This window comes from Hyperolius riggenbachi, chromosome 3 (assembly GCF_040937935.1).
Source record: "Hyperolius riggenbachi isolate aHypRig1 chromosome 3, aHypRig1.pri, whole genome shotgun sequence".
Classification (NCBI taxonomy): Eukaryota; Metazoa; Chordata; class Amphibia; order Anura; family Hyperoliidae; genus Hyperolius; species Hyperolius riggenbachi.
In genome coordinates this window covers 17,284,584-17,356,672 of record NC_090648.1, presented here as the reverse complement: position 1 = coordinate 17,356,672, position 72,089 = coordinate 17,284,584, and the positions used below count along the sequence as shown (strand labels likewise).

The 72,089-nt window shown below is 47.4% G+C and overlaps 2 protein-coding genes across 2 annotated transcripts in view; both read right to left on the bottom strand.

Moving 5' to 3' along the window:
- Positions 1 to 32,077: 32,077 nt before the first annotated feature.
- On the bottom strand, positions 32,078 to 51,181 carry LOC137560875 (E3 ubiquitin/ISG15 ligase TRIM25-like). Its single transcript, XM_068272032.1, has 2 exons — positions 51,134 to 51,181; positions 32,078 to 33,981 (listed from the first exon to the last, which is right to left on the bottom strand). Exon 2 carries the CDS (start codon positions 33,876 to 33,878, stop codon positions 32,316 to 32,318), a length of 1,563 nt encoding a protein of 520 aa, XP_068128133.1. The 5' UTR covers positions 33,879 to 33,981; positions 51,134 to 51,181; the 3' UTR covers positions 32,078 to 32,315.
- Positions 51,182 to 68,351: 17,170 nt separating this feature from the next.
- Positions 68,352 to 72,089, bottom strand: part of LOC137560874 (E3 ubiquitin/ISG15 ligase TRIM25-like) — a 17,711-nt gene continuing 13,973 nt past the window's right edge. Inside the window, exon 2 of the mRNA XM_068272030.1 lies at positions 68,352 to 70,575. Coding sequence (XP_068128131.1) covers positions 68,900 to 70,471 — 1,572 coding nt within the window. The 5' untranslated portion in view covers positions 70,472 to 70,575 and the 3' untranslated portion in view covers positions 68,352 to 68,899. The remainder of the gene's footprint in view (positions 70,576 to 72,089) is intronic.

Here is a 72,089-nt window from a genome sequence, read left to right as displayed (position 1 = left end):
TTACATCCATAATTCCCAATATGATTACATGTTACTATACAGAGGGGAAAGCAGGTTAGTGGATTACTATTCCTCATAGAAGTATATTACATCCATAATTCCCAATATGATTACATGTTACTATACAGAGGGGAAAGCAGGTTAGTGGATTACTATTCCCCATAGAAGTATATATTACATCCATAATTCCCAATATGATTACATGTTACTATACAGAGGGAAAGCAGGTCAGTGGATTACTATTCCCCATAGAAGTATATTACATCCATAATTCCCAATATGATTACATGTTACTATACAGAGAGGAAAGCAGGTTAGTGGATTACTATTCCTCATAGAAGTACATTACATCCATAATTCCCAATATGATTACATGTTACTATACAGAGGGGAGAGCAGGTTAGTGGATTACTATTCCTCATAGAAGTACATTACATCCATAATTCCCAATATGATTACATGTTACTATACAGAGGGGAAAGCAGGTTAGTGGATTACTATTCCTCATAGAAGTATATTACATCCATAATTCCCAATATGATTACATGTTACTATACAGGGGGGAAAGCAGGTTACTGGATTACTATTCCCCATAGAAGTATATTACATCCATAATTCCCAATATGATTACATGTTACTATACAGAGGGGAAAGCAGGTTAGTGGATTACTATTCCTCATAGAAGTACATTACATCAATAATTCCCAATGTGAATAAAGGTAATGTCCGAGGTGATAAAAAAAAAAAATGCTTCCCGCCGGTGGCCCGGGGTCCCCTCCGATGTTAGATGCCGACCTCACCAGGTCAGCATCTACTACGCCTGCGCGGGAGACACTCGGAGTGGCACGGACATCATTTGGAGTATACTGCGCAGGTAGTCCTGCGGCTCGCGCAGGCACAGCAGATGCCGACCTGGTGAGGACGGCATCTTGCACTGGAGGGGACCCCGTCCACCAGCGGGAAGCTGAGCTGGTGCAAGGGGCTGGAGGAAACACCAGGCAAGTAGATTTTTTTAAATCACCTCACATTACCTTTAAATGTTGTGCAAGGAAATGGCTAATTTTGGCGCGCACGATCGACAAAAGTTTGTGCGCCGCTATATAAATAGCAGCTGGGGGGGGGGAATTTGGGCACTTGATAAATAGTGGCTCTTGTGCATGCTACTTGTAGCCCTACTTTGCATTCTGGGTGGCCACAGCGCCCAATATTTTGCAGGTGCCAAAATTCCCCCCATAGTCACCATTACAGCTGAACCAAACCCCTATTCACACACTGAACCCTCCCTCTACCAATGTCTAACCTTAACCACTTCTCCACGCCTAAAGAAGTACCTGACATGAAAACTCAGTACTATACTTACCTGGGGCTTCAATAAGCCCCCTTGAGGCTGCATGGTCCTGCGCCGTCTCCTTGTACCCCTCTGGATGGCCCAGTAGCCTGGACGAGTTGTGTTTCGAGTTGTGTTTCGTCATGCATGTGTGGCCCAAGCGCACGTGTGCCCTCGCAGTGCTTTCGTTTCCTGGAGTTGCTCCCAGCAACGGGAACGCGACAAATCTGTGTGCCAAGCAAGGCCGCAAATGTGCGACAGGGAGTGACTCAGCACAGCTACCAGACCGTCTAGACCGGAACAGGAGCCACCCTGGGAGACAGCGAGGGCCGAGATGCCTTAAGGGGGCTTAAGGAATCCTCAGATAAATAGGGAACCTGAGACTTCTCTTGTCCCAGATTGACCCAACCTTAATCGATAGTGCCATGGCATAACCATAACCGTCCCCAGAGTGGGGGGGGTTAAGGTAAGGTGAGGGGTGGGTGGATGGTGTTTAACCTCTTGAGGACCGTATTGCTAAACCCCCCTAGTGACAAGGCCATTTTTAGTAAAATAGGCCACTGCCGCTTTAAGGCCAAGCTGCAGGGCCACACAAAACAGCACACAAGTGATTCCCCCCTTCCCCCCTTTTCTCTCCACCAACAGAGCTCTCTGTTGGTGGGGTCTGATCACTCCCCCATGTTTATATAAATATTTTTATTATTGTTTTTTTTAATAAAAATCCCTGTTACTTTGAATATTTCCCCTCCCTCCCCACAGCCGGCCAATCATTGCGATCGGCTGTCATAGGCTTCTGCCTATGAGAGCCGATCGCTCTCCAGTGTCCCAGGGGGACAGCCGTGTCACATGGCTGTCCCCAGTACAACGCTGCTGCCGATCGCAGCCCTGTACAATGTAATTAGACGGCGATTCCGTCATCTAACAGTCTCCTGATTGGCGATTGCCGCTCTGAGACTGAAGGAGGGGCGAAGTTCCGCCCCCCGAATAGGAGATGCGAGCGCAGCCTGCGCCCGATCTCCTGCACTGCGAGCCCCAAGGACTTTACGCCAATCGGCATTAGGCGGTCCTGGGGCTGCCGCCGCGGCCACGCCCGTCGGCGTGACGCAGTCAGCAAGCAGTTAAGATTAGGCTTCAGGGAGGTTGGTTAAAGGAAGAGATTGTGGGGAAGGTTAGGGTTAGACATGGGTTTTTTACAATTAGGCATCCGGGGGAGTGGTTAAGGTTAGGCATTGGTAGAGGGAGGGTTCAATGTGAGAATAGTCAGCTGTATTAAATTATCAGTATCTATTTTCGTATTTTCATTAGCACTGCAAGAGTAGAATATCCAGGGCCGGATTTACCATAAGGCACTGTAGGCACATGCCTACAGGCACCTGATGATGGAAAGGCGTCTCACTCCCCTCCCCAAGCACCTCCCTCCCTCCTTCCCTATCCAGAGTCCTGATGAGATAGTAAATAATAATGATTACTCAACCTGCTCTCGGCATTCAACTGACGAGACCTCCCTTCAGTCTGGGGCACCTCTAGCTACCTAATACTTGGGGGCAACTCTACCTACTTAATGTTGAGGGTACGCCTAGCTAGCTAATACTAAGAGACATCTGTAGCTACCTATGATGGGCAAGGGAAGTAAGGGAGAAGAGACAGCTGGGCCAGCCAGCACACTTGCAGTGTGGTTCAGTGGGGGTTTGTCGATTCCTAGAGGGCAAAGTCTAAGGTGCCAGGACATCTGTGCCCATAGGTTCCTCTGAGGTAATTCCAGGCCTGAGAATAATGGTAAATTTACCCATATTCTACTATTCAGGGGCGTAGCAATAGGGGGTGCAGAGGTAGCGACCGCATCGGGGCCCTTGGGCCAGAGGGGCCCTGAAAGGCCCTTCCTCAACTACAGTATTAGATCTCTATTGGTCCTGTGCTCATAATAATAACTTCTATAGATACTTTGAATACTAGTAATCATTAACAAGCTATTTCCCATCCCCTTCTTGCACCTTTGACACTGTAGTTGCCATTGGCAGATTTTGGTGTGACGCATCAATTGTTACGTATAGTGTGCTTGGGGGGCCCATGTAAAACTTGCATCGGGGCCCACAGCTCCTTAGCTACGCCACTGCTACTATTGCCTATTTTTGGACACCCATTTTTCATGTACACCCGGAGCAAATGTATGGTGCCTCTCAGTTTTTCCATTCACTAATTCTATACTTAATCCATAACATATTTAACCACTTGCCGACCGCACGCTTATACCGTGCGTCGGCAAAGTGGCAGCTGCAGGACCAGCGACGCAGTACTGCATCGCCAGCTGCAGGTTGATTAATCAGGAAGCAGCCGCTCACGCGAGCGGCTGCTTCCTGTCAATTCACGGCGGGGGGCTGCGTGAATAGCCTGCGGGCCGCCGATGGCGGCTCGCAGGCTAAATGTAAACACAAGCGGAAATAATCCGCTTTGTTTACATTGTACGGCGCTGCTGCGCAGCAGCGCCGTAAGGCAGATCGGCGATCCCCGGCCAATCAGCGGCCGGGGATCGCCGGCATGTGACAGGGGACGTCCTGTCACTGGCTGCACAGGACGGATAGCGTCCTGTGCAGCCCGGATCACCGGGGGGAGAGGTAGGAGAGGGAGGGGGGTGAATGTCGCCACGGAGGGGGGCTCTGAGGTGCCCCCCCCCCCCCCCGCAACTAGCCTGCACGCAGGAGCGATCAGACCCCCCCTGCACATCACTCCCATAGGGGGGAAAAAAGGGGGGCGATCTGATCGCTCTGCGTGCACCCTGATCTGTGCTGGGGGCTGCAGAGCCCACCCAGCACAGATCACAGAATACTGCGCTGGTCCTTAAGGGGGGGTAAAGGCTGGGTCCTCAAGTGGTTAAAGGACATATTGGAGGAAGATACCTCTACTAAAATAATGTTTAATATTTTATACTAAGTGACCTGCTAGTATATTCTGGGAATTTCCAGCCACACACTTCCACAGGAAAGGTATTGTTTCTGGAACAGTCTCAGGCCTTGTTCACATTGCGTTCCGTTCGCATGACCGTTAGCGTTGGGCGGTTTTTGACGAATCTTTTTTTTCTGATTCCCAGCGCTTGGGTAAGCGATTCATTTTTGTGCTAAGCGGTTTTCTAAGTGTTTTTCCCGAGCGGTTTTCTAATTAACTTCCTGACGCAAGTCAGGAAGTGAACTCTTTGATCCGGAAAAGAATGAATACAATGTATTTATTTGTGAAAACACGAAGGCAATCACTGCACAAAGCGATTTTGTGAGCATTTTGTGTTTTTTCTATACCTTCCATTGAGGCAAATTGCCTTAAAAATGGCCCAAGTACCGCTTTTCTGCCCTGACAGTGAATGGAACGCCCTAATGTGAACTACACCATAGCAAAGCATTGTGTAACCGTTTTTAGTCCGGTTTTAAAAAAACTGACGCGGCGAAAAAAGGGCAAAAACGCCCTTAGTGTGAACGAGCCCTCAAAGTGTACCTGAGATGACAGGATATTAAAGTTTATACATACCTGAGGCTTCCTCCAGCCCCTCCAGGCCAATGGCTCCCTCGCTGTCCTCCTCCAGCCCCCTCTAGGCCGATGGCTCCCACGTTGTCCTCCTCCAGCCCCCTTCAGCCCGATGGCTCCCACGTTGTCCTCCTCCAGGCCGATGGCTCCCACGTTGTCCTCCTCCATCCCCCTCTAGCCCGATGGCTCCCAATTGTCCTCCTCCAGGCCGATGGCTCCCACGTTGTCCTCCACCAGCCCCCTCCAGCCCGATGGCTCCCACGTTGTCCTCCTCCAGCCCGATGGCTCCCACGTTGTCCTCCTCCAGGCCGATGGCTCTCACGTTGTCCTCTTCCAGGCCGATGGCTCCCACGTTGTCCTCCTCCAGCCCCCTCCAGGCCGATGGCTCCCATGTTGTCCTCCTCCAGCCCCCTCCAGGCCGATGGCTCCCACGTTGTCCTCCTCCAGGCCAATGGCTCCCACGTTGTCCTCCTTCAGCCCCCTCCAGGCCGATGGCTCCCACGTTGTCCTCTAGCCCCCTCCAGGCCGATGGCTCCCAGGTTGTCCTCCAGCCCCCTCCAGGCCGATGGCTCCCACACTGGCCTCCAGCCCCCTCCAGGCCTATGGCTCCCACACTGGCCTCCTCCAGCCCGATGACTCCTTAGCCAGCCTCGTCCAGGCCGATGGCTCCCACGTTGGCCTCCTCCAGGCCGATGACTCCCTCACTGGCCTCCTCCAGCCACCTTTAAACCGATGGCTCCCACGATGGCCTTCTCCAGCCCCCTCCAGGCCGATGGCTCCCACGCTGTCCTCCTCCAGCCCGATGGCTCACACGCCGTCCTCCTCCAGCTCGATGGCTCTCACGTTGTCCTCCTCCAGGCCGATGACTCCCTCGCTTTCCTCCTCTAGGCCGATGTTTCCCTCACTGGCCTCCTCCAGGCCGATGGCTCCCATGCTGTTCGCCTCCTGGATCCTCCATTAGAAACTCCGCTATCTTCGCCAGTCTGGGTGTAATGCTCATGCGCGGCCCAACCGCGAGAACACAACGAAGGAGCTCACGCAGGCGGACAAGGATATTTTTCTGCCAACATCTCTAAGTATTTGTTTTCATTATTGTTCTTCCCTTTTATTTTACCTGGGGCTACTGTCTATAATTGTTACTTTTAATAATTTTCTGTATAATTATAATTAGTATTATAATTATTTATACTGCATTTACAATAAAGGAATTGAACTTCATCCCAATCAGTAGCTGATACCCCCTTTCCCATGAGAAATCTTTTCCTTTTCTCTATTAGATCATCAGGGGGCGCTGTATGACTGATATTGTGGTGAAACCCCTCCCACAGTGTGATGTCAGGACCATGGTGCTGACATCACAGTGTTGGAGCCTTGTTGCAGTGTGGGAAATACCAGCTGTTTCCATCTGCCAAAAAAGCAAGTAGCACCTCCTTCCACTGACATCACCTGCCAGCAGTAAAAATGTCACCATGTGATAAAAGTCAGAATGTAAATCAGGGAGAGGAAAGATTTTACAACGGGCAAACACTGACTAAATCATTTATACATAATTATTGTAAAAGTGAAGCACTTTTTTATTACATTATTTTCACTAGAGTTCCTCTTTAAGGTCATTTTTGTCAGCTACATACCTGCTTTAAGCATCACAGAGCGAATCCTAGCCTTTCCGAAGATTCGCTACTGGAAGTGTTGTATTGTTCAGCAGATTAGAGTGTGTTAACGATTTCTCCTGCATGTTTAGAATAGACAGAAAGGATTCTCTCAGCCGGCAAATGAGGGTGGCGACAGCCCTGTACCTGAAACATTGTGTATTACGGTGTTTGTGTCGCGCACAGCCCCTCCTGCCTGTTTGCCCAATTCCAGCACTGTCAGTGCATCAATTGCATCCACTAGATTGGATAATCTGTGGGTTGAAACCAATTGGAAGACATTGAGTGGTCCAGCCATTAGGGGGCCTGTGGCACCAGTTGCCTGGCAGCCCTGTTGATCTATTTGACTGCAGTAATGTCTGAATCACCCCAGAAACAAGCATGCAGCTAGTCTTGTCAGATCTGATAATGTCAGAAACACCTGATCTGCAGCATGCTTGTTCAGGGGCTATGGCTAAAAATATTAGAGGTAGAGGAAAACCAGGACAGCCAGGCAACTGGTATTGCTTAAAGGACCACTATCGCAAAAAAGTAGGCATTTAAAATCTGACAAAACTGACTGGTTTTGGGCCAGTCCATATCCTCATGGGGGTTTCTCAGAGTTTTCTTGGTTTTCAACAGCATTTCCTGAAAAGCAGTTTAACCTCCCTGGCGGTGCATTTTTGTCTGGAATTATGAGTCATGAGTATGAGTTTTTCTAGAATTTTAGGCCTCCAATTCTTAAGCCATAACTCACCAAAATATGCCAGAATAAAAGCCTTGTAGACATTCTGCATATAAATAGACTAGAACACAAATTTGTTGAATTGATAAAATTTATGAATAAACTTAAAAAATTGTGAAACTGTAAAAATAAGGCAGGCAGAGTAGTCAAAGTCCAGGCAGAGGTTGGAGCAGGCGGCAGGCAGAGAGTAGTCAAAATCCAGGCAGAGGTCAGTGCAGGCGGCAGGCAGAAAGTAGTCAAAATCCAGGCAGAGGTCAGTGCAGGCGGCAGGCAGAGAGTAGTCAAAATCCAGGCAGAGGTCAGTGCAGGCGGCAGGCAGAGAGTAGTCACAATCCAGGCAAAGGTCAGTGCAGGCGGCAGGCAGAGAGTAGTCAAAATCCAGGCAGAGGTCGGTACAGGTGGCAGGCAGAGAGTAGTCAAAATCCAGACAGAGGTCAGTGCAGGCGGCAGGCAGAGAGTAGTCAAAATCCAGGCAGAGGTTGGTGCAGGCGGCAGGCAGAGAGTAGTCAAAATCCAGACAGAGGTCAGTGCAGGCGGCAGGCAGAAGGTAGTCAAAATCCAGGCAGAGGTCGGTGCAGGCGGTAGGCAGAGAGTAGTCGAAATCCAGGCAGAGGTCAGTGCAGGCGGCAGGCAGAAAATAGTCAAAATTCAAGCAGAGGTCAGTGCAGGCAGCAGGCAGAGAGTAGTCAAAATCCAGGCAGAGGTCGGTGCAGGCGGCAGGCAGAGAGTAGTCAAAATCCAGGCAGAGGTCGTTGCAGGCGGCAGACAGAGAGTAGTCAAAATCCAGGCAGAGGTCGGTGCAGGCGGCAGACAGAGAGTACTCAAAATCCAGGCAGAGGTCGGTACAGGTGGCAGGCAGAGAGTAGTCAAAATCCAGGCAGAGGTCAGTGCAGGCGGCAGGCAGAGAGTAGTCAAAATCCAGGCAGAGGTCGGTGCAGGCAGCAGACAGAGAGTAGTCAAAATCCAGGCAGAGGTCGGTGCAGGCGCAGACAGAGAGTAGTCAAAATCCAGGCAGAGGTCGGTGCAGGCGGCAGACAGAGAGTACTCAAAATCCAGGCAGAGGTCGGTACAGGTGGCAGGCAGAGAGTAGTCAAAATCCAGGCAGAGGTCAGTGCAGGCGGCAGGCAGAGAGTAGTCAAAATCCAGGCAGAGGTCGGTGCAGGCGGCAGGCAGAGAGTACTCAAAATCCAGGCAGAGGTCGGTACAGGAAGCAGGCAGAGAGTAGTCAAAATCCAGGCAGAGGTCAGTGCAGGCGGCAGGCAGAGAGTAGTCAAAATCCAGGCAGAGGTCGGTGTAGGCGGCAGGCAGAGAGTAGTCAAAATCTAGGCAGAGGTCGGTGTAGGCGGCAGGCAGAGAGTAGTCAAAATCTAGGCAGACGTCAGTGCAAGCAGCAGGCAGAGAGTAGTCAAAATCCAGGCAGAGGTCGGTGCAGGCAGCAGAATAGAACATACATATATACATATATATATATCTGTATATACACAGTGGGATGCAAAAGTTTGGGCAACCTTGTTAATCGTCATGATTTTCCTGTATAAATAGTTAGTTGTTACGATAAAAAATGTCAGTTAAATATATCATATAGGAGACAAACACAGTGATGTTTGAGAAGTGAAATTAGGTTTATTGGATTTACAGAAAGTGCGCAATAATCCTACTAACATAATAAATGGGAAAGTTCGGATGTTTGGATGTTTGTTACTCGATCATGCAAAAATGGCTGAACGGATTTGAATGAAATTTGGCACACACATAGTACATTACCTGGAATAAAGTATAGGATACTTTTTATTCCCCTAACCAAAAAGGGGGCGGAGACAAATACAAATTTCACTGGAAAATGTAAACTACAGCCATTCTTATACTGTTAATGGTAGGGTTCTCAAACTTTGCACAGTTGGTCGCTGGGTGACTGGGATTAATATTCAGAAAGGTGGGTGGAGTCTATAAAAGCCAATCAAAATTAACCTATTGATTTTCAAGGGGAATATTTACATTGCTGCCATTCTTGCACTGTTAATGGCACAAGCCTCAAACCTGGTACAGTTGATCATTGGGTGACTGGGGTTCAATTTCAGAAAGGGGGTGGAGCCACAGCCAATTAGATGTGTTTCATTCCAATGCAAATTATTGATGCCAAACACTGCAAAGCTCACAAACTTGGTAATTGAGTAATTGATTAATTGTGTGTTAGGGTTAGAAAAGTGGGCACAACCAACACCAGCCAAATACATAAGCGGGCAATGCCGGGTCATAAGTGGGCGGAGACAAATACAAATTTTACTGGGAAAATGTAAACAGCAGCCATTCTTACACTGTTAATGGTAGGGTTCTCAAACTTTGCACAGTTGGTTACTGGGTGAATGGGATTAATATTCAGAAACGTGGGTGGAGCCTATAAAAGCCAATCAAAATCCACCTATTGATTTTTAAGGGGAATATTTAATTGCTTACTGCCATTCTTGCACTGTTAATCACCTGTACCTGGTACAGTTGGCCATTGGGTGATTTGGGTTCAAATTCAGAAAAGGGGTGGAGCCACAGCCAGATTAATTGTATTGCATTGCAAATTATTGATGCCAAAGACCGCAAAGCTCACATACTTGGTCATTAATAATTGTGTGTTAGGGTTAGGAAAAGTGGGCAGAGCCAACACCAGCCAAATACATACCCGGGCAACGCCGGGCGTCCAGCTAGTTGTTTAAGGGTGCGTTTCCACTAGTACGGTGGGGAATCGCAGCGGATTTTCCGCGGACGAATTCGCATGCAGGAGCAAAATCGCATGTGGTTGTATGGGAATTTTACCGCAAATTCGCATACGATTTCGCATGGATGATGCTGTGTGCGAATTTAACCATGGCAGTGCCTGTGTGCTTTTTCATTGATTCCATGCGAAATCGTATGCGAATTCGCATGGAAATTCGCATAAACCCCCCCCCCCCCTGCGAATTCCATATTAAATACATTGTATGCGAATCACATGCGGTGTGTGCGGTGTCCGAATTCGGATGCCTCTGCTGTGCAGATTTTTCCTGCACAAGAAAACGCTCAGTTTTCCTGACAAGTGGACACAGGCTCATTAACTTTTATTGGTTATGCGAATTTGCATGCTGGGAACTCATGCAAATTCGCGTTAGTGGAAACGTACCCTGAATAAATTTAGGCAGATGCATACATTTGGGCACCACAAAAAATAAATGAAATTAATATTTAGTAGATCCTCCTTTTACAGAAACTACAAAGTTCAAGTCCGCTTTAAGTTTAGTCCCGCCCCCCCACCGATGTCACGCCGCACTAATTGGCCGCTGGGTCCCCGGAAGAATAGCGGGGACAGAGGGGATCCCGGCGGCCTGGGAAGAGGTATGCTGCGGGGGGAGAGAAGCCTGGGTTTCGCTGTACAGTGCTGATCATGCCCGGGAGCTGTTTTTACCAGCCCGACAGCTCTCAGCTCACAAAGCAGAGCCGTGCTCAGGTCGGGATTACCGCCAGGGGGGTTAACTGCCAAAATAGTAAGATACAAGCCAGCCTCCCTACTCACGTGCGCACTTTTTTGTCAGTTAGACTTTGCAACTGCTGTTCTGGAAATGCTGTTGAAAACAAAGAAAACCCTAAGAATCCCCCATGAGGAGATGGACCGGCCCAAAACCTGTCCGTTCTGTCAGATTTTTACTGCCTACTATTCTTGCGATAGTGGTCCTTTAAAAGTAATAAATGTGGCAGCCTGTCTCGTTACAATCTCCACCCCAGCAGAGAGAGGAACACAAATTCACTTGGCCGATGCATCCCATTTTGAATCCATTTGCTGGTCCAATTGGACCTGGACTTTTATCTTTGGACTATTAAAGGGACCCTTATCTATGACTAAAAATGAAAAACTTCTAAAACTGAACCGCACATGCACAGGACTCTTATGCCGGCCAGCATGATGAAGTACGGCGGTGAAGAAGGGAGCACAGGCGACTTCAGCCGAAGGCACCATCTTACCGAAGCTGAGACCAGGACCACGGAGGAGACCAGGATGGGGGGAGGGGGGCATGCTGGCTAGAGGAAATCCCAGATAAGTCCAAATTTCATTTTTATTCACAGCTCAGGGTCTCTTTAAAGAGACTCTGAAGCGAGTCTAAATCCATTTTTTTTTTACTTTTATTAACGTTAAAGGACTTACGAGGCCAAAAATCAAAAATTTGATCATTACCTGTTTAATATTTGAATCTATAGGGGAGTTCCTCTGCGCCCTCCACTCTATTCTGTCGCAAAAGTATTCTTTTTATTGCCCCCAGGCTGCGACCCAACCCCACAGCACGGGTCGTCTCCTATGCCACACTCAGTATGCATGGCGGAGAGTGCGGCTGCGCAGCTCTCCGCCCTCGCTCAGCCGTGTACTCGCTGTCAGCATCCTCCTAGTGTGACAGCTGGGCGAGGGCGGAGAGCTGCGCAGCCGCACTCTCCGCCATGCGTACTGCGCAGCCGCGGATCTTTGCGGCGGCCATCTTGAGTGTGGCATAGGAGACGACCCGTGCTGTGGGGTCGGGTCGCAGCCTGGGGGCAATAAAAAGAATACTTTTGCGGCGGAATAGAGCGGAGGGCGCGGAGGAACTCCCCTATGGGTTTAAATATTAAACAGGTAATGATCAAATTTTCGATTTTTGGCCTCGTAAGTCCTTTAAGCACTATAAGCCCTGCTAAACCGCCGCATTTCCGAGGCAAAACGAGGGGTTTATACCCCCCAAATCCCCCGTGCAAAATCTACGACTTTCTTAGTCGTAGATTTTGCTGCCCATGGAGGCAGAGCTTTCAGCTGCAGCTCTGCCTCCAAGCACGTCAATCTGCCCGCGGATCTCCGCCTCTCCCCCACTCCTCTCAGTGAAGGATGATTGAGGGGCGGGGAGAGGCGGCAATCAGCAGGGATTGACACGCTGAGAGGCAGAGCTACAGCCCTAAGCTCTGCCTCATCAGGAAGCGCTCCCCGGACACAGCAGAGGGGATTTGGGGGGTATAAACCCCTCGTTTTGCCGTGGAGATGCGGCGGTTTAGCAGGGCTTATAGTGCTTAAAATTAATAAAAGTTAAAAAAGTGGATTTAGACTCGCTTCAGAGTCTTTTTAACAAAGAATTTTCTATCATCTGGTTGAGCTCAATGGACATATGTCTTTTTTCAACCCAAATAACTATGTAACTATCTTTCCAAAAAGACAGCTCAGACTTTATCCAGTTATCTCCATTTCTTATTCCCTTTAATTTTCTATGTCAATCTGTTCATTGTTAGATAATTTTATGTCATGTATACATTTCTGTACATTTTATTATAAAATAAAGGATTAAAAACTGTTTGTCTTTTGCACTTGCTCTCAATATATTCTACAAAGAATCCTGCCCACCTACTGAATAGATGCAAGCTTCATGAACAGGGAGAGCTGAAATTCAAAGCCAAATCTCCTATGTCAGAAGCAGAGCCCTTAAAGGATACCCGGACTGACATGTGACATGATGAGATAGACATGGGTATGTACAGTGCCTAGCACACAAATAGCTATGCTGTGTTCCTTTTTTTTCTTTCTCTGCCTGAAACAGTTAAATATCAGGTATGCAAGTGGCTGACTCAGTCATGACTCAGACAGGAAGTGACTACAGTATGACTCTCACTGATAAGAAATTCCCCTTTTTACCTCTTTATTGCTCTCAGAAGCCATTTTCTGCTAGGAAAGTGTTTTATAGTTGGAATTTCTTATCAGTAAGGGTCACACTGTAGTCACTTCCTGTCTGAGTCAGGACTGAGTCAGCCACTTATATGCCTGATATTTAACTCTTCCAGGCAGAGAAAGAAAAAAAGGAACACAGCATAGTTATTTGTGTGCTAGGCACTGTACATACACGTCTATCTCATTATGTCACATGTCAGTTTGGGTATCCTTTAAAGAGAACCCAAGGTGGGTTCTAAGAATGCTAACAGCACACAGAGGCTGGGTCTGCATATACTGATTGGAGGGAAGCAACGCGGGCGGGGACAGGAGCTATGGAGGAGGCGGGGGAGCGGCGAGCCTGACACTTACAGAAGTAAACAGCCGGCTGCGACACGCTGTGTGTCGACAGCACGGCTGGGTGATTTATGGGGGCATAGGAAAACACAGGGGGGGCTTAGGGGGGGATCGGGATAGCAGCAGAGGCTGGGCAGTATATGCAGACCCAGCCTCTGTGTGCTGTTAGCATTCTTAGAACCCACCTCGGGTTCTCTTTAACCTCCCTGGCGGTCTATTAAGATCGCCAGGGCGGCTGCGGGAGGGTTTTTTTAATTAAAAAAAAACTGTTTCATGCAGCCAACTGAAAGTTGGCTGCATGAAAGCCCACTAGAGGGCGCTCCGGAAGCGTCATTCTGATCGCCTCCGGCGACCAGAATAAACAAGGAAGGCCGCAATGAGCAGCCTTCCTTGTTTTGCTTACATCGTCGCCATAGCGACGAGCGGAGTGACGTCATGGACGTCAGCCGACGTCCTGACGTCAGCCGCCTCCGATCCAGCCCTTAGCGCTGGCCAGAACTTTTGTTCCGGCTGCGCAGGGCTCGGGCGGCTGGGGGGACCCTCTTTCGCCGCTTCTCGCGGCGGATCGCCGCAGAGCGGCGGCGATCAGGCAGCACACGCGGCTGGCAAAGTGCCGGCTGCGTGTGCTGCTTTTTATTTCGCTCAAATCGGCCCAGCAGGGCCTGAGCGGCGACCTCCGGCGGTGATGGATGTGTATAGTCGTCCATACCGCTGAGGAGGTTAAAAGGAACCTAAACTGAGAAGAATATGGATTTTTCGTTTTAAAATAATACCAGTTGCCCGACTTTCCTGCTGATCCTGTGTGTCTAGTTAATTTTTAGCTACAGCCCCTTAACAAGCATGCAGATCAGGTGCTCTGACTGAAGTCAGACTGAATTAACTGCATGCTTGTTTCAGGTGTGTGATTCAGCCACTACTGCAGCTAAAGAGATCAGCAGGACTGCCAGGCAACTGGTATTGTTTAAAAGGAAACATCCATATCCCTCTCAGTTTAGGTTCCCTTTAAAGGAATCATCAGCCATTATAGGGTAGATCAGATCTACTGTTGTTCGCCTGCACCGAACACTTCAGCCCACGTAGGCACAGTAGAGGGTGACCTTGCGAGGTCGGCCTCTGCACCGGCGGGGACCCCGGGCCAGCGGCTGGGAGTGGACCTGCAGCTGAGACATATCGGCTGGTGAAAGCCCTGGGTAAGTAGATCTGATCTAGCTTATAATGCCTGATGATTCCTTTAAAGGATACCCGAAGTGACATGATGAGATGAACATGGCTATGTACAGTGTCTAGCACACAAATAACTAGGCTGTGTTCCTTTTTTTTTTCTCTGCCTGAAAGAGTGTAATATCAGGTATGTAAGTGGCTGACTCAGTCCTGACTCAGACAGGAAGTGACTACTGTGTGACCCTCACTGATAAGAAATTCCCCTTTTTATCTCTTTCTTGCTCTCAGAAATCATTTTCTGCTAGGAAAGTGTTTTATAGTTGGAATGTCAGCCACTTACATACCTGATATTTAACTCTTTCAGGCAGAGAAAGAAAAAAAGGAACACAGCATAGTTATTTGTGTGGTAGACACTGTACATACACGTCTATCTCATCATGTCACATGTCAGTTCGGGTATCCTTTAACCAGTACACTCTCCAGTCACCGCATAGGACACTGTGCTGGGTGTGTAGCGCTATAAAAGAGCCACCCACATCAGCTGGAATTTATTTCTTCTTGGAACCATTGCTGAACCCCATATTTGAGAACCAGTATGCAGATCCGGTGAGCTGACCCCACTGGCTGCATGCTTGTTCCAGTCATGTGACTCAGAGACCGCCCACACATACAGACAGCCAATGACAGGCCAATAATTCTAGCTTGTATGCAAACCATGCAAATAATTCACAGCTCAGAACTGGGCTAATCAGATGTGCTCCCTTCTGGCTCGGATTGGCCCAGATCAGACAATTTACATACAAGCTGGGATTTTTAGCATCCCAATGATCATATCTACCCAGATATAAGAAGATCAGCATTACAGCCAGAAAATAAAGAACTTAATATCAGGGCTGTGGAGTCGGAATCGGATCAATTTTGGGTGTCTGGAGTCGAAGTCGGGAAAAAATGCACCGACTCCGACTCCTAATGAATTTAAACTGTAATTAAAATAGAAAATATGATAAAATGTTCTATTTCTCAGATAATAGTCATTAAAATAATGTATATATACAGTATATATACAGTAATAGCTGTGCTTAGTCCACAAAAATGAAATAAACCAATCAAAATTAGTTACTTGTGCTGCTTCAATAAAGCAGTCCCCATATTTTTAAGGTCAGATATACATATCTGATTGTGACTGTATATATGATGTGTACACAGGAATCTCATATATACTAAATAACATCTATGCTGTAAGTATAAAGCCTGATGTGTAGCCGTGTCACTAATCGAGATGGTCAATGAGATGGATATAATTCTGCGTTGATGCTGATTTATGCAAATGTATGCACTCCTTTTGCTCATGAAATCAGATAATTTGATATGTTGTTAAAATATGGTTTGGTGACTATGAATTAAATGGTACCTGAGACGGATGAAAATTAAAGTTTTATACATACCTGGGGCTTCTTCCAGCCCTCTTCAGGCCAATCAGTCCCTCGCTGTCCTCCTCCACCACCTGGATCTTCTGCTATGAGTCTTGGTAATTCAGCCAGTCAGTGCAGTCCGGCCACGTGCTGCTCCTACAGCTAGGAGCATTCTGCACCTGCGCAATAGTGCTGCGCAGGTGTAGTACGCTCCTGGCGGCGGAGTGTGTGCATGCACACTACACCAGACTGGCTCAAGTACCTGTACTTATAGCAGAAGATCCAGGTGGTGGAGGAGGACAGCAAGGGACTGATTAGCCTGAAGGGGGCTGGAGGAAGCCCCAGGTATGTATAAAACTTGAATTTCATCAGTCTCAGGTTTACTTTGTTCCACAGTAGTACTATACTCTACATATGCACTCCCCACAGAGCTGCAAGGGATCCACTGAGAATGTTGTGCACATTGAACAGAGAGGTGTTGTCCATCACCCATAAACCTGGTTCAGATTGTGCATGAAGAATGTGTAATAGAGGAAGAATTGCCTCATTCCCCTGCAGAGTACCTGCACATCATTCTTACATGTACCCACAGTTACATTGCCTAGGGTCTGATCCATCTTCAGATTGTGCATGAAGAATGTGTAATAGAGGAAAAATCGCCTCATTCCCCTGCAGAGTACCTGCACATCACTCTTACATGTACCCACAGTCACATTGCCTAGGGTCTGATCCATGTTCAGATTGTGCATGAAGAATGTGTAATAGAGGAAGAATCGCCTCATTCTCCTGCAGAGTACCTGCACATCACTCTTACATGTACCCACAGTTACATTGCCTAGGGTCTGATCCATGTTCAGATTGTGCATGAAGAATTTGTAATAGAGGAAGAATCACCTCATTCCCCTGCAGAGTACCTGCACATCACTCTTACATGTACCCACAGTTACATTGCCTAGGGCCTGATCCATGTTCAGATTGTGCATGAAGAATGTGTAATAGAGGAAGAATCTCCTCATTCCCCTGCAGAGTACCTGCACATCACTCTTACATGTACCCACAGTTACATTGCCTAGGGCCTGATAGATGTTCAGATTGTGCATGAAGAATGTGTAATAGAGGAAGAATCTTCTTATTCCCCTGCAGAGTACCTGCACATCACTCTTACATGTACCCACAGTTACATTGCCTAGGGCCTGATAGATGTTCTTTGTTCCGGTCTGTACCTTTTACCAAGGACTAGTTTTACTCTATGACTAAAGGGAATAAATATGGCAGTCTACATATCCTTATCATTTTAGTTGTCTTTTAACCACTTTACCCCCGCCCGTACGAATTTCTCCGTCCCTTTTTCCATCCTTTAACCCCCAGGGACGGAGAAATCCGTACTTTCCGTGTACCCGACGCTGTCCGCGCTCCCGCTCGTAAACACGCCGCCCGCCGCTAGTAAACACGCCGCCGCCCGCTCGCCCGGAGATCAATGAACGGGAAAATCCATTCCCGTTCGTTGATCTAAGCCCCACAATGATCCGCTGCTCTCCTATGGGCAGTGCGATCATTGTGAGAAAAAACTCACGTGTCCAGCCTCCTTATACTTCCTCCAAGCTTCCGGAAGGACGCTTGGAGGTCGCATTAAAACAAAAAGTTACTGTGGCCATCTTGTGGCCAAATAGTAAACTACACCCTACACATTTTTCACATACAAATAAATGATTTTTACACAAAAAATTAACTCATTACCTCCCACACTCCCCCTTTTTTTTTGTAATTAAACAAAAATTCAAAAATTTACAATTAAAAAAAATACATAGTTACCTTAGGGACTGAACTTTTTAAATATTTATGTCAAGAGGGTATAACACTGTTACTTTATAAACTATGGGCTTGTAATTAGGGATGGACGCAAAACTGAAAAAAATGCACCTTTATTTCCAAATAAAATATTGGCGCCAAACATTGTGATAGGGACATAATTTAAATGGTTTTATAACCGGGACAAAAGGGCAAATAAATTTCATGGGTTTTAATTACAGTAGCATGCATTATTTAAAAACTATAATGGCCGAAAACTGAAAAATAATTATTTTTTCCCCACATTTTTCCTATTTTCCCATTAAAACACATTTAGAAAAAAATAATTCTTGGCATAATGTCCCACCTAAAGAAAGCCTAATTGGTGGCAGAAAAAACAAGATATAGTTCATTTCATTGCGATAAGTAATGATAAAGTTATAGACGAATGAATGGAAGGAGCGCTGAAAGGTGAAAATTGCTCTGGTGCTCAGGGGGTAAAACCCCTCAGTGGTGAAGTGGTTAAAATTCCTAAACATTGGCAGTTAAGAGAAGAATTTCACATTACATACTTTCAATCAACAAGATTGTCATATGCAAATTAGAGGAGTCGGAGGGATCCTAAACTGAGGAGTCGGAGTCGGTGGATTTTTGTACCGACTCCACAGCCCTGCTTAATATGGCAGCCTCCATATTCCTCCCACTTGAAAACAAAAATATATTGAGAGGTTGTTTCCTTCAATACTCTTTTATTGAAAATGTTAACAGTCCCAACATAGAATAACGAGAAACAACATAACATTTATATATAACAACTTACAAGCATATTTCTGCAGGCTGCGGTGACAATACAGCACATCAGTGAGGTTACAGGAAGTGATGGCTGGGGGGAGGCGGGGCATCAGGTGGCTGCCTGGGAAACGACCTTCAGTCAGCGCAGCCAGGAATTAGTTCCCCCTCCCCAATGTTACACATACATGAAGTGCAGATTACATTCCAGTATCATCATAGCCATTATCAGCCTTATCAGGTCTCTAAATATGACCATTAATGAGAGGTAACAAAGCATACAATAAGATAACGGCGACCCTCTCTACATGGAAGCCAGGCTCTATCCGGCACACACCCTCCAAGTGACATGGAGGTTTCTGCATATTCCGGCCAATGTACATCTAGGTCTCTAATGGTCTCCGGACAGGTATATTATTAGTTTAAAGGACACCTGACCGAAGGCACGGCTACCTGAGGTAAGCACTGAGGCAAGTTTACACTGGATCCACATCCCCCTCTGCATTGTCCCTTCCTCTCCTCATTCCCCATAATCACTGCTTCAAAAATGGGACTTTTAGCTAAAGGTAAACTTTCAGACAGGAAGAGGCGGTCTTGCTGTGATGTTCCCTCCTATCACCCTCCCATTCCCTCCTCCATTCACTACCATTAAAGGACAACTGTAACCAATAAAATCTAAAATGAGGAGAGAAGGTTCCAGATCACTTAGAGCCTTCCTGTTCCTTTCTGAATCCTCTTGTTTCACCACCAGGCCCCCGTTCACATCTCCCACCGGCTCTGTCTTCAGGTTTCCTTGGAAGTACTCAGGTCTCCAAGTACTTCAGAAGCGGAGTGGCTTATACTGCACATGTGTGCTTGTGTGCAGTACGGAGATGGTCGTCTATTCCGAAGTACTTGGAGATCCGGGTTCTTCCATGGCCTTCTCAAGGACACCCGTGGGCCACTTTGACATTTAAGTCAGAGGCTGGAAGGGGGGCCCTGTGGTGGAGCGAAGGGGAGCAGAGAAGAGCTGGAAAACTCTAAGGGATCCAGAGTATTTTGATCCAGGTTCTTCCTTTCACTTAGGTGAGTATCTAACTTTTTTATTATTTACAGTTGTCCTTTAAGAGGTGGGAATGGGAGGGTGATGGGCGGTAACATTGCTGTAACACCGCCTCTTCCTGTCAGAAAATTTGATTTTATCCAAATGTAATTTCTGAAGGAGTGATAACGGGTAGCAGGGAAACAAGGAGAGGAAGGGACAATGCAAAGAGGGCTCCAGCATGATTGCACCTCTGTGCTTACCTCAGGTAGCTGTGCCTCGGGTCAGGTATACATTAGAGTGCATAGAAGAGAAAGGACAGAAGGATAGACAGGAAGGAGAATACTCCATATAGATCTGTAATACTAAAGCTGTTTTCCTGTGAGGAAGGCACGTGGGTAGTAATATGTTTCTGAGGATATTCCGCCTGCAGTCTCAGCAATGTCCCCCCCCCCCCCCCCCCCCCGGATCTCGCCATTGTCCTAATGTGGTGTTGAGTCACAGGAGCCCGCTTTGTTCAGTGTTCTGCTGTGTTAATAAATATTTCTTCAATAGAAACAAAAACAGCTTCTATTTCTATAGAGCTGGAGTTACAGAAGCTCGGGTGACTTGTTGCTCAGTAACAATAGCTGCTGTACTGCCAGCGTCACACTGCTGGAGGGAGGAGCAAACTGCTGGCCAACCATCAGTAACCACACATCTTCGCGTCAACGCATCTCTTCTAAGAAAGGTGGAGGAGCCAACTGCTCACCAGACATCAGTAACCACATCATATCTCCGGGCCAACGCATCTATTCTAACAATTTACAACATTTCTGCAACAAAATTTCTTAAGCTTTTCTCAAAACACAACACAACAATAGTGAAGGTAAATTCTCAACAGGATCACAACAAAAATAACGTTTGTCGGTTTGGATCATTTGCTTCAGGTAGGATTCAAGTTTAATCCTGAGGCGACTGGCCATAATAACCCTGTTGTTGGACCTTAGGTCGCCTGTAGTTTAAGGTATAAAGTAATAGCCCAAAGCTTAAAGAGAACCTGAGGTGTGTTTAAAGAATGTTATCTGCATACAGAGGCTGGATCTGCCTATACAGCCCAGGCTCTGTTGCTATCCCAAACCCCACTATGGTCCCCCTGCACTCTGCAATCGCTCATAAAACCACAGCCACGCTGTGAGGCTGTGTTTACATCTGTAGTGTCAGTCTCAGCTGCTCCCCCGCCTCCTGCATAGCTCCGGTCCCTGCCCCCGTCCCTTCCCTCCAATCAGCAGGGAGGGAAGGGATGCAGGCGGGGACTGGAGTTCTGCAGGAGGCGGGGAGAGCAGCAGACTGACACTATAGAGATAAACACAGCCATCTCTGACAAGCTGTTTGTCAGCAGCGTGGCTGTGATTTATGAGGGATTGCAGAGTGCAGGGGGACCTTAGGGGGGTTTGGGATAGCAACAGAGGCTGGGCTGTATAGGCAGGTCCAGCCTCTGTATGCAGATAATATTCTTCAAACCCACCTCGGGTTCTCTTTAACAACTTAAAGAGCTTCAAAGTTACTGTTGGACTTGTGTCTCAGTCATTTGTATATAGGGGATGCTTTTTCTTTTAAACCTGCACATCATAGAATCATGTAAGATATAAGCTTTAGAAATTAATAATAACTAGAACTTGCCTGAGATTGTTTTTGACCTTTGCGACATGTAAAGTGACCTTGAAGTGACTCTGGAAGGAAACAACTGGATAAGTATTAGGAGGGAAGGCTCTGGGACCCCTAGGGTACAGGTGTCGAACTCCAGGCTTAGAAGGCCAGATCCATGCCAGTGTTTAGGATGGACTGAGGAAGAGCGGAATGAGTTCTGCCTTATGGACCACACCTTTCCTGATTGAGACCCATCAATTAATTTGAGCTGTGTCAAAAATGCGTGAGGACCTCGGCCCTCGAAGGACCGGTTTCACATCCCCGCCATTGGGGCTTCCTGGTCCCCTTTCTGTGTCCTCCTGGTAAAGTCTCCAGCCCTCCTTGGGGAGGCTCGGCAGTATTTGGGTGGCAGAGTATTATCAATGTTCGTACATGTGCACTATGGACCTGATGCTCGTACATGTGCACTATGGACCTGATGCTCGTACATGTGCACTATGGACCTGATGCTCGTACATGTGCACTATGGACCTGATGCTCGTACATGTGCACTATGGACCTGATGCTCGTACATGTGCACTATGGACCTGATGCTCGTACATGTGCGCTATGGATCTGATGCTCGTACATGTGCGCTATGGATCTGATGCTCGTACATGTGCGCTATGGACCTGATGCTCGTACATGTGCACTATGGACCTGATGCACGTACATGTGCACTATGGACCTGATGCACGTACATGTGCACTATGGACCTGACGCACGTACATGTGCACTATGGATCTGACGCTCGTACATCTGCACTATGGACCTGACGCTCGTACATGTGCACTATGGATCTGACGCTCGTACATGTGCACTATGGATCTGATGCACGTACATGTGCACTATGGACCTGATGCACGTACATGTGCACTATGGACCTGATGCACGTACATGTGCACTATGGACCTGACGCTCGTACATGTGCACTATGGACCTGACGCTCGTACATGTGCACTATGGATCTGATGCTCGTACATGTGCACTATGGACCTGATGCACGTACATGTGCACTATGGATCTGACGCTCGTACATGTGCACTATGGACCTGACGCTCGTACATGTGCACTATGGACCTGACGCTCGTACATGTGCACTATGGATCTGATGCTCGTACATGTGCACTATGGATCTGATGCTCGTACATGTGCACTACGGACCTGATGCACGTACATGTGCACTATGGACCTGATGCTCGTACATGTGCACTATGGACCTGACGCTCGTACATGTGCACTATGGACCTGATGTACGTACATGTGCACTATGGATCTGATGCTCGTACATGTGCACTATGGACCTGATGCTCATACATGTGCGCTATAGACCTGATGCACGTACATGTGCGCTATGGACCTGATGCACGTACATGTGCGCTATGGATCTGATGCTCGTACATGTGCACTATGGACCTGATGCTCGTACATGTGCACTATGGACCTGATGCTCGTACATGTGCACTATGGATCTGATGCTCGTACATGTGCGCTATGGACCTGATGTACGTACATGTGCACTATGGACCTGATGCTCGTACATGTGCGCTATGGATCTGATGCTCGTACATGTGCGCTATGGACCTGATGATTGTACATGTGCGCTATGGACCTGATGCTCGTACATGTGCGCTATGGACCTGATGCTCGTACATGTGCGCTATGGACCTGATGCTCGTACATGTGCACTATGGACCTGATGCTCGTACATGTGCACTATGGACCTGATGTACGTACATGTGCACTATGGACCTGACGCTCGTACATGTGCACTATGGACCTGACGCTCGTACATGTGCACTATGGACCTGATGCTCGTACATGTGCACTATGGACCTGATGCACGTACATGTGCACTATGGACCTGACGCACGTACATGTGCACTATGGACCTGACGCTCGTACATGTGCACTATGGACCTGACGCTCGTACATGTGCACTATGGACCTGATGCACGTACATGTGCACTATGGACCTGATGCACGTACATGTGCACTATGGACCTGACGCACGTACATGTGCACTATGGACCTGATGTACGTACATGTGCACTATGGATCTGATGCTCGTACATGTGCACTATGGACCTGATGCACATACATGTGCGCTATAGACCTGATGCACGTACATGTGCGCTATGGATCTGATGCACGTACATGTGCGCTATGGATCTGATGCTCGTACATGTGCGCTATGGACCTGATGCTCGTACATGTGCACTATGGACCTGATGCTCGTACATGTGCACTATGGATCTGATGCTCGTACATGTGCGCTATGGACCTGATGTACGTAAATGTGCACTATGGACCTGATGCTCGTACATGTGCACTACGGACCTGATGCACGTACATGTGCGCTATGGACCTGATGATCGTACATGTGCGCTATGGACCTGATGCTCGTACATGTGCGCTATGGACCTGATGTACGTAAATGTGCACTATGGACCTGATGCTCGTACATGTGCACTACGGACCTGATGCACGTACATGTGCGCTACGGACCTGATGCACGTACATGTGCGCTATGGACCTGATGATCGTACATGTGCGCTATGGACCTGATGCTCGTACATGTGCACTATGGACCTGATGCTCGTACATGTGCGCTATGGATCTGATGCTCGTACATGTGCGCTATGGACCTGATGATCGTACATGTGCGCTATGGACCTGATGCTCGTACATGTGCGCTATGGACCTGATGCTCGTACATGTGCACTATGGACCTGATGCTCGTACATGTGCACTATGGACCTGATGTACGTACATGTGCACTATGGACCTGACGCTCGTACATGTGCACTATGGACCTGATGCTCGTACATGTGCACTATGGACCTGACGCTCGTACATGTGCACTATGGACCTGATGCTCGTACATGTGCACTATGGACCTGATGCTCGTACATGTGAACTATGGACCTGATGTACGTACATGTGCACTATGGACCTGACGCTCGTACATGTGAACTATGGACCTGATGTACGTACATGTGCACTATGGACCTAACGCTCGTACATGGGAAATATGGACCTGACGCTCGTACATGTGCACTATGGACCTGACGCTCATACATGTGCACTATGGACCTGACGCACGTACATGTGCACTATGGACCTGATGTACGTACATGTGCACTATGGATCTGATGCTCGTACATGTGCACTATGGACCTGATGCTCATACATGTGCGCTATAGACCTGATGCACGTACATGTGCGCTATGGATCTGATGCTCGTACATGTGCACTATGGACCTGATGCTCGTACATGTGCACTATGGACCTGATGCTCGTACATGTGCACTATGGATCTGATGCTCGTACATGTGCGCTATGGACCTGATGTACGTACATGTGCACTATGGACCTGATGCTCGTACATGTGCGCTATGGATCTGATGCTCGTACATGTGCGCTATGGACCTGATGATTGTACATTTGCGCTATGGACCTGATGCTCGTACATGTGCGCTATGGACCTGATGCTCGTACATGTGCACTATGGACCTGATGCTCGTACATGTGCACTATGGACCTGATGTACGTACATGTGCACTATGGACCTGACGCTCGTACATGTGCACTATGGACCTGACGCTCGTACATGTGCACTATGGACCTGATGCTCGTACATGTGCACTATGGACCTGATGCACGTACATGTGCACTATGGACCTGACGCACGTACATGTGCACTATGGACCTGACGCTCGTACATGTGCACTATGGACCTGACGCTCGTACATGTGCACTATGGACCTGATGCACGTACATGTGCACTATGGACCTGATGCACGTACATGTGCACTATGGACCTGACGCACGTACATGTGCACCATGGACCTGATGTACGTACATGTGCACTATGGATCTGATGCTCGTACATGTGCACTATGGACCTGATGCACATACATGTGCGCTATAGACCTGATGCACGTACATGTGCGCTATGGATCTGATGCACGTACATGTGCGCTATGGATCTGATGCTCGTACATGTGCACTATGGACCTGATGCTCGTACATGTGCACTATGGACCTGATGCTCGTACATGTGCACTATGGACCTGATGCTCGTACATGTGCGCTATGGACCTGATGTACGTAAATGTGCACTATGGACCTGATGCTCGTACATGTGCACTACGGACCTGATGCACGTACATGTGCGCTATGGACCTGATGATCGTACATGTGCGCTATGGACCTGATGCTCGTACATGTGCGCTATGGACCTGATGTACGTAAATGTGCACTATGGACCTGATGCTCGTACATGTGCACTACGGACCTGATGCACGTACATGTGCGCTACGGACCTGATGCACGTACATGTGCGCTATGGACCTGATGATCGTACATGTGCGCTATGGACCTGATGCTCGTACATGTGCACTATGGACCTGATGCTCGTACATGTGCGCTATGGACCTGATGCTCGTACATGTGCGCTATGGACCTGATGATCGTACATGTGCGCTATGGACCTGATGCTCGTACATGTGCGCTATGGACCTGATGCTCGTACATGTGCGCTATGGACCTGATGCTCGTACATGTGCACTATGGACCTGATGTACGTACATGTGCACTATGGACCTGACGCTCGTACATGTGCACTATGGACCTGACGCTCGTACATGTGCACTATGGACCTGACGCTCGTACATGTGCACTATGGACCTGATGCTCGTACATGTGCACTATGGACCTGATGCTCGTACATGTGAACTATGGACCTGATGTACGTACATGTGCACTATGGACCTGACGCTCGTACATGTGAACTATGGACCTGATGTACGTACATGTGCACTATGGACCTAACGCTCGTACATGGGAAATATGGACCTGATGCTCGTACATGTGCACTATGGACCTGATGCTCGTACATGTGCACTATGGACCTGATGCTCGTACATGTGCGCTATGGACCTGATGCACGTACATGTGCACTATGGACCTGATGCTCGTACATGTGTACTATGGACCTGATGCTCGTACATGTGCACTATGGACCTGATGCACGTACATGTGCACTATGGACCTGATGCTCGTACATGTGCACTATGGACCTGACGCACATACATGTGCACTATGGACCTGACGCTCGTACATGTGCGCTATGGATCTGATGCTCGTACATGTGCGCTATGGACCTGATGCTCATACATGTGCGCTATGGACCTGATGCTCGTACATGTGCGCTATGGACCTGATGCTCGTACATGTGCGCTATGGACCTGATGCACGTACATGTGCACTATGGACCTGATGCTCGTACATGTGTACTATGGACCTGATGCTCGTACATGTGCACTATGGACCTGATGCACGTACATGTGCACTATGGACCTGATGCTCGTACATGTGCACTATGGACCTGACGCACATACATGTGCACTATGGACCTGATGTACGTACATGTGCACTATGGATCTGATGCTCGTACATGTGCACTATGGACCTGATGCTCATACATGTGCGCTATAGACCTGATGCACGTACATGTGCGCTATGGACTGGATGCACGTACATGTGCACTATGGACCTGATGCTCGTACATGTGCACTATGGACCTGTTGCTCGTACATGTGCACTATGGACCTGATGCTCGTACATGTGCACTATGGATCTGATGCTCGTACATGTGCACTATGGACCTGATGCTCGTACATGTGCGTTATGGACCTGATGCTCGTACATGTGCACTATGGACCTGATGTACGTACATGTGCACTATGGACCTGATGCTCGTACATGTGCGCTATGGATCTGATGCTCGTACATGTGCGCTATGGACCTGATGCTCATACATGTGCGCTATGGACCTGATGCTCGTACATGTGCGCTATGGACCTGATGCTCGTACATGTGCACTATGGACCTGATGCTCGTACATGTGCACTATGGACCTGATGTACGTACATGTGCACTATGGACCTGATGTACGTACATGTGCACTATGGACCTGACGCTCGTACATGTGCACTATGGACCTGACGCTCGTACATGTGCACTATGGACCTGACGCTCGTACATGTGCACTATGGACCTGATGCTCGTACATGTGCACTATGGACCTGATGTACGTACATGTGCACTATGGACCTAACGCTCGTACATGGGAACTATGGACCTGATGCTCGTACATGTGCACTATGGACCTGATGCTCGTACATGTGCACTATGGACCTGATGCTCGTACATGTGCGCTATGGACCTGATGCACGTACATGTGCACTATGGACCTGATGCTCGTACATGTGCACTATGGACCTGATGCACGTACATGTGCGCTATGGACCTGATGCACGTACATGTGCACTATGGACCTGATGCTCGTACATGTGCACTATGGACCTGATGCACGTACATGTGCGCTATGGACCTGATGCACGTACATGTGCACTATGGACCTGATGCTCGTACATGTGCACTATGGACCGGATGCTCGTACATGTGCACTATGGACCTGCCGGTCTACAGAAGCACTCTCGGACATGAAGGTTGCGGGGGGCTCCCAGAGGCAGGAGATCTGAATGGGGGACAGCCTGGTAATGAGGAGATGAGGCCCAGGAAAGGTTCTATGGGATACACAGCTTCCCCTCTCCATAGGCAACTATCCAACCTGAAGTGAGCTTTCATGCTTCAGGTTTGCTTAAAAAGTTTGAGACCTATGGAAGCTGCCATATTTATTTCCTTTTAAACAATACCAGTTGCCTGGCAGTTCTGCTGATCTTGCTGGTCAGTAGGGTCTAACAATACCTGAAACAAGCATGCAGTTAATCCAGTCATACTTCAGTTAGAAACATCTGATCTGCATGCTTGTTCAGGGTTTATGGCTTAAAGGAATATTTAAGTGAGGAAAGAAAAAATTAATGTAACTTACCTGGGGGCTTCTTGCAGCCCCTGGAGTCCTCCTGTGCGACGTCTTCCTGGTTCCCTCCGGTAAGCAGCGACTCCAGCAAAGCCGGCCCGTCACCGCGAGTCGCCAGCTACTGCGCATGCGGGGGCCCGATCCACGTGCAAAAATTGCTACTGTGCATGCGCCAGGCAATCCCGACACGGGAACGTGATCAGAATTTGCACAGCTCTGGGCCGCGCATGCGCAGTAAAGGCAACTCTCAGCAACGGGCCGGCTTTGCTGGAGTCGCTGATGCTTACCGGAGGGAACCAGGAAGACGTCGCACAGGAGGACTCCAGGGGCTGCAAGAAGCCCCAGGTAAGTTAAATTCATTTTTTCTTTCCTCACTTAAATATTCCTTTACAGTATCAGAGGCAGAGGATCAACAGGACTGCCAGGCAATGTGCATTATTTAAAAGGAAATAAACATGTCAGCCTCCATAGGTAAAGCCAGGGAATGAGGAGATGAGGCCCGGGAAACGCTCTATGGGATACACAGCCTCCCCTCTCCATAGGCAACTATCCATCCTGAAGTGAGTTTTCATGCTACAGGTTTGCTTTAAAGGAATGATCAAGTTTAATTTAACAAAATAAGCGCTATTTACCAGGGGCTTCCTCCAGCCCCAAGCTCCCAGCATGTCCCTCGCCGCAGCTCCGTCTCGGTCCCCGGCGATGACGTCAGGCCGACCTCCAGGTCAGTCTGTATTGCGCCTGCGCGAGTGGCGCTGTCAATCACCGCCATGTGGACCGGAGGTCGGCCTGACGTCATCGCCGGGGACCGGGAGGCAGCGGGGGCGAACGGCTGCGTGCAGAGCTGTGGCGAGGGACATGCTGGGAGCTTGGGGCTGGAGGAAGCCTTGGGTAAGTAGCACTTATTTTGTTAAATTTAGCCTGATAACTCCTTTAAGGCAACAAAACTTCCAAGAGGAAGCCATCACCTGTTTTGTGGTCACTAGGCCCAAAGTTTCTAACAATCCTCAACCTTCTAGAAAACTGTCAGTTACAAAAGACATAACTTTGTATTTGCGTGTAACTGACAGGCACCTGTGATGTGCGAGTGTTATGGATATACTGAGCTCAGGCAGCTGATAACACACCTCTCAGTGTGACACTCATTGCCTCAAAGAAAACAAGAAAATGTAAATAAACAAGTGAAGCAGATGTGCCTCACTGAAAAGACTCTACTGTGATCATAGAGTGTGAATTCCAGTTCTTATAAGTGCCAATTCATGTCAGAGTCTGAATAAGGACAGTGGAAGGAGCCATGAAAATTCTCCCTGTGGTGACCTGTGTTTCCAGCGTCACTGCTGCTAATGTATGGCACACATGCAGCATTATATACAAAACTCTGCATTCCAACCAGCAGCTGTTTCACGCTAAGCTCTGCATTCCAACCTTTAGGCAGCTGTTTCACGCTAAGTTCTGCATTCCAACCTGCTGGCAGCTGTTTCACGCTAAGCTCTGCTTTCCAACCAGCAGTTTCACATTAAACTTTGCATTGCAACCTGCAGGCAGCTGTTTCACGCCAAGCTCTGCATTCCAACCTGCTGGCAGCTGTTCCATGCTAAGCTCTGCTTTCCAACCTGCAGGCAGCTGTATCACGCTAAGCTCTGCTTTCCAACCTGCAGGCAGCTGTATAAGGGCTGGTTCAGACGGACGTTTGCAGAGCGTTTACAGCCAGCGTTCAGGGCTTGGTGTTAAACGCTCCCATTCAAGTGAATGGGAGCGTTTGTACCAAGCTTTCAAGCGCGTTTACACAAACGCGGCGTTTGGGTCCCGATTTTCCCTGGCGTTCAAGGAGCCCCTGGAAGCTACATGTAGCTTCCAGGGGAGGTTAACCGCGACGGCTAATGTCCCCCTAGGGGAAGAAAAAACGCGACCGCATCCAAACGCACACGAACGCTGCTGAACGCGACGCCAGCAAACGCAACGCCTGCAAACGTCCGTCTGAACCAGCCCTAACGCTAAGCTCTGCATTCCAACCTTTAGGCAGCTGTTTCACACCAAGCTCTGCATTCCAACCTGCTGGCAGCTGTTTCACGCTAAGCTCTGTTTTCCAACCAGCAGGCAGCTGTATCACGCTAAGCTCTGCATTCCAGCCTTCAGGTAGCTGTTTCACACTAAGCTCTACATTTAAACCTGCAGGCAGCAGTTTCACGCAGTTTATCTAATCCATCGCTGTCCAGCCGTTCTGCACCGCTCTGCCACTGACAGTCCTGGTAGAGGCCCCAACTGAGGCAGTCGTACACTACTGCACATGCGCAGCCGCATGTTTCCTTGATCCTTCTATGGGAGCATAACTGAGGAAGTGCACACAGCCAGGACAGTGCATGGGGTGACGAGAAGAATTATCCCCACAGGAGCACAGACCATAATGACGGCTTGATAGGGATTATAACCCACCTGAAACTATATCAAAAAGTGAAGCAAACATCTTGCCTGGAGTCACCCAGCATTAAAGGGAACCTGAGACCAGTCTAACTGCATGCTTTACACATACCTGGGGCCTCCTCCAGCCCCCATGAGGATCGTGGGCTCCATCAATGTCCTCCACGGCCGCCCCATCCTCCTGTTAGTTTGGCCAGTCGTGCTCTTCTGCACATGCGCGGTTGGGCCCCATGCATGCCCCCTGGCTGCGCAGTAGTACTGGTCAGGTGCAGAACACTCCCAGCCGTGGGAACACCACAGCTGGGGGGGGGGATGCGCCGTCAGGCTGCACATTCGCAGAAGAGCACAATCGGCCAAACTAACGGAGCTCAGAACTGGAGAACAACGATGGAGTTCACAGTCCTCATGGGGCTGAAGGAAGCACCAGGTAAGTATAAATCATGCAATTAGGCTGGTCTCGGGTTTCCTTTAAAGTTCCCCAATTAGAGAAAGAATGAATTACGCCCATGGTGGGCTAGAAGAGCTAATCCTCAGACTCCTGATGCTTCTTGATGTCTTTGAGGTTCCTCCTGCTCCCCGTACCGTCCTCCTTGTATTTAGCTGGATCCATCCAGTGAATATCCTCCCGGAAGTCCCCCTTGTGGTGATGATTGATGCAGAACTGAGCATGCACAGGAAAAGGAAGCAGTCATCCATGAGCACGTTCTGTCACTGCGCAGGTGTGGTTCAAGACTTGGACATGCGCAGTTCAGAATTGCTTATCACTGCTTGGGGAGGCATCAGGCAGGCTGGGGAGAGAAGACCAGGGATGGGAACAGGGGGGACCCCAAAGACAACAAATAGCATCAGGAGGCTGAGGATTAGGTAATCTACCCACAATGGGCTTCAATCAGTTTGTTAATCAATCGGAACCATCAGGGACTCCAGAGAGAGAAGCTGCAGGACAGAAGCCTCTGGCTATAAAGGGATGACTGTTAAAAGGAACTCTGAGGTGAGAGACACATGGAGGCTGCCATATTTATTTACTGTTAAACAATGCCAGTTGCCTGACAGTCCTGCTGATCTTTCTGGTCAGTGGAGTCTAAATCACACCCGAAACAAGCATGCAGCTAATCTTGTCAGACATCTGATCTGCATGCTAGTTCAGGGTCTATAGCTTAATGCACCGGCGTAACAATAGGGGATGCGACCCCTGCCCCCACGGGGGGCCCCCCTAGGGCCCGCTCAGGGACTTTTTGGGGGCAGGAGGGGTCGCAACATAAGAGGAGAGCGTGGCCGCAGATCGGTGGGGGAGGGGGACATTTCCGCCCCCCCCCCCTCCCTCGGGCTCTCCTCTCAGCGCTCCCCTCCTGCAATAATTAGCAGCAGCGGGCGGGCGGTAGACTGAATACATACCTCCTTCACGCCGGAGGTCTCCGATCTCTAAGAGCTTCATGTTACTTCCTGTTTACACAGGAAGTAACACGAAGCACTTACTGATGGGAGACCTCCGGCGCTAAGGAGATATGTGTTCAGTCTGCCACTGCTAATTATTGCAGGAGGGGGAGCACTGAGAGGAGAGCCCGAGGTGAGGGGGGGGGGGGCGAAATGTCCCCCTTCCCCACCAATCTGTGGCCACACTCTCCTCTTATGTTGCGACCCCTCCTGCCCCCCAAAAGTCCCTAAGCGGGCCCTAGGGAGGGGCCCGGATCTTTTTTTTGCAGGGGGGCCCGGGGATTTCTAGTTACGCCCCTGGCTTAAAGTATTAGAGGCAGAGGATCAGCAGGACAGCCTGGCAATGTGCATTATTTAAAACGAAGTAAACAGGTCAGCCTTCATATCCAACTCACCTCGGGTTCCCCTTAAAGCAGGACTCCAGGCACAGAGATGTGATAATATATAATAAAATACTCATGAACGATGATGTCACCAGTGTCTGGGCAGATTTCTCACATCTCCGGCCTCCCCCCAGATATCTTTATACGACCTCTCCACACACGGAATACAGCATGGAGGGGCTCAGTAAAGGTGACAGTGAAGGTGTGGAGGTGTCTGATCGGGTCACACAGGGCATAAAAGGAGATCTGCCCGGCCTCATAATCCAGATATATCCTGACTCTGACACTGGAGAACTCAGGTAACCAGATGTCCTCACCGTCATATATCACTGAATATAAATCATCCTCCCTGTTCAAAACCCAGGATTTTTTATTTTCTCCAATCCGCGACCAATCTCCTCTCCTGTCTATACTGGGGTAACACATCCCAACTGCACAGTGCCCTGATCCTCCAATATCCACTTCCCAGTAATGCTGCCCTGAGGAGAAACTCTGGCTGCTCAACACCTGAGGCCAATCCTGAAATCTCTCTGGTCTTTTTGGGCGCTTCAGGATTCTGTTTGCCCAGGATGCAGTTTTCCTGTCATTTGATACATGCAGATCATTATCAGCTGTGTTTACATCCAGTGATATGTCTGCCGGCTGTATATAGACCCCTCCAGTTACCCCAGACATGATATCAGATAGCCCTGTGTGTAATGTGTGTGAGATGCTGGCCACATCCAGATCCCCTCCATCATGGAGCTGCTTATGTCTGTCCTCCATGCCACACAAGTCACCTGTATGAGATTCCTGTAAGACAGTCAGTGGATCAGTCATGTTACACAGCTCCTCAATGTGACACATCTTCCTGGACAGCTCCTCCTTCTTTATTTCCAGCTGCCTTAGGACATCATCATAGTGTAACGACACCTGCTCTGCCTGTCTGTTGATATTACTCAGAACTTTCTTCTCTAGGTCTTCCAAGCATCTGTTAAGATCTTTGAATACAACAGTGACTTTCTCTGTTTCACCATCTGTTTTTTCTTGAGCACTTTTCCTGAGTTCCTCCAGACTCTGGACTCTTTTTTCCATCTTCTCTCTCTCTGTCATCACTTCCTGCAGAACATTTCTCAGTTTATTCTTCCTGCTTTCAGAGGCCTCAGGCAGAGACACCATCTTATGGCCGACATGTTCCCCAATCACGTAGCAGGACACACAGACACAGGCAGCATCCTGATTACAATAATACTCCAGAAGTTTATCCTTATGGATGGAGCATTTCCTGTCCTCCAGGGAGGTGGTGGGGTCACATAAGACGTGCTCTGGGGACTTTTTGTGGACTTTCAGGTGATTCTCACACAGAGAAACCTCACAATGCAGACAGGACTTCACAGCAGGAACAAGAGCATGAAAACACTGACTGCAGGAAATTACAGGCTTCTGGCCTGGCTTAGTAGACAGGAAGTTCTCCACGATGTTACACAGCGTTATGTTCCTCTGCAGTGCCGGCCGCTCCTGAAACTTCTTCCTACATTCAGGACAGACATATCCTCCAGACCCCTCCTGTGTGTCCAGAACACGATGAATACAGCCCCGGCAGAAGTTGTGTCCACATCTCAGGGTTACAGGATCTGTATAAATGCTCAGACAGATGGAACACTCCAGCTCCTCTCTCAGACCAGCAGACGCCATCGCTGACAGCAGTAGAGAATGGAAGGTGAAAGTCCGTAACACTCCTACGAATGCAGCCAGGCGTGTCTCAGCACTGTGTACACAGAAAGTCCAACACTGGGATCTGTAATGAAATCAGTGAGTTACATAAGCTGGCCATATGCATACATACAGGTTTCCATCACACATTTTCCATCACTGCCTGTCTGCAGAGGAGCTCACTAATCCTACCACATACTCTAATGCCCTACCAGATATTTTATAATATCTTTTTATAACTCATTCCAGCGCCGTAGAGGTTGAAGATGACTGCTAATGAAGCCACTGACTCACCTTTCCCTGGTTCACCTCCTAGAAAGTCACAACAACCCCATTTACACTACAGTGAGACTTGAGCGAGATACACTTGCAAGATTAAACTATGGCAAGACAATTGGTCTTTTGACTGGCCTAAACTAATCTCCACTCTTTAGGCTCTCTAATCCAGTTTTGAGCTATGTTTAAAATGAAATTAAAGAGGAATATGAAATTATAATCATAACCTAAGACTCACCTCCCCCCCCCCCCTCCTCTTCTCACTAACCCCTCTGACAACAGATCTATTGATGGACACACCCAAATCTGCTTGAAAGACCCTCAAGTTAGAGATTTGGCTATCTGTCCTTCCACTCCTAGAAAACTAGTACTCAATCATCTTTACAAATAAGAGTACACTCTCCTAAGACACACTCTAAGCTGTCCTAGACTCCACCGTTGTAACGGAATAGCTCAGACTATTCCAACACTTCTTCACTCATTATATACACTACAGTTAATATCTTAAGTACCACTTAAAACCTGTTATATTGTTGCAGTTACTTATGACTACTTGTTTGTGTATATTCAAGTTAACATTTATGATTCAATTAATCCTGATTTACTGTTGACTTAATGTATCTCTAGTTTCTCACGTTCTGTATATTCACCATACTAATTAATGAGATACTGTTCTTTTCTTTCCTGTACTATGAAAAGTCAATAAAAATGATTGAAACAAAAAAAACTTGTCCAGGAGAGCAACAACAACCGTCTCTGCCAAGAATCTACTGTGTACAGCGGCCACCAATGCTCTCCAATGTGTCAGCATATGATCCGCTTGGTGAAGCGACACGGCCGAGCACTGACTGAGGGCATTGTTCTGCTGACTCCCCCACCCGCTGTGTGACTTTCCTCTGCTCTGGCGGCCTCTCCTCCGACATGGCCTTGGAAACCCTTGATAAAATCTACCGGTATTTCAACTAATCCTCCAGGACGGCATCACGAGGGGGGCGTGGCCAACTAATGGCGGAGTAGGACGCACACTGCAGAGCTCCCGGCGGCTACGAAAGATATCCCTGCATCTAAAGCCACAATTGCAGGTTCCCAACCGCACACTATGCCTGGGGGACCCCGGGTCACTAGAAGCAGCAAAAAGAAGCAACAAAAGGACATCGCCCACGGCCAGAATATCCAGAAATACCTCCGAGACCTGAACGCAGGCTCTGATATGCTATCCAAGATGGCGCCGGCAGCTACGGGGAACAGTGGTGTGAGAGCAGACGAGAACACACCGCCGAAATCCACACCGCCGAAGTCCTCCAAAGGCTCAGCGACATCCTCGCAATCGACCTCCCCGGTAAGTCTGCCCGAAGAGGGAGGCCCTACGCCAATATTCCACATAGAGGGAGAGCGGGAGATAACGGGGCCTAGTCAACGCCAGACCATGGAGGCCGTAGCAGACCTGAAAGCACGGATAAATAACTTACCCACGAAAGTCGATCTAGAATCCTTTGCCAGCCGCATTGAACAATCCTTCCGTAGGGAGATTGATGAAATTCACAAAGATATTACTGCTATTGGTCACCAGGTGATTAACCTGGAGGAAAGACATGATGATACTAAAATGGCGGCCATGCAGGACAAGATCACCAAGCAAGACAAACAGATTGAGACCCTTATCTCCCAGCTAGATGACCAGGAGAATCGTTCCCGCCGACAGAACGTAAGAATCAAGGGCCTCCCGGAAGCTACCAGAACCGAGAATCTAAAAGCAACAGTTACGGACATCTTTAATTTGATCCTGGAGAGGCCCGCGCAGTCTCCCATAGACATAGAGAGGGTTCATAGAGCCCTCACCACGAAAAAACCTGACATAAATCGCCCAAGAGATGTCATTTGTCGCCTGCTAAGATTCACTGACGTGGAACTACTACTGCGTACCATGAGGGACAAAGACTATCTCGAGTTCGATGGAGCCCGTATTACGCTATACCCAGATCTTTCATGGCGCACTTTGCTTCAACGCAGGTCAGTGAAACCCTTATTAGAGGCCATTAAGAAGAAAGGGGGGCTATACAAATGGGGATACCCGTTCGCATTAATAGCCACAGTGGACGGAATAACAGCGACACTCCGTACTAAAGATGACCTGCAACAGTTCATCGATGACCTAAGTCTCCCCACCACAGACTTTATTGATTGGCGATCTCCACAAGACATGGCTCCACGTCCGCAAAGGGAAAGATGGCAAACTAAAGAACCTAGGAGAAAGAGAGGGCCACCGTCCTACTCTCAAGAAGGATCACCAGCGTAAAAGATAAGTACAGGCTCGGCACTTGACGATGTCCTTTCTTCCTCAGTTTTCTTTTCTATTCTGCTCGCCCTTTGTGGCAGGGTGACCTGGGACTCCCTGGGAACTTTTAGGCCAGGGCACTGGTCGTATTAGGCTGCAGCCTGATTTAGAATCTGCAGCTCCAACAACCTGATGGAAAGATCAATGCTCTCTATCTGAGGAACGTTCTTTTTGATATGCAGGGAATGACTTAAGCAGTAGGATTCTCCCTGTGAGGATCCATACAGTAACTCTCAGCTTGGCCGGGGGTGATGCCGAAACGGTACCCGGAATGTCATCTTCACATAGGAGAATGACCCCCATTAGGGATCCCCTTGTTAGGGGAATTCAAGCTGTTTTTACACCAAACAGCCAAAATCTTGTTAGTGGTCTGCTAAGCCTATTTTTGGGCTTGTTATTTTCTGATATGTTTTGTTTATTGATGTTTCCTGGTTGCAGGTGTCGCAGTGTCTCTCAAACTCTCTCATGGAAAGGTCGGTTTTGAGCAAACTTAGAGTCCTGTCATATAACATACGCGGCCTATGCTCCCCGTGCAAGAGAGGAAGGCTGTGGACTGAAATTAATCGCCTCCAGCCCCATGTCCTCTTTTTACAGGAAACATTTCAGGGATGGCTGCATACCACGTCTCCCACAACACAAATTTTCGCAATGGTTCTTTAGTAACTCACCTATCAGGAGATCCAAAGGAGTAGCCCTGGCTATATCCAAGGGATTGCCAATACAAGTTCTGGCGACAGATAAAGACGACATGGGCAGATATATTGCAGTAAAGGCACAGTTGGGAACTGAGAAGTTCACCTTTGTCAATGTGTATGCCCCCAACGTACATCAGGTCCACTTCTTCAGAGCGATTTTTAAAAGAATTAGGGCATTTGCTGAGGGGGTCCTGGTGTGCGGGGGGGACATGAATATACTAAGCAACCCCGGGAGAGATTCCTCTACAGGCTTCTCCACCCTCCCCCATAAGAGTGTAAAAGAATTTACTCAATTGATGAAAACTAATCACCTAATTGATTCCTGGAGATACCTCCATCCTCTAGACAGAGATTTCTCTTACTACTCACAAGTCCATAGGGTATACACGAGAATCGATTCTATCTGGGTTGATCAGTACTACCTCCACAAAGTGGTACAAGCAAAAATTGAAAACATAACAATATCTGACCACGCTGCAGTGTGGATAGATTTAGAATTAGGACTTACTGCCTCCAGGGGAACACACTGGAGACTAAACGAAAATTTATTAGATGACTTAGAAACCTTCCAGAAAGTGGAAAAGGTAATAATGAACTACTTTAGAGAAAATGCATCAGATGAAGTTTCTAAATGTATTATCTGGGAAGCACACAAGGCAGTGGTACGGGGTGAACTGATATCCCAGGGGGCGAGAAAAAAAAGGGAAGAACAGGGGATGGTGCTTGGGACCCTGGATAGAATCGGTTCTCTGGAACAAGCCCATAAAACATCTCCAGATGCGGAGGTGGAGAAAGCCTTGAGGGAGGAAAGAAGGGTTCTGCTTAAACTGTTAGACAATAGAACTAAACAAAGACAAAAAATATGGTTTAACACTATGTATGAATACAGTAATAAATGTGGTAGACATCTGGCAAACAGCATGAGGAAAAAAAGGGAACTAAACTATATACATAAGCTCAAAGACCGTAAAGGGAATATGGAATTTCAGGCGGGAAAGATAGCAGGCCTATTCAAAGAATACTATGCGGAGCTCTACAATATTCAAAAAAAGTGCCCTACGAGCACAGTGGACATATGTAAACAAAAAATCAAGGACTATCTAAGGAAAGTCCAGATGCCCTCTTGGTCAGAAAAGTGGTGCGCAGAACTAGAGCAAACAATTACTGTACAAGAATTAAAAGGGGTCTTAAAAAATACTCCTAATGGCAAATCACCTGGCCCAGATGGCTTCACTAAAAAATATTATTCAGCCTATGCCAAACATTTACTAGAACCATTAGCAGAGGCCCTAAACAGCCTGAGAGAAGGCGGAAGGTTTCCCGCCCACAGCATGGAAGCCCACATTGTGGTAATCCCCAAGGAGGGTAAAGACCCTGCCTTGTGCCAAAGTTACAGACCCATATCGCTTATTAACCTAGACATAAAACTTTTTTCAAAAATTCTAGCCAATAGGATCAAAGAAGGTATCCCGGCCCTGGTTCACCCTGACCAAACAGGCTTTGTGATGGGGAGAGAAGCCAGAGATAACGCCGCTAAGGCACTAAATATGATTCACTGGGCTCAACTGCAGAACATACCTCTAATCTTACTATCAACTGACGCAGAGAAGGCCTTTGACAGGGTGAACTGGGGCCTAATACAAGTAGTAATAGAACATATTGGCCTGGGACCTTGTATGCAGTCCTGGATTAATAGTTTGTATAGCAACCCCACAGCGAAAATAAGAGCAAATGGAGTTATATCAGAAAGTTTTGGGCTGTCGAATGGCACAAGGCAGGGTTGCCCCCTCTCCCCTCTTCTGTTTGTTCTAACTCTAGAGCCTTTGCTAAGGAGCATACGCTTGAATCCAGCCATAGGGGGATTGAAAATTGGGTCCCAAACTTGTAAATTATCGGCATTTGCCGACGACATTTTACTATATGTCTCAGATCCATTTACATCAATACCTAAAATTACGCAGGAATTCGAGGAATATGGGGAACTGTCTAACTTCAAAATCAACATGACCAAATCTGAATATATTAACGTGGGATTAAATGCATCAGACCTAGACAAACTAAAGACCTCCTTTCCCTTTACCCATAGAGAGCAAGCCCTACGGTACTTGGGAATAGACCTGCCGTCCAACCTTCAGGATCTCTATACTAGAAACTTTATACCACTACTAGACACAATTAGTAAAGACCTGGAAAGATGGAATGGGAGAGGGTATACATGGTTGGGACGTATTAGCATAATAAAAATGAACGTCTTACCCAGGCTGCTCTTCCCAATGTCTATGATCCCTGTCTCTCTACCTAAGCACTTCTTCATAAAAATAAAGTCTCTCTTAGTCAGGTTTGTATGGAGGGGAAAGAGACCCAGACTGTCATACAACCTTATGATAAGAGCCAAGGAAAGAGGTGGATTGGGTCTCCCAGACTTGAAAGTATACTATAGGGCCCTAGCCCTGAATAGAATATTAGATTGGCAACATAATGGGACACAGAAAGGGTGGGTGAATGTGGAGAAAGCATTGGCAGGTAGAAATCTTGCTGGGGCGGTATGGATCAACCCCTCTACAAGAGGATTAGCAACCTCAACGCCGCCGTGGATCAAACATACCCTAAGGATGTGGGATAGACTTGAATTTAGAAATATGTGGGCTCCAGGCATATCACCCTTAACTCCGGTGGAGGGGTTCCCACACTTTCAACCAGGGCTGGAAAGAGGGTCCTTCGGCACTTGGAAAGGGAATAAACTGTTAACTATAGGCCACCTCATGTCGGGAAACAAAATTAAACCCATCACAGTTCTCCGACAGGAATATGGCGCCTTCCCAATGGACCTATGGAAATTGAGCCAACTGACACACTGGTTCAACTCTCTCGAGGGAGTAAGGCCGATAGTTGATATGACCCCCTGGGAAAAACTTTTCATACAAGAGGCGAAACCCCCACACTTAACTTCATTTCTTTATAAAGCCCTCTTAGATAACAAGGGGAATACTAAACCAAGGTTTCTAAGTGAATGGGAGAGAGACACGGACCATACACTCACAGACACGCAAATAAATAGAGTCCTATCCACGGCACACTCAGCCTCTATCAGCTCACACATCCAGGAAGGGTGCTATAAACTCTTGGTCAGATGGTATAGGACCCCTTCCTTTCTTGCCAAAATTTATGAGGGACAAGACCCCAAGTGTTGGAGAGGATGTGGGGAGCCTGGCTCAATCTTACACCTCTTCTGGAAATGCCCATTCCTAGGATCCTTTTGGCAGGGGGTAAGGGAGGTGGTCAAGGAGGTGGTGGGCTGGGAATTGGAGGACAATCCATGGCATCTACTATTTCACTTATATCCGACATCTATTAAAAAATACAAATCTACAGCTACACCATTCCTATTAAATGCGGCAAAAAGTCTTATTCCAACATATTGGAGAACCACAAAAATCCCAACCATAAAGGATTGGTTCATTAGAATCAATAAAATCCAAGAAGCAGAAGAATCTATCTTGATGGCCAGAGATAAATTTGATAAATATAAGAGAGTCTGGATGTCATGGATCCTCTTCCAAACCACTGAAGGGTACCTTTCCATTATTAATGAGGTGTCAGACTGATGGCCGTTGGGAGGGACCTTTCTGTATGAGAACATATTTGCTTTTCTATGTTGATCAGTGGAGATGTTAAATCTGCGATACCTGCAACCGGTTTTAATTTAATTGTTTCTCTCTTTGAATTTATTTACCATTATTTGTTATTCTGTTTTCTATGCAATATATAAGCAAATAAGGCTATGGCAGCGTATTATGGGACGATAAGAGAACCCAGAGGGGGATGGGGACCCTGTATAAGCTATAAAGCCTCAAAAGGACTGAATCAACCTTCATTGCACGAGTTTCGGTTAATAGCAAGACCCAGGTCTTTCACATGGATACTGGACTTTGAAAAAGACTAATCTCAAACTCACTAAAGCTGGTTAAGACACTTTCACAATTCCTCGAGCAGATATCAAAAAAGTAGACCAGCTGAGGTGGACTGCAGATCAGATCCCCATCTATAACCCCATATTCCAACCTCTTCTCTTTATAAGTCCCATACTGTAGACTATACTTACAATGTTCGGAAAATGTGCTATTATGTGGTTGTATCACAAAAATTGTCTGGATATGGTTGTACAGAGTTATATGGCTTTATTGAAATAAAATTACATAAAAAAAAAAAAATCCTCCAGGACGGCTGATACATGAGAGGAAGTTGACTTCTCCTCTAAAGGAAATGCCTAAAATCCATTTGCATACTGAATAAAGAACCCCCCCTTCACATCTATCACCTTCAGTGATGTAGAGTAACTAAGAAGGAAATAGACAGGAAAATAAATTGAATGAAAAAACCTGGGAGGGAACCAAAGTAGCCATCCTGAAGGACTTGAAATATCACTACTGGTAAGATCTAACAAGACTTTCTTGTCCTCTAATCTTAGGGAGGGAAGACATTCTGTAACACCTTTCTCCCAAAACACAGATCTTGGCTGGAGAGGAGATCAACCTGGTAGTGCTTGATACATGGTCGTATAAGGTACTGGGAGAAAAAGCACAGAGACAACCGGAGCCCAAATTGTGCAGTATGTCACAGATCGATAAATATAGAAATGTGTTTGAGATGAAAATACTCACAAAGGTGGGTTGCACTAAGGGCAACCGACCACTTAAAGAGAGTCTGAAGCGAGAATAAATCTCGCTTCAGAGCTCATAGTTAGCAGGGGCACGTGTGCCCCTGCTAAACTGCCACTATAGCACCGCTAAACGGGGGTCCTTTCACCCCCAAACCCCTCACTGCAACACTTGGTCGCAGACTTGGTCGCTCCTGGAGGCAGGGCTAACGGCTGCAGCCCTGCCTCCAGTCGCGTCTGTCAGCGGCGCATCGCCGCCTCTCCCCCGCCGCTCTCAGTGAAGGAAGACTGAGAGGGGCGGGGGAGAGGCGGAGATACGCGCTGACAGACGCGCGTGGGGCAGGGCTGCGGCGGTTAGCCCTGCCCCAACCAGGAAGCGCTCCCCCGCATTACGGAGGGGATTTGTGGGATCAGGGACCCCCGTTAAGCCGCGGGATAGCGGCGGTTTAGCAGGGGCACACATGCCCCTGCTATCTATGAGGTCTGAAGCGAGATTTATTCTCGCTTCACTCTCTTTAAGGCAGGTGGAGTGTCTTATACCTGACTCCACTCAGGTATGCCAGTAATCTTGGAGGCGGTCGCTCTCTTGTAGAAGAATCACATGCACTTTAAACCCGTGAGGTGGGGGGAATCCACTTCGGGTTAGGTGTACAGAACCCCCCTTTACTAGACCGTAGAGGGGGCACCCGAAATGCGTAGCCTGTGCTAATTAAATAAATAGGTCTACTCAAAGCGAGTTGTGGTCTTTGAGGTAAGCCACCTCAATCTTTTGATTTGAGTGTTTTTAGCTGTTTTATACTTCCTGGGCGCCTCTTTTGATACATGGTTGATGACATGACCAAGTTACAGCTTTGCATATTTGCTCTATGGAGGCTCACAAACTTTCAGACCATGAAATGGATAGAGACCTAGTAGCATGAGCTGTAATGTCCTGCAGAATCTGCTGCCTTCTGCTGAACTAATAGCTTCCCTCAGCATCTAGCAATAGTGCATTTTGAAACCTGAAGTCCCTTTTTTGTGCCTGCAAAAGCTACTTAGAGGTGTTTTGAACATCCAATTTTGTGGCCTCTAGATATGCAAGGATTGCTCTTCTAACATCTACAGTATCTAATCTAGTTTCTTTGTAGTTACCAGGGGAGTCACACAAAGAAGGAAGAACCACCTTCTGGATCCTATGGAGAGCTGACCCAAGCTTGGGCAAGTAAGCTGGATCAGTTTTGAAGATAACCTTATCTGGCAATATCATTATGTATGGATCCTTTACAGAACGAGCCTGTATGTCTCTGTGGGTAGAAGTGATGGCTACCAGGAAAGTTGTCTTTAGAGTAAGTAGAGTGAGGCCTGGGATAAGGGCTCAAGGGGTGGACCTGTGAGAAAGTTTAGTACCAAAGCAAGATCCTACAGGATGGAGTCTGTGTAAACCCTCTTCCGAGATGGTGGATGCCATAACCGCCCCTGATCCAGAGGTGTATGATCCCCACACCATGTTAGAGCGGAAGCCACCTTCCCGGGAAAAGGGAATCTCTGGAGAGATCCCAGCATTGAAGAAACCATCTTTGGAGTGTGTGTGTGAATGATACTGGGCACACAATACCGATACGATCGTAGAGATTATTGGACCCAACAGGGAGAGAGACTTTCTCAGGGATACATTCACCCGTCCTGAGAGTTGGAATTCTAGAGATAAATCCAGCAGGTTTTCTTCTGGGAGAAAAAAGTAATAATCCTGAATAGAATCCACCAGAAAGCCCACTCCTTGTGCTGCGATCAGAATGGATTCCTCATAATTCAGCAACCAGCCCAGATAAGAGGAGCTGAATCGTGAGCACATGATCTAGGTATGGAATCATCTGGAACTGGAACTGATTAAGATGGGCCGTCACCTCCACCACTATCGGAGGAGGGACCCAATCAGCATGCTTTTAACTTGGCTAAGCCCCTCCCTCACACACACTTCTACCCAATCATGACTTTCCTACTTTATTTCCCAGCCTGTGCGCTTACTGCAGCCAATCACATTACACTAATAGTCATGGCTGACATTTTAGTTTCACATTTCACACATATGATGTCAGATCTCACACATGCTCAGTCTCTACCAATACGAAATACATTTTCTCTACTTTGAATGGGTCTGCAGAGGAAAGGCGCAGTGGCTGGATAGTGTACTGGTTAGAGATATCATCTTTGATATAGGAGACCAGGGTTAAATACTGGCTGGAAGCAACATCTGCTCAGTAAGGAGTCCTTGGGCAAGACTCTGCAACGCTCCAGGGTGGCATACTGAGTGTGCCCTTTGTGGCGGCAATTGCTTTGAGTAGCAGAGGAGATGGATGAGGCCCCTTTTCCTCGGGAGGTTGAGCCGTGCGCATGTCGGGCAGTTCTGCCTCCCGGTCACGAGCGGCTTCTGGCTGCAACTTCATGCAGGCAAACAGCAGCATTGGTGACACCAGGCATGTGACACACAGGGGTGTTACCCAAAAGCAAGACTATTGCGTGTCACCTCTGAGGACGGCCCCCACAGGCTCGCATGTAAACTCCATAGAGGTGACACTTCTCAATGGTCCATGCAGAGCTCTACCAAATACCCAGCCGGTGTGCAGGAGCAGCTGACAGCCGGGGAATTTCACCCTCCCTAGGAAAAGGGGCCTAAAAGTGGGAACACTTCAACCCAACTTTATTTACAAGAGACACAAACACACAGACACACAGGAACATGCTGCTCACTGTCACACACATGCAGTGCTGCCCATAATTATTCATACCCCTGGCAAATTTTGACTTAAAGTGGACTCAAATTAAAAATGCAAGATTTCAGAAATAAAATCTATTTTCTAAATTCTAATAATAAATAGCAGCCTTTTTTCAGCTGCATGATGACAAATATAAAATATTTTACATTTATTGGAGGAACCCCTCCCTTCCTTTCAAATTACCGGGACAAAATATGGCAAACTGGAGGAGTAGATGGTGTCCGGCAATGGAGGAATTGCTAATGGCTGCCCCCAGTATAATCCTGGTTATGAAAAGAGAAGGGTGAAAAGTATGCACTGAAATGATCATAGGCTTGAAGGAGTGTTTGTTTATCTTTGTATGTGTCAGAGTGGTGCAACTAAATATTTTTAATTTAAAAAAATGTTTGGTTTGGGTCCACTTTAAATTTACTTTTATTCAACTAGCAAGTAATTTTTTGATGGGAAATAAGATAGGTGTCTCCCAAAAGATAATAAGATGATGTACAAGAGGCATTATTGTGGAAAAAAAACATTTCTCAGATTTTATTTACATTTGAGCATAAAGTGTCCAGTCCAAAAATATTCATGCCCTTCTCCTCAATAATGAATAGAAAAGCCTTTATTGGCTACTACAGCAATCACACGCTTCCTATAATTGCAGACCATCTTTTTGCATCTCTCCATAGGTATTTTTGCCCATTCATCTTTAGCAATGAGCTCCAAATCTTTCAGGTTTGAGGGTCTTCTTGCCATCACCCTGATCTTTAGCTCCCTCCCCAGATTCTCGATTGGATTCAAGTCAGGACTCTGACTGGGCCACTCCAAAATGTTAATGTTGTTGTCTGCTAACCATTTCTTCACCACTTTTGCTGTGTGTTTTGGGTGATTGTCATGCTGAAATGTCCACTAAGCACAAGGCCAAGTTTCTCTGCAGACTGCCTGATGTTGTCGTTGAGAATCCTCATGTATTGCCCTTTTTTTCATGGTACCGTTTACTGCGATTAGGTTCCCTGGTCCACTGACAGAAAAAAAAACAAAAAAAACAAACAAACCCCAAAGCATTAGGTTCCCACTACCATGTTTGACAGTGGAGATTGTGTTCTTTGGGTTGAAGGCTTCTCTTTTTTAATGCCAAATGATGGAAACATCATTGTGACAAAACAATTAAATTTTAGTTTCATCTGACCATAACACAGGAGACCAGAAGTCGTCTTCTTTGACCAGATGAGCATTTGCAAAGGCCAAGTGAGCTTTTGTGTGCCTTATCTGGAGAAGTGGCGTCCTCCTTGGTCTGCATCGGTGGAACCCAGCAGTGTGCAATGTCCGTTGGCTTGTCTGCCTTGAGACATTACCACCAGCAGAGCCCAGATTCACCAGGATGGCCTTGGTGGTGATCCTTGGATTCTTTTTCACCTCTCTCACTATCCTCCTGGCCAGCACAGGTGTCACTTTTGCCTTCCGACCACATCCTCAGAGATTTTCCACAGTGCGGAATATCTTGTATTTTTTTAATAATACTTTGCACTGTAGCCACTGGAACTTGAAAACATTTAGAAATGGCCTTGTAGCCCTTTCCTGACTTGTTAGCAGCCCCAATGCACAGCCGCAGGTCCTCACTGAGCTCCTTTGTCTTATGCTGGGCATACACGGCACGTTTATGCGCCGGAATCGGGCCAGCGGCTCGATGCCGGCGCGTCACCGCTCGTCCGCGTGGATTGATTCATGCTCGGGGATGAAGCCGGGAATCTATCCATGCGGTGATCGGACATGTCGGAAATTATCAATCGAGCCATCAGCGGCTCGATAAGAAGAATCTGGGCTGTGTATGCCCAGCATTAAAGGAAAGGTTCAGGGAGGGTGGGCAAAAAATAAAAATCAAATTCCACTTACCTGGGGCTTCCTCCAGCCCGTGGCAGGCAGGAGGTGCCCTCGCCGCCGCTCCGCAGGCTCCCGGTGGTCTCCGGTGGCGCGTCCGACCTGGCCAGGCCGGCTGCCAGGTCGGGCTCTTCTGCGCTCCAAGGCCCGGAACTTCTGCGTCCCACGCCGGCGCTCTGACGTCATCGGACGTCCTCCGTGCTCTACTGCGCATGCGCAGTACTTCTGCGCATGCGCAGTAGAGCCCGGAGGACGTCCGATGACGTCAGAGCGCCGGCGTGGGACGCAGAAGTTCCGGGCCTTGGAGCGCAGAAGAGCCCGACCTGGCAGCCGGCCTGGCCAGGTCGGGCGCGCCACCGGAGACCACCGGGAACCTGCGGAGCGGCGGCGAGGGCACCTCCTGCCTGCCACGGGCTGGAGGAAGCCCCAGGTAAGTGGAATTTGATTTTTATTTTTTACCCACCCTCCCTGAACCTTCCCTTTAAGGTGCATACACACATCCAATTTTGATTGGCCAATTACTGACCAATTTTACCACCTCCATGTAGTATGAGGTCCATATTTTGAATACAATGAAGAGACTGTGGGTAAGCTCTCATGCTACATGGAAGTAGTAACATTGGACAATCATTGGCCAATGAAACCATGATGCGTGTATATGACTTTAGCCATGACCAACTGCAGAGAGCTGCTGTTTTTCACATGTTGAGTTGATTAAAACAGCTGTTCCCAATTAATCAGGGTAATTAGGATGCTTTAGAACAGCTTGGACTATTTGGAATGGTACAGAACTTGGATTTTCCCGCAGATTATGACAGTTTGTGATGGCTATGCATAATTTTGGACTGGACACTTTTTGCTAAAATTTAAATAAAAGCTGAGAATTTTTTTTTTCCATAATAATGCCTCTTGTACATCCTCTTATCTTTTGGGAGACACCTATGTCATTTCCCATCAGAACATTTTTTGCATAATAAAAATTTGAATAAAAGTAACTAAGTCAAAATTTGCCAGGGGTATGAATAATTATGGGCAGTGTATTTATAGTTCATATTTCATACACCACACACACAATCTATACATTAAGCATTAGTAAGTCCCTGAGTACACGGTCGCCTTGTCTGCAATGCAGGTGACCCCCATATAGCCATGACTCTGCTACTTCCATCCCCTGTGCAGCTATCTCCCATATGACTGTCCCTCCCCCCATGTGTGTCTGTCCCTCTCTGTGTCTGTCCCCTACCCCCCCCCCCCCCGTGACACTGACCCCCATATGGCTGTCACTCTGCTACTCCCATCCCCCGTGCTGCTATCCAGCACTCCCCCATGACAGAGCCTCTCCCTCTCTGTAACGTCTTTATCCCCCCCCCCCCTTCTCTCCTGTGTGTCACACCCCCAACCCCAAAGCCTGTTGTCTCTTCCTTTTAGCTTCACTAGCACCCCTATATGGCAGTCTCTACTTCTCAGCAAACTCTGTCACACTCACAATTCCTACCGAACCCCCTGCCCCCCCAAAAAACATGGGTGGCTGTTTCTTCTTCCTGTGTGTCACCTTCCCTGTTGTTGTCTCTCTCTCTGTGTCACATCCACCCCCTCCCATGTCCTTCGGTGTCACTCACACCCCCTACAGTGGTTGTTCCCCCATGTGGCTGGCTCACATTCTCTCCCCTCCCATTCATATGGCAATCCCTCCCTCTAGTCTGTGATTTCATAAACTAATGAGTCAGATGCATTTCTGTACCGACTCCACAGCCCTGAACACTAAACACTACAGCAGCACTATAACACACCCCAGCATAATACACTGCAATATACAGACTTACACTATACTATATTACACCCCAGTATAATACACTGCAATATACAGACTTACACTATACTATATTACACCCCAGTATAATACACTGCAATATACAGACTTACACTATACTATATTACACCCCAGTATAATACACTGCAATATACAGACTTACACTATACTATATTACACCTCACTCTATTATACCCCAGTATAACACAGCACCCTGTATTACACCCCACTATACTATATTACACCCCACTATATTATATTACACCCCACTATATTATATTACACCACACTATACTATATTACACCCCACTATATTATATTACACCACACTATACAGTATTACACCCCACTATACAGTATTACACCCCACTATAATACACCACACTATAGCACATCACACTATAACACACCTCACTATAATACACTGCAATATACAGTGTTACACTATACTATATTACACCCCAGTATACAGTATTTCACCCCAATATAATACACCACACTATAACACACCCCACTATAATATTAACATTACAGTATATAGTCTTACACTATACTATATTACTCCCCACTATACAGTATTACACTCAACTATACAGTATTACACCCCACTATATTACACCCCACTATAATACACTGCAATATACAGTCTTACACTATACTATATTACTCCCCACTCTATTATACCCCAGTAGAACACAGCACCCTGTATTACACCACACTATACTATATTACACCACACTATACTATATTACACCCCACTATATTATATTACACCCCACTATACAGTATTACACCCCACTATAACACACCCCACTAGAATACACTGCAATATACAGTCTTACACTATACTATATTACACCCCAGTATAACACAGCACCCTATATTACACCACACCATATAGTATTACACCCCACTATAATACACCACACTATAGCACATCACACTATAACACACCCCACTATATTACACTACAATATAAAGACTTACACTATACTATATTACACCACACTATACAGTATTACACCACACTATACTATATTACACCACACTATACTATATTACACCACACTATACTATATTACACCCCAGTATAACAGCACCATATATTACGGACTACAATATACAGTCTTACACTAAACTGTAATTTCCTGCACTATAATGCACTACAATCTTACACTATACTAAAATACACCCCATTGTACAGTATTACACCCCACTGTATTATATTACACCCCACTATACAGTATTTCACCCCAATATAATACACCACACTATAGCACATCACACTATAACACACCCCACTATAATACATTACAATATATAGTCTTACACTATACTATATTACTACCCACTCTATTATACCCCAGTATAACACTGCACCCTGTATTACACCCCACTATACTATATTACACCCCACTGTATTATATTACACCCCACTATACATTATTTCACCCCAATATAATACACCACACTATAGCACATCACACTATAACACACCTCACTATAATACATTACAATATATAGTCTTACACTATACTATATTACTCCCCACTCTATTATACCCCAGCATAACACAGCACCCTGTATTACACCCCACTATAGCACATCACACTGTAACACACCCCACTAGAATACACTGCAATATACAGTCTTACACTACACTATATTACACCCCAGTATACAGTATTACACCCCACTATAACACACCTCACTATAATACATTACAATATATAGTCTTACACTATACTATATTACACCACAATATACAGTATTACACCCCACTATACTATATTACACCCCACCAGGGGCGTAGCAATAGGGGGTGCAGAGGTAGCGACCGCATCGGGGCCCTTGGGCCAGAGGGGCCCCGAAGGTTCCTCCCTCAACTGCAGTATTAGCTCTATATTGGTCCTGTGCTCATAATAATCACTTCTATAGATACTTTGAATAGTGGTAATCATTAGGAAACTGTTCCCCATCCTCTTCTGGCACCTCTGACACTGTAGTTGCCATTGGCAGGTTTTGGTGCGCCGTATCATTTGTTATGTATAGAGTGCTTGGGGGGCCCCATTGTAAAACTTGCATAGGGGCCCACAGCTCCTTAGCTACGCCACTGCACCCCACTATACAGTATTTCACCCCAATATCATACACCACACTATAGCACATCACACTATAACATACCCCACTATAATACATTACAATATATAGTCTTACACTATACTATATTACTCCTCACTCTATTATACCCCAGTAGAACACAACACCCTGTATTACACCACACTATACTATATTACACCCCACTATATTATATTACACCCCACTATACAGTATTACACCCCACTATACAGTATTACACCCCACTATAACACACCCCACTAGAATACACTGCAATATACAGCCTTACACTATACTATATTACACCGCACTATACTATATTACACCCCACTATACAGTAATACACCCCACTATACTATATTACACCCCACTATAGCACATCACACTATAACACACCTCACTATAATACATTACAATATATAGTCTTACACTATACTATATTACACCACAATATACAGTATTACACCCCACTATACTACATTACACCTCAGTATAACCGCACCATATATTACACCACACTGTATTACACTACAATATACAGCCTTACACTATACTGTATTCTCCTGCACTATAATGCACTACAATCTAACACTATACTAAAATACACCCCACTATACAGTATTACACCCCACTATACAGACTTACAGTAGGCTATATCTCACCCCACAATATCACCCTCCCCCCAGCAGTATAGAGCCCAGCAGCAGGCAGGGCACAGGCTGTATACAGTATATACCATAGAGAGCTATGCAGACGTCACACCACGAGGCTGGAGCTTCCCCAGTGACGCCTGTGCAGAGGAAGCCACGCCCACAGCGTAATGCCCCGCCCGCCCCAGCGCCGCTGTTTTCCTTTACACGCCAGTGACGTCGTTAGCTACGTCGCCAGTTCCTGCGCTCCATCACATGGGACGCATAGAGCTGTGTGCGCTCTGCTGCCATCTAGTGGCCAATATGTGTATTTTATATGCAAAGTTTTTGTTTCTGGCCATTCAAAGAGCATAGAAGTGAGAAAGACCCTCAGATTCCCCATCTTGTGGCCACAGCTTGTGAAGGGATGAATATGAAGGTTAGGGAAGCATATAAGGTCAGATATTACTGGGGATAGCATGTTACTATACAGAGGGGAAAGCAGGTTAGTGGATTACTATTCCTCATAGAAATATATTACATCCATAATTCCCAATATGATTACATGTTACTATACAGAGGGGAAAGCAGGTTAGTGGATTACTATTCCTCATAGAAGTACATTACATCAATAATAATTCCCAATATGATTACATGTTAAAAAGAGAGGAGCTGTGCAAGGAAACGGCAAATTTGCCACAATCAGCAGCCGTTCTGCCATAGGCACCCATGTGAATAGCGGCTATGGGGGAAACTTAGGCACCCGCTAAATATTAGCGCTTGCGCCTGCTACTTGTAGCCCTATTTTGCATTCTGGGTCTCCGCAGCGCCTGATATTTAGCAGTTGCAAAAATTCCACCCAATGCCGCCATTTATTTGACAATAGTAAAATACTGGTAAAAGGTACCAATACTTATTCTCACCCTGAGCCCTCCCACTAACAATGCCTAACCTTAACTTTTTGTGGACCGCCCATAGTAGATCCTACGCCGCACTTGTGGCTGTTCTAGCCTGATGCGGCGTAGGATCTACGCCAGCTGCTATTTCCACTCCCGACACGATCGTGCGCACCCGAGAGGGGAGATCAAGCTGTCATATGACAGCTGACATCTCCCTTAAGTGATCAGCAGCCATCGCGTATGGCTGCTGATCATGTGATCACTACGATCGCCGGCGGATCGTAGTGATCACTGGGACAGCTGCGGCGGTGGGGGGGGGGGGAGAAGAGAATCCACTCAACTCTCTGCCGTTCCCCCAACGGTCGGCGCTCCCGTACAAGTTGAGGCCAGTGCAGTTGCTTGTCCCTAGCTGCGTGCACCTTCGCTCCCGCACATGTTGCTGGAAGCATACTGCACAGGCGCAGTACAAGAAAACCTCATACTGCACAGGACGCTCTCGGCGAGGTGGCCAGGAGCGAGGACGCACGCGGCAAGGGCTGCACAGTGGCCTGCTGACCGATACAAGGAAACTGAGCCGCAGTGGGGTATGGAGGATGGTTTTGTTGCGGCGAGGGCATAGGATGTCTGCAGGGGCCGGTAGAAGCCCCAGATAAGTTTGTTTTTAACGCCTATAGGTGTACCTGAGATGAAAACTGCCTCTGGTCACACACAAACCGGGTGTTTCCTTAACCCCCCCTGGCTGTACAATTAATCTGCCAGGGAGGCAGCGCAGCACTATTTTTTTATTTTTTTTTTAAATCATGTAGCTAGCCTAGCGCTAGCTACATGATAGCCGCTGAGCAGCAGCATCCCCCCGCCCCCTCCGACAATCAGGCCCATCAGGAAATCCCATTCTAAACGGGATTTCCATTAGGGCTTCCCCCGTCGCCATGGCGACGAGCGCAATGACGTCACCGATGTCGTGACGTCAGAGGGAGTCCCGATCCACCCCTCAGCGCTGCCTGGCACTGATTGGCCAGGCTGCGCAGGGGTCTCGGTGGGGGGCACCCTCTAACGCGTCAAGCGGCGGCGAGTTCACGCAGCTAGCAAAGTGCTAGCTGCGTGCAACAAAAAAAAATTATGTAAATCGGCCCAGCGGGGCCTGAGCAATCCTCCTGCGCGGCATAGCCCGAGCTCAGCTCGGGATTACCGCCAAGGAGGTTAAGCCCTTTGAGGCAGCTCGGCCCCTTGTCATCTCCCCGGGTTGCTCGTCCCCCACTGGATAGCCCGGTAGTCTATAATAATCTGATCTGAGTCTAGCCGAGTCCTGCTTTGTTATGCCTTCGTGGCCCGGCTGTGCCCGCCCTCACCTTGCGTTGACGGCACATCTGAGGCCAGGCTGCGCAAGCACGCAGAGCACAACTTGGCTAGGCTACTGAGCTATCCAGTGGGGACAAGAGCAACCCGGGGAGAAGAGGGTCAGAACTGCCTCAGTTTCTGCCTAGATTGGGAGACCGTGGGTATTGACTTTGGTGGGGGCAGGGACCCCAGGTTACCTTTGCCCCGGATCCCCCGTGGGGCTTAAACTGGCCCTGGTTATTCCATCCACTTACTCTATACCTAATCCATAACATATTTAAAGGACAAATTGGAGGAAAGGGCCTATACTAGAATAATTTTCCATACTTTATATTAACCACTTCGCATCCAGACCTTATTCCCCCCTTACGAATTACATGAAATTTCACATAATTTTTTACCAGTTATGCATTGCGATTGTTATGAATGTACAGAGGTACGTGCACCATCCGTCCGTTGCTTATGGTGTTTATTGGTCAAAAGGCATCATAAAGGAAAACATCACAATCTGACCTGTAAAGCAGTCATGGTGGTGGAGGTGGGTGGCGGGCACTGGTTTAGGGAAGGCAACGGACGTTTCGTGTTGCAAGACACTTGGTCACGCTGCGTTCCACCAGATTGTGACGCTTTCTTGACAACTGTACAGGTCTTCCTTTATGATGCCTTTTGACCAATAAACACCATAAGCAACGGACGGATGGTGCACGTACCTTTCCTCTGTACATTCATACTACCATTTCCTTCCTTCCATATTTGCTACGGAGCACACATCCTAAGGTACTACAGAAGGCCGGAAGAACGTAGCACGAGCGGTGAGAGATTGCAGGTACAGCACACCCTTCTTGCTGCATAATTGAGAGTGACGCACTTTTACTCCTTTCTCTTTTTTACGAAGATTGCGATTGTTATGTACAGCATACCACATTTGTGAAACGTAAGTGCTCCTGTAATTATGCAATTACGTGTAATTTTGCGTTCAATGTGTAAAAATATTTGCATCTATTCGCCATTGTACTGCGCATGTGCGGCTGTTAATTAAATACTTAATGCGAAAAATGCGTTTATGGGCATAAATAAAAATTGTGCCAATCAGCCAGTGTCTGCACATCCATGGCTATTAGTTATATATCCAATGTGAAAAATCCATTCGTAAGCTTAAAAACGTTTGTGTCTGAAATTATGCGAATAAAAATTCTGTGGCCTTCGCATAAATTATGCCCAAATACGTAATAATGTCTAGTAAATTTTCACAAACAAAATTTTGCTTACATGTGTACTTATGGTTAGTGATTACGTTCACATGCTAAATATTTTATGCTTAATCCGCAAATATCGCATTATAATTAGGATACATAATTGCGAATTACAAAGTGTTTGTACGCATAGGAGTAATTTCTGCCAGAAACTAGTGGGCAGCCCCAGAGACAAGGAAGAAGGGTTTCCCCCACCTCCACAGCCCCCCAGCACCTGTCATCGAGGTGCCAGCTTAGCAGAAGTCCTGTACCATCTTGGTAATATTTTATGATTGGATCCTTGGAAGCTGGAGGATAAAGAAGATGTGTCCACTAGGGAACAGAATTCCATGATGTCATCAGTGGATACCGCTCCTTGCATTCCCATCTCCCATGTCCTGAGAAAGCACGGCATGCAGCCTCCACCTCATCAGCATACATCTTATATAATTTGGAGACCAGCTGCCTGTGACTCTCACTCCAGATAAACAGTTTCTAGAAATCTGTAGTTTCTTCGGTTGGACGCTTCACTGCCCTCTTAGCGTGCCAGAACGGTTTGAGTATGGATCCTCCAATAATTCATTGGGAAGGGCCAAATTCTGCCCTTAATGTTTGTAGGGGTTTTCATTATTTGTTGTTCATAAAAATGACCTACTAGACATGAAACCTTTCCTCCACCCCATGTTCTGAAATAGCCAGGCTCATCACCTGGAGGGTAGAGGGGAACACCCAGCAAAGGAATTACAGGGAAAGTTCAGATGACCATTTAAACACATGGTAAAACCATCTCATGGTACAGAATAAGATTTTCTTGGGTCTTTCTGTGCTGGTTGTGTCCCCCTATAGAAAGTGGTTCAGCACCTCCAGAGACACGGGTGATGTATGCCAGCCCACTATACATGGACCACACATGGAGGGAAGCTGTGCTGGTTGTGTAGCGCTATAGAAGAGCAGTTCAGCCCCTCCAGAGACACGGGTGATGTATGACGGCCCACTATACATGGACCACACATGGAGGGACGCTGTGCTGGTTGTGTAGTGCTATAGAAGAGCAGTTCAGCACCTCCAGAGACACGGGTGGTGTATGCCGGCCCACTATACATGGACCACACATGGAGGGACGCTGTGCTGGTTGTGCAGTGCTATAGAAGAGCAGTTCAGCCCCTCCAGAGACACGGGTGATGTATGACGGCCCACTATACATGGACCACACATGGAGGGACGCTGTGCCAGTTGTGTAGTGCTATAGAAGAGCAGTTCAGCCCCTCCAGAGACACGGGTGATGTATGCCGGCCCACTATACATGGACCACACATGGAGGGACGCTGTGCTGGTTGTGTAGTGCTATAGAAGAGCAGTTCAGCCCCTCCAGAGACACGGGTGATGTATGCCGGCCCACTATACATGGACCACACATGGAGGGACGCTGTGCTGGTTGTGCAGTGCTATAGAAGAGCAGTTCAGCACCTCCAGAGACACGGGTGATGTATGACGGCCCACTATACATGGACCACACATGGAGGGATGATGTGCCGGTTGTGTAGTGCTATAGAAGAGCAGTTCAGCACCTCCAGAGACACAGGTGATGTATGCCGGAACACTATACATGGACCACACATGGAGGGATGCTGTGCTGGTTGTGTAGTGTTATAGAAGAGCAGTTCAGCACAGTGGCGTAGCTAAGGAGCTGTGGGCCCCGGTGCAAGTTTTACATGGGGCCCCACCAAGCACTCTATACATAACAATGGATACGGCGCACCAAAACCTGCCAATGGCAACCACAGTGTCTGAGGTGCAAGAAGGGGATGGGGAACAGTGTGTTATTGATTACCATGCAAACAAGAGAGAAAGGGGATATCCAGGAGCAACTTCGCCATAAAAAGTCCAATCTTTAATGCAAAACTTTCTTAAAAAACATCAGAAGGTAAAAAAACAAAGCAGCAATACTTAACGTTGTGAGGTAGTGCAGGTGTTATTGATTACCACTATTCAATGTATCTATAGAAATGATTATTATGAGCACAGGACCAATAGAAAGCTAATACTGCAGTTGAGGGAGGGCCCTGCGGGGCCCCTCTGGCCCAAGGGCCCCGATGCGGTCGCTACCGCTGCAACCCCTATTGCTACGCCCCTGGTTCAGCACCTCCAGAGACACGGGTGATGTATGCCGGCACACTATACATGGACCACACATGGAGGGACGCTGTGCTGGTTGTGTAGTGCTATAGAAGAGCAGTTCAGCACCTCCAGAGACACGGGTGATGTATGCCAGCCCACTATACATGGACCACACATGGAGGGATGCTGTGCTGGTTGTGTAGTGCTATAGAAGAGCAGTTCAGCACCTCCAGAGACACGGGTGATGTATGCCAGCCCACTATACATGGACCACACATGGAGGGATGCTGTGCTGGTTGTGTAGTGCTATAGAAGAGCAGTTCAGCACCTCCAGAGACACTGGTGATGTATGCCGGCCTACTATACATGGACCACACATGTAGGGATGCTGTGCTGGTTGTGTAGTGCTATAGAAGAGCAGTTCAGCATCTCCAGAGACACGGGTGATGTATGCCGGCCCACTATACATGGACCACACATGGAGGGATGCTGTGCTGGGTGTGTAGTGCTATAGAAGAGCAGTTCAGCACCTCCAGAGACACGGGTGATGTATGCCGGCCCACTATACATGGACCACACATGGAGGGACACTGTGCTGGTTGTGTAGTGCTATAGAAGAGCAGTTCAGCTCCTCCAGAGACACGGGTGATGTATGCCGGCCCACTATACATGGACCACACATGGAGGGATGCGGAGGGTTGTGTAGTGCTAGTAAAAAAGGTGAAGTTCCGCTCAGATATCTACGGGATGTGGATGACTACAAGAAAAGGGTTGTATATGAATGGGGACGGTGGGAGGGAAAGTTTAGACCTTCCCGACAAACTAAACCCCGCTCTAAAATTGGTCCACCCAAAAAGGTCACCTTTAGTTCCCCTGAAACGTCAGATTCACAATCCGAACTTTCTGATGGAACTAGTGTAAATTCACAGGGTGTATCTGGTGACGCAGTAGGTGGTATTGTGTCTAATAACCAGACATCAAAAAAACAGCAGGATCCCCCTCCCCCCCGGGGATATTACAGAAAGCAGAGAAAGTTCAGAAAGCGCAGAGGCAGAGGCGCACCAGACGAGCGGGTGTAAGGCATAGGAGACCCTTTTCCTCCAATGATCCAATGGACACAGTTGTGAATTTATCTGCAACTGTGCTTTCAACTGAGGAGTATAAATTGTTATCTAAGGGTCTCTCCTTTGCCCCGACCCACCACTTTGATGTGTTTTCTACTCTGAGAGATGTAAATAGATTCATTCGGTCTGTCCTTCTTAAAAAACATTTTCTGAAAACTAGCACTGGTGCCGAACAGAGGCGTTTAGGTGTGGAATCCATGGCTTTGATGGACATTCAGAGTTTTAAGGACATTAGGTCTCTTTTGGATTTGGAGCTTTTGCTCACGGGAACAGTCCTATTGTATCTGAACATGACGTCCAGCCTATCATAACCCGCAACCCTAATTTCTATCCCACTTCTGCGATAAGTACACCAGTGGATGTTTTTCAAACTCGGGTTGAACTAAAACTTCTCCAATTAGCCTCCAATAAGAATCCTGGTAGATCCAGCAAATTTAATCTTACCTCTGGGGAGCGGATGGCTATCGCCTCGCTAAGAAATAATACACGTATTATCATCAAAAATGCGGATAAAGGGGGGGCGGTGGTCATCCTGGACTCCGAGGTATACAAGAATGAGGCCCTTCGACAACTGAGGGACCAAAACACCTATGTCCCTCTTAGTGGAGACCCAACAGAGACATATAAGAGACAACTTTTTTTTGTTGTTGTCTTTTGGGGAAACTCTTGGGATTCTCTCGAGAAAAGTGGCCGAGTATCTTGCGGTCCAGTCACCGGTGGTGCCGATATTTCACCACCTTCCTAAGATACACAAACCAGGGTTTCCCCCAGAGGGTAGACCCATTGTTGCGGGTATCGGTTCTCTGGGGGAACGCCTGGGTGACTGGATTGATGGTTATCTACAGCCACTAGTTAAACGTTTACCTGGTTACGTACGCGACACCAAACATATTCTGTGCAGCCTTCGGGATTTCAGGTGGCGCGAGGGGTATAGTTGGATAACTATTGATGTCAAAGCATTGTATTCCTGTATACCCCATGCCCTTGCTCTCGAGGCTGTACGGTATCACATGGTGCAATATTCTTCTTTTTCCGCTGATTTACGCACATTCATTGGGCTTGCTATTGAATTTTTGCTTAGTCATAACTATTTTCTCTTTGATTCGCAGTTCTTCCTACAACGCTGTGGAGCATCTATGGGGGCCAAATTTTCCCCCTCTCTGGCCAACCTATATATGGGTTGGTGGGAGGAGCTGTTTTTATTCAGCAGTAGGAATAGATTTGCAGATCGGATAATATGGTATGGCAGATATATAGACGACCTGGTAGTCGTCTGGAATGGCACGCCCAGTGAAGTACCTGCGTTTGTAGATTTTCTTAATGAGAATCACCTCAATCTGTCTTTTACTTTTCAGTGGGCTCCCACGGAAATAAGTTATTTAGATATAGTTTTGAAAGGCGATGAGTCTGTAAGTTCTTTGTCATCCAGGACATACCGTAAACCATGTAGCGGGAACTCCACCCTGAGAGCTAATAGCTGCCACCCGTCACATACTGTGAAGGCCATTCCTGTTGGCGAATTTATCTGAGCACGCCGGAATTGCTCTTCATTGGATGCTTTTAATATTGAGTCTAACGTGGTGGCATCTTGCCTCAGGGAGCGAGGTTACCCGAATTGGATGATTAAGCGGGGATGCCAAATTGCTCTCAATAAAGACAGGGATCAGCTATTACGGACATGTTCCAGTCCACATAATCAGATTATCTCTCAGAGAGATTTAGTTTTTGTCACTGCTTTTAGCGAGGAATACCAATATGTGGTTTCTCTAATCCAAGATTCGCTGCCCATTTTACGTATGGATCCACAATTGGATGAGGGGATAGGCAAAGGAATAAAATTTGCGAGTAGACGGGCCCCCCACTCTGGGAGGTCTCCTTTCTCCCAGTTTCTTTTCAGCTAGTAACCACAAACCATGTTGGCTCACTACAGTAGGTTCATTCAAATGTGGCATACGAACGTGTAATTACTGTTCTGTGCACACAGCCACAAAGACGGTAACCTCCTTTTCAACTGGAAAGGTTTTTCGCCTTAAACAATATATTAATTGTGGCACAAAACATGTAGTCTATGTGGTTTCCTGCCTTGAGTGTCGCATTCAATATGTGGGCTGCACTACACGTCGCTTGAGGGAGCGCATTGCCGAGCATTATAGAGGTGCCGGATGGTTAACATTGGAAATATCTAATGTAGCGAGACATTTTAGACAGGCACATTCGGGCAACATGTCATCTTTTTCTTTTCAGGCAGTAGAGCGGATTACAAGACCACCTAGAGGGGGGAATTTACATAAAATATTACTTACACGAGAAGCCTTTTGGATTTTTCAGTTGGATACACAAATTCCCAAGGGCCTGAATTCTAGATGGGACCTTAGTCGTATCATTTAGTTAATTTAGGCCCCATTTCCCTTGTCATCATTTTTCTGGACTTTTGCGATGTACCTCGGGGGGAGGGAGGCTCTCTATATTTATATTCATTACATGTATGTGCTGTGTGTGAATTTCCTCAATTGTCATATGTGCTCTTTGTCACTGTTTTTAACATGCACTGCAAACCTCCCCTGAACATGGCGGACTCCCCCTTTGGGCGGTCCTCCAGATTGATGGGGGGAGGGGAAGGGTGTGGTTTTAGGTATTTAATGTCAGTTTTTGAATTTAGATTCATGCTATGATTAAGGACCAGTGTGTGTCCGAAACATGTTAGCGAATTTTCAAGCTATGTAACCTGTTTCAATAAAGATTTTTCACATTTTTGGACCATTGAGCGGAACTTCACCTTTTTTACTGTCGATGTTTGGGGATGAATTACCTGGTTCCAGCTCTGTTCCTAGACATCAAGGTTGAGCGGACATCACACTGACTTTTCTGGTTGTGTAGTGCTATAGAAGAGCAGTTCAGCACCTCCAGAGACATGGGTGATGTATGCCGGCCCACTATACATGGACCACACATGGAGGGACGCTGTGCTGGGTGTGCAGTGCTATAGAAGAGCAGTTCAGCACCTCCAGAGACATGGGTGATGTATGCCGGCACACTATACATGGACCACACATGGAGGGACGCTGTGCTGGTTGTGTAGTGCTATAGAAGAGCAGTTCAGCACCTCCAGAGACATGGGTGATGTATGCCGGCCCACTATACATGGACCACACATGGAGGGACGCTGTGCTGGGTGTGCAGTGCTATAGAAGAGCAGTTCAGCACCTCCAGAGACACGGGTGATGTATGCCAGCCCACTATACATGGACCACACATGGAGGGACGCTGTGCTGGTTGTGTAGTGCTATAGAAGAGCAGTTCAGCACCTCCAGAGACACGGGTGATGTATGCCGGCCCACTATACATGGAACACACATGGAGGGACGCTGTGCTGGTTGTGTAGTGCTATAGAAGAGCAGTTCAGCACCTCCAGAGACACGGGTGATGTATGCCCCCCCCCCCCCCACTATACATGGACCACACATGGAGGGACGCTGTGCTGGTTGTGTAGTGCTATAGAAGAGCAGTTCAGCACCTCCAGAGACACGGGTGATGTATGCCAGCCCACTATACATGGACCACACATGGAGGGACGCTGTGCCGGTTGTGCAGCGCTATAAGAACAGCCCACATCAGTTGGATGTTATTTCTTCCTGGTTAGAAAAAAACAAATGAAGGAAGCAATTTATGGAAGGAACCATTGCTGCACCCATATTTGAGAACCAGTATGCAGATCTGGTGAGCTGATCCCACTGGCTGGCTGCATGCTTGTTCCAGGCCTGGGACAGAGACCACCCAATCACACAGCTAGCCAATGAGATACTAATAACCCCAGCTTGTATGCAAACATCATGCAAATAATACACACCTCAGAACTGAGCCAAATCTGATGTGCCCCTTCTGGCTCGGATTGGCCCAGTTCATACAATTTGCATAGAAGCTGGGATTAATAGGATCTCAATGATCATTCCTACCCAGATATAAAAAAAAAAAAAAAAAATCAGCATTACAGCTAAAAAATAAATTGTATTTTAAAAAGGATAAATATGGCAGCCTCCATATCCCTCCCACTTGAAGGAGACAAACTTAATATATTTTTGTTTTAATATTTTTTATTGAACATACCAAGTTTAACATCAAATAACAAGAAACAACGTAACATTTATATATAACAACTTCCATGCATATTTCTGCAGACTGTGGTGACAATATAGCATATCAGTGAGGTTACAGGAAGTGATGGCGGAGGGGGCGGGGCATTCTGCAGCTGCCCGGGGAGAACCCTTCAGTCAGCGCAGCCAGGAATTAGTTCCCCCCAATGTTACACATACTTGAAGTGCAGATTACATTTCAATATCATCGTAGCCAATAACATGTAGGCAAGTGGGCTCTTGTTAGTGGCTGAACATGTGCCGGCCCCCTCTATAGACCACCTACGGCTGCCACTCAGAATGGGGCGGGGTGTCCATTATTCCAGCATCGTTGGGCTCATCAATCATTCTCTTATCCACACAAGACGTAATGCTGGGTACACACCATGCAATTTTCTGACAGATGTGCTGTCAGATCGATTATTTCCAACATGTTCCATCTGATTTCCAATCGATTTTTCCGATCGATGTTAGGTTCACTTCTATCAAAAATTGATCAGAAACCAGATTGAACATATTGAAAATAATCGATGTGACAGTAAATCTGTGAGAAGATTGCATGGTGTGTACCTAGCATTATACTAGCATAGCTCAAGGAGGTCGGTTTCCATTGAGAGGCAACCTGTGACTTTGTACAGGAGAAATAATGGTTACTTACCTCAGGAGGGGGGCCTATGACTCCTAAGGAGACTTCCCCCGTCCTCGTACATCAGCCCGCTCCAGCACTGGAACCCCATAGAGTGGCCTCCCTGCGCACTAGCCCCGCCCCACTCTGGGTCCGCAGGAAATAGCCAGGATTGTGCTACAGCACAGGCGGCTCAAGCTTACAAAACAGCACAGACCAGATACAGTCCGGCTTTTCCCAAAGAAACCAGAGAAGGATGGTGCTGGTGCACCTGCGGGAGGAGTCATCAAGCAGCCACAAGCTCATTTTCTGAAGGTCCCAGTGCTGGAAGGGGTGTGCAGGAGGAAGAGACAGAAGACCAAGAATCAGATCTACAGATACACATATATTCCCACACAGGGGAACCCAACCAACCCCCAACTGCAGAAAGGTGACCTCCAGCAGCGTGCAGGACTCCTCTACCGGGGTCTACACATCTATTCCTACAGCCTCCAGCACCAGGGTCTACACATCTATTCCTACAGCCTCCTGTACCGGGGTCTACACATCTATTCCTACAGCCTCCTGTACCGGGGGGTCTACACATCTGTTCCTACAGCCTCCTGCACCGGGGTCTACACATCTATTCCTACAGCCTCCTGTACCGGGAGGTCTACACATCTATTCCTACAGCCTCCTGTACCGGGGTCTACACATCTATTCCTACAGCCTCCTGTACCGGGGGGGGTCTACACATCTATTCCTACAGCCTCCTGTACCGGGGGGGGGGGGGGGGGTCTACACATCTATTCCTACAGCCTCCTGTACCGGGGTCTACACATCTATTCCTACAGCCTCCTGTACCGGGGTCTACACATCTATTCCTACAGCCTCCTGTACCGGGGTCTACACATCTATTCCTACAGCCTCCTGTACCGGGGTCTACACATCTATTCCTACAGCCTCCTGTACTGGGGTCTACACATCTATTCCTACAGCCTCCTGTACCGGGGTCTACACATTTATTCCTACAGCCTCCTGTACCGGGGTCTACACATCTATTCCTACAGCCTTCTGTACCGGGGTCTACACATCTATTCCTACAGCCTCCTGTACCGGGGTCTACACGTCTATTCCTACAGCCTCCTGTACCGGGGTCTACACATCTATTCCTACAGCCTCCTGTACTGGGGGGGGGGGGGACTACACATCTATTCCTACAGCCTCCTGTACCGGGGTCTACACATCTATTCCTACAGGCTCCTGTACCGGGGTCTACACATCTATTCCTACAGCCTCCTGTATCGGGGACTACACATCTTATTCCTACAGCCTCCTGTACCGGGGTCTACACATCTATTCCTACAGCCTCCTGTCCCGGGGACTACACATCTATTCCTACAGCCTCCTGTACCGGGGTCTACACATCTATTCCTACAGCCTCCTGTACCGGGGCCTACACATCTATTCCTACAGCCTCCTGTACTGGGGTCTACACATCTTTTCCTACAGCCTCCTGTACTGGGGTCTACTCATCTATTCCTACAGCCTCCTATACCGGGGTCTACACATCTATTCCTACAGCCTCCTGTACTGGGGGGGGGGGACTACACATCTATTCCTACAGCCTCCTGTACTGGGGGGGTGTACACATCTATTCCTACAGCCTCCTGTACTGGGGTCTACACATCTTTTCCTACAGCCTCCTGTACCGGGGTCTACACATCTATTCCTACAGCCTCCTATACCGGGGTCTACACATCTATTCCTACAGCCTCCTATACCGGGGACTACACATCTATTCCTACAGCCTCCTGTACTGGGCGGGTCTACACATCTATTCCTACAGCCTCCTGTACCGGGGTCTACTCATCTATTCCTACAGCCTCCTGTATCGGGGACTACACATCTTATTCCTACAGCCTCCTGTACCGGGGTCTACACATCTATTCCTACAGCCTCCCATACCGGGGTCTACACATCTATTCCTACAGCCTCCCGTACCGGGGTCTACACATCTATTCCTACAGCCTCCTGTCCCGGGGACTACACATCTATTCCTACAGCCTCCTGTACCGGGGTCTACACATCTATTCCTACAGCCTCCTGTACCGGGGCCTACACATCTATTCCTACAGCCTCCTATACCGGGGTCTACACATCTATTCCTACAGCCTCCTGTACTGGGGGGGGGGGGGGACTACACATCTATACCTACAGCCTCCTGTACTGGGGGGGGACTACACATCTATTCCTACGGCCTCCTGTACCGGGGTCTACTCATCTATTCCTACAGCCTCCTGTACCGGGGTCTACACATCTATTCCTACAGCCTCCTGTACCGGGGTCTACACATCTATTCCTACAGCCTTCTGTACCGGGATCTACACATCTATTCCTACAGCCTCCCGTACTGGGGGGGTCTACACATCTATTCCTACAGCCTCCTGTACCGGGGTCTACACATCTATTCCTACAGCCTCCTGTACTGGGGTCTACACATCTATTCCTACAGCCTCCCGTACTGGGGGGTCTACACATCTTTTCCTACAGCCTCCGGTACCGGGGTCTACACATCTATTCCTACAGCCTCCTGTACCAAGGTCTACACATCCATTCCTACAGCCTCCTGTACCGGGGTCTACACATCTATTCCTACAGCCTCCTGTACCAGGGTCTACACATCTATTCCTACACCCTCCTGTACCGGGGTCTACACATCTATTCCTACAGCCTCCTGTACCGGGGTCTACACATCTATTCCTACAGCCTCCTGTACCGGGGTCTACACATCTATTCCTACAGCCTCCTGTACCGGGGTCTACACATCTATTCCTACAGCCTCCTGTACCAGGGTCTACACATCTATTCATACAGCCTCCTGTACCAGGGTCTACACATCTATTCCTACACCCTCCTGTACCGGGGTCTACACATCTATTCCTACACCCTCCTGTACCGGGGTCTACACATCTATTCCTACAGCCTCCTGTACCGGGGTCTACACATCTATTCCTACAGCCTCCTGTACCGGGGTCTACACATCTATTCCTACAGCCTCCTGTACCGGGGTCTACACATCTTTTCCTACAACCTCCTGTACCGGGGTCTACACATCTATTCCTACAGCCTCCTGTACCGGGGTCTACACATCTATTCCTACAGCCTCCTGTACCGGGGTCTACACATCTATTCCTACAGCCTCCTGTACCGGGGTCTACACATCTATTCCTACAGCCTCCTGTACCGGGGTCTACACATCTATTCCTACAGCCTCCCGTACCGGGCGGTCTACACATCTATTCCTACAGCCTCCTGTACCGGGGTCTACACATCTATTCATACAGCCTCCTGTACCAGGGTCTACAACACATCTATTCCTACAGCCTCCTGTACCGGGGTCTACACATCTATTCTAACTATTTACTGCATTTCTGCTACAACATTGCTTAAACTTTTTTTTTTTCCAAAACTCAACAAAGTGAAGGCAAATCCTCAACAGAATTAAAATGAAACTTATATTTGTAGGTTTGGATCATTTGCTTCAGGTCGGGTTTGAGTTCAGTTCTGAGGCATTTGGCCATAATGACCGTATTGCCTGACCTTACGTTGCCTCTAGTCTCTAGTTTAAACAGAGGTGTTCTCCCCAGAATTTTCTCCAGCTGGGTGTCATAAAAAGTAGCCGGGGTGGGATGTGAGGAGGGAAATGCAGGACAAGCAATTCTGCTTACAGTATAGGAGAAGGATGAGGAGGTGAGCCGATGACTGCTCACCGGGTGCTCACCGAAAACAGCTTGAGGAGAACACTGAAGAGGATCTCCAAGAAAACAAAATCCTCTTGGGGATAATTACCTCGGGATGGGGAAGCCTCGATCCTAATAAGGCTTCCCCCATCCCCCCCCAAGCCAAAGGGATCCAGCTTGGGTTCCTCAATACCACAGCCGACAGCCTGCAGTAGTATTGCCTGCAATATTTACCTTCCCCCGACTCCAGTGCATGCGCAGTAGGGGCTCTCTGATGGGCTCAGGCAGAAATAGTTGGGTCCAATCGGGTCCGCAGTACTGCGCAAGCTACTCGCCTGTGCAGTAGAGGAGACCTGATTGGGTTTGGCTATTTCTGCCTCAGCCTGAGTGGAAAGGTTCTACTGCACCTGCACTGGAGACGGCGAAGGTAAATATTTACCTCTCCACCGATCTAGGGGTGCCACCAAGGGAAGCCATGGCCAGAGGAGGACGGGGAAAGCCTCATAAGGAACCAGACGCTTCCCCCTCCTGAGGTAAGTACCCCCAGGGGACATTTTTCTCCTTACAGATCCTCTTTAAGGTATACAGAGTAAGAGCTGTGAGTTGAGGTATAAGAAAAAAGCACAAATAGAGGGCAGAGCAGGAAACAGACCAGCAGTGAGCTTCTATCTGCAGCTTGACAATTTCCCAACGCTAAGGAACTAAATAAGCTGCACAAATGTTGGTGGGCTCGTGCCTCAGTAATGTTTATATAGGGGAGACCGGAGTTCTTCTCCAATCTGGGAATAGTACCATCTATTAAAACAACTAAATATAAAACCAGACTTAGGGCAAAGGATTTCCAGGAAGAAGCCATCTCCTGTCTTGTGGGTCACCAGGCCTAAAGTTTCTAAGTAAATCCTCCCCCTTGTGGGAAACTTTCAAATACAAAAGTCTTAGCTTTGTGTTTATGTGTATCTGACAGGCACCTGTGATGTGTATTATGGATATACTGAGCTCAGGCAGCTGATAACACACCTCTCAGTGTGACACTCAGTGCCTCAAAGCAAGAACATGTAAATAAACAAGTAAAGCAGCTGTGCCTCACTAAAAAGACTCTACAGCGACCATATAAGAGTGTGGATTCCAATTCCTATAGATGTTCATTCATGTCAGAGTCTTTATAAGGTCGCAAGAACAGAAAGCGATAAGAAATACTCCCACAGGAGCACAGACAATAATAAAGGTTTGATAAGGACCTATTTGAAACTACTGTATATGAAAAGCTAAACAAAATCTTGCCTGGAGTCACCCAACATTAAAGTACCCCTAAATCGAGGTAAAAATAAGTGAAACCCATGGTGGGCTGGATGACCTCCTCCTCCTCACCCTCCTGGTCGTCTTCAGGGTCCCTCCCGCTCCCCGTTCCTCTTATTATTCAACTGGATCCCTCTGTTGAGTTCTGAACCGCGTGTGCACCGCAAAAGGAATCACTGTTCCCTGAGCACTTCCTGTCACTGCGCATGTATGCGGTTCAGAACGTATACATGCACAGATCAAAAGTGCTTGTTGCAGCTACGGGGGACTTCAGGCAGGCTGGGGAGAGGACTGGGAACAGGAAACGGGAGGGAGTCCAAAGACAGGGAGCAGCATAAGGATGCCAAGAATTAGGTAATCCAGTCCAAAATTGTCAATTATTTTCCCAATTCAGAGCTGCTTTTAAAGGATACCACAACTGACATGTGGCATAATGAGATAGACATGGGTATGTACAGTGCCTAGCACACAAATAACTATGCTGTGTTCCTTTTTTTCTTTTTCTGCCTGAAAGAGGTAAATATCAGGTATGTAAGTGGCTGACTCAGTCCTGACTCAGACAGGAAGTGACTACAGTGTGACCTTCACTGATAAGAAATTCCAACTATAAAACACTTTCCTAGAAGAAAATGGCTTCTGAGAGCAAGAAAGAGATAAAAAAGGGGGAAATTCTTATCAGTGAGGGTCACACTGTAGTCACTTCCTGTCTGAGTCAGGACTGAGTCAGCCACTTACATACCTGATATTTACCTCCTTCAGGCAGAGAAAGAAAAAAAGGAACACAGCCTAGTTATTTGTGTGCTAGGCACTGTACATACCCATGTCTATCTCATTATGCCACATGTCAGTTGTGGTATCCTTTAAGCAAGAGTCAGTTTTCATACACACCTATGTAGAGAGAAGAGTCTGGACACCATAGAGTCTTCCCGGTCCTCAGTCCGCCCTGTTTTCCCGGCACCATCCTCCTCCTAGGTCTTCAGCACTTCTCAGGCAGCCTTCAGAACTATTCGCAATGCTGAGCATTTCCCAATAAGCGCATCTCTGTACTGCACATGTGCAAGCCCGGATCCATGCCCAGTACGAATAAGCTCTCCTTTGCAGCTAATCGGGGATTAACTTCAATGGGGGATGGCGCAAGAACGACGGGACGGAGTAAGGACTAGGAAGGCTTTATGGTATCCAGAGTCTTACCTCTACATAGGTATGTATTAAAACAAATACATTTTTTGCTTCAGATACCCCGTTCATAAAAAAAAAAACTCCAGAGAGGGAAGATGCAGGACAGAAGCCTCTGGCTATAAAGGGATGACATATAAAGCAGGACTCCAGACACAGAGATGTGATAACATAATACTCATGAATGAGGTCAGCAGTGTCTGGGCAGATTTCTCACATCTCCGGCCTCCCCCCAGATATCTTTATATAACCTTCCCATACACATAATGCAGCATGGAGGGGCTCAGTGAAGGGGGCAGTGAAGGTGTGGAGGTGTCTGATGGGGTCACACAGGGCGTAAAAGGAGATCTGCCCAACCTCATAATCCAGATACACCCTGACTCTGTCACTGGGGAACTCTGGTAACCAGATCTCTTCACGGTCATGTTTTCCTGTATAATCGTAGTCACTCCTCTCCAAAACCCAGGACTCTTTATTATCTCCAATCAGTGACTGATTTCCTCTCCTGGCTATACTGGGGTAACACATCCCAACAGACCAGAATACGGATTCTCCAACATCCACTTCCCAGTAATGCTGCCCTGAGGAGAAACTCTGGCTGCTCAACACCTGAGGCCTATTGTGAAACCTCTCTGCTGTTTGTGGGCGATTCTGGCTTGTGTCTGACTTGGATACAGATTTCCTGTCATCTGATATCTGTAGCTCATTATTAGCGGTGTTTAAATCCAGCAATATGTGTGCAGGCTGTAAATAGACCCCTCCAGTAACCCCAGACACAATATCATATAGTCCTGTGTGTAATGTGTGTGAGATGCCGGCCACATCCAGATGCCCTTCATGTGCGTCTCTTTCATCATTAACTCCCTCATGCATGAAACACAGGTCACCTTTGTTGATTTTCTTTAAGGCAGTCAGTGGGTCAGTCATACTACACAGCTCCTCAATGTGACGCATCTTCCTGGACAGCTCCTCCTTCTGTATTTGCAGCTCCTTGATAACATCATCACAGTATGACGAAACCAGCTCCGCCTGCCTGGGGATATCACTCAAGACTTTCTGCTCCAGATCTTCCAAGCGTCTGCTAAGGTCTTTGAATAGGGCAGTGACTCTCTCAGTTTCATCATCTGCTTTTTCTTGTGCTTTGCACCTCCATTCCTCCAGACTCTGGACTCTTTTCTCCATCTCCTCTCTGTGTGACATCACATCCTGCAGAACATTTCTCAGTTCACTCTTCCTACTTTCAGAGGCCTCAGCCAGAGACACCATCTTATGGCCGACATGTTCTCCAATCACGAAGCAGGACACACAAACACAGGCAGCATCCTGATTACAATAATACTCCAGAAGTTTATCCTTATGGATGGAGCATTTCCTGTTCTCCAGGGAAGTAGTAGGGTCACATAAGACGTGTTCTGGGGACTTTTTGTGGACTCTCAGGTGATTCTCACACAGAGAAACCTCACACAGCAGACAGGACTTCACAGCAGGTACAGAAGTGTGAATACAGTGACTGCAGAAGACCTGAGACTCCTCCTCACCTGGCTGAGCAGACAGGAAGCTCTCCACGATGTTACGCAGCTTTATGTTTATCTGCAGTGCTGGCCGCTCCTGAAACTTTTTCCTGCATTCAGGACAGACATATCCTCCAGACCCCTCCTGTGTGTCCAGAACACGATGAATACAGCCCCGGCAGAAGTTGTGTCCACATCTCAGGGTTACAGGATCTGTATAAATGCTCATACAGATAGAACACTCCAGCTCCTCTCTCAGACCAGCAGACGCCATCGCTGACAGCAGTAGAGAATGGAGGGTGTATGTCAGTAAAAGTCCTACAGAATGCAGCCAGGCGTGTCTCAGTACTTTGTACACCGCAAGTCCAATGCTGGGATCTGTAATGAAATCAGTGAGTTAAATAAGCTGGTCATACACATACAGATTTCCATCACACGTTTTCCATCACTGCCTGTCTTCAGAGGAGCTCACTAATCCTACCATAGTCTCAGTCTAATGTCCTACCACATCTACCATAGTACCGGTTTAAAACTCATTCCAGGGCTGAAGAGGTGGCAGACAACTGCTAATGAATTCAATACAAAAATACTATGCTGCCGCTCTGAGAATACAAAATTTAATTACCTTTATTAATGTTGCAACATTAATAAAGGTAATTAAATGTTGTATTCTCAGAGCGGCAGCATAGTATTTTTGTATTGAATTGGGATTATGTATGTTCTATGAGCAGCTCCTGTGTATGGTTACGTATACAGTTTTGGGAACAAAAATACTGGTGAGTGAGACAAATAGGTATTGTGTATAGACAACTGCTAATGAAGCCACTGACTCAACTTCCCCTCGGTTCACCTCCTAGAAAGTCACAACACCACCATTTACACTACAGAATGACTTAAGCGAGATACGCTTGCAAAATGAAACTTCGAGGAGGGTGATAACCACCTCTGCCAAGAAGCCACTGTGTACTGCGGTCACCAATGCCCTTTGATGTGTCGGCGTATGATCCACAACACAGCTGAGTACTGGCTGAGGGCATTGTTCTTCTGACACCCCCCCCCCCCCCCCTCCTTTCAACTGTTTGACTTTCTCTGCTCCAACGGCCCATCCTCCGACATGAGAATGGAAACCCTTGTTAGAACCCATTGGAATTTAAACAAATCCCCCAGAATGACTGATACACGAGAGAAAGTTGGCTCCTCCCCTAGAGGAAACACACACAAATCCATTTGCATATTGAATAAAGACACCTCCTCCCCCTCCCATTACCTTCAGTTATGTAGAGTAAACTAAGAAGGAAACAGACAGGAGAAGAAATCCAACGATAAAATTTGCGAGGCCAACCAAGGTAGCCATCCTGGAGGACTTGTTGAAATACCACTACTGGTAAGATCTAACAAGACTTTCAACCCTTGTCATCCTATCTTAGGGAGGGAAGACATTCTGTAAGGCCCAGTGCACACCAAAAACCTCTAGCAGATCTGCTAACGCTAGAGGTTTTTGAAGCAGATTGTCAGAGCGAATCCTAGGCATGTTTAGGAGAGGTTTTCTAAACATGCCTAGCGTGTTTGGAGCGTTTTTGTGTAGCAGATTTCATGTACTGTTACAGCTTCTGTAACAAAAATGCCTGGAAAACAGCTCTGATCTAGCGTTTTTCAGAGCGGTTTTCTACTTTCCTATACTTAACATTGAGGCGGAAACGCCTCAGAAATCTAAAAAAATGCTGCAGCCCCCGAGTTTGCGTTTGGGTAAAAAATAAACAGCTCAGGTGTGCACAAGCCCATTGAAATACATTAGCCAAGCGGTTTTCTATCACCAAGCATTTTTAAAATCGCTCACGAACCGCTCTGGTGTGCACCAGCCCTAACACCTTTCTCCCAGAAAACAGATCTTG

What these genes read in the sequence shown, in the direction of transcription:
- LOC137560875 (XM_068272032.1), bottom strand. Translation starts at nt 33,878, where the DNA reads ATGGCGTCTGCTGGTCTGAGAGAGGAGCTGGAGTGTTCCATCTGTCTG.